Below are 72,089 nucleotides of genomic sequence, written 5' to 3'. Positions count from 1 at the left end.
TAATAATAATAATATAAGAGTTATGGCTGTAAAGTTTCCGCAATGGCCACAATGAGGCGGTTCTATCAGGACAAAATTACTAGTGCATGTTTTGCTGTTTCTTCAATAATTATTTAGAATGGCAGTGAGTTGACGTGCATTTTCCATGCGTCTTACAACGTTAAACTAAATTAAAGTTACTTTTATTTGGAAAATTGCTGAAATTTTCATGAAGCAGGCGCATTAAATTTCTGGAAAACGTTACGATTTTTCTTTTTTAAATTTTTGAAAATCTGGGTAACACGAGAAAAACTTTCATAAAGTTACGAATTGTTACAAGAAGTTTATGGGAAGGCTGGAATGTGAAAGAGACGAGTTTTTTAGTGGACAAACGGTATTTTGAAGGAAAAGTCTAGTTGGAGTCTAGAAAAATTGACTACCTCCCTATTCCTCCAAATTTTCTGTGTCTGACTTCTGTCTATCCCAAATTATTAAGAAGAAACACATTTTGGTTCTATGGAGTAAGTCCAGCACCGCTTGTCGAAGGCATTAAAATCAGTATCAGTAAACGAATTCCAGAGGTTCCAGTCATGGCAGAAGATAATATCTTCTTGCACAGCTACCGAGGGAACTATTTTGCAATGGGCAAAAGCAAATAATCTGTAAATTCACTATTAGCTTATAAAATTATTCTGCAATTCTTTGACCATATGGCATAATTAATAATCGATAACAATGAAACTACAGTACATACATTTATCATTCGTCTGTGAGCCAATGCCACTACATATACCATATTTTCACGTTCAGTCTGCACTAGTACTGAAACTAATTCAGTTTTACGGACCTTAACATCATACACAAGATCGATAAGTTTACCTTTATGGGCTTGCATTCAATAGTGAAGTTCAGCTTACTCTAATACAAATGCGGGTCTTATCCACAATACAAACAATTCGGAACGTTAATTATGCTTCTAAACTTAAAAGAAGACTGCAGATATAATAAGATATAATACATTTTTCAATCTCAGAAGGCAGCGAATTAATGAAAGCAGACAGTATAATCCGCATAGCTTCTTTCTTAGCTTTTGTTCAATGGTACACAATCCTCTTACTGGCGAATTTAACAGAAGAATAGAATAATACTTTGCCACGGTGTTGTTTGCTAATGAGCTCTTTAAAATCTTGATTTCCTGTCAGAAATTCGATAAAATAAATGTTTGATTAAGTATCTTGTCAAAAATGGCTGTAACTTAGGAGTTTTGAGTAATATCGAATGAATTCCCATATTATCCCAGTCTGGTAATCATTAAAACTGAGTCCTATAACATTTCCGACTGCACAGAAACTGCTCCAAGTTAAGTTTCATCGAAATAAGGATATCTCGCGTCTCAAACCTTTTCATTTTATCTGCAGCTATTTTCCCCCTGTGAATTGTTCGAAGTATTGTATTTTTAAACAATAAAAAGAAATTATTCCAAGGATTTATTTATAACGTATTTATTAAGAAGTTGGCAAACTTTTGAAACTGAAGTTAAAGGCAAATGGCATGCGCTGCATAAGCCACAGATATCCGCAGAAAAAAAGCACATAACAAGATAAAATAAAACTTTTGTAAGTTTGCGAAAAGTTTTCGGAAATGCAGGATTTCACAGGTGGCAGCTATAATATGATGTAAACAGTGTGGTCTGGATTTTTATTTCATCCCGTGGTGGAATTTCTGGTGCTTTTCCTTTATTGGCATGATAAAATGAGTTGGAGTCTAGCAAAGTATCTCGGATAAAAGTTTACAATTAAAAGCAAGAATTCCTCTGAAAGTTTCGGCTTTGAAAACGGAAAATCAATAAAGTTTTCGGACAGATGTTCAAGAATGAATAAATGAATTTGTTTCTGAGTTCTTTCTATAATTATTGGTAATTAGAGAAATATCTTCCCAAATAACCCATGCTTGAACATTAAAAGATTAGGCCTGACGTAGCTCGGTGGTTAGCGCAGGGGTGCAGTAGCAAACACATTTGAGTTTACTGGAGTTCGAGTCCAAAGGTCAGCTCAAACGTGTTGAAAAGTTAGAGTTGGAAAAATTAAATATTGTAAAATCCTAATGGGCAAGTATTTTAAATGTATTACAACATCACAAAAATGCATAATTTTCCGAAATATCCAAAGAACCATACTCCTTTCCTCCATCCGTAGACCTTTATGCATAAAGCACTATCCTGTTGAAAATATTTCACCGTGGGAATTAAAATCTTTTGCTGATTTTATAAGACATACAAAAAACCTAATTTGTGATTGATATGTTACCGTCCTTTTTTGAAATCAGTGAAAAACTAATTCTTGTACATCTAATTTCAGACTATATGAAACGGTAAAATTAATGAAATATTGCAGAAGTTGTTCTTTTAATAAAAGTAGTTTTATTAAAACTATTTCATCGTTCAAACTCAAACTTCAACACTCCTTCATTGAGAAGCGAGTTTACGAAAGGCTTGCGAGTTGACCTCAACTGTCCCAAACACATGTTCGAATATCATCCAACCGTCTCTTGCTTCTGTGTGTCTTTGAGTGAGCACAATGGGAGACAAGACATGAGGTTTAGAGAAGAAATCTTTGGTGCTTAGGTGCGTATGTTTTTCCACGTTATTTCTGGAATAAAATCCTCCGCACTCCATTGTTAGTGTGAGCGTAGAAAAATGGTTTAAGTTGCCGTGTAGTAGCGTGGCCATATATCTCTGTTAGCTGTATGGGTTTGACAGCATGCTAAGAAAGAAAACATATCTCAGGGCGGTAAGTGATATTAGACTGCAGTACAAGAAGCGACACCTATTCTTAAATATTTTATTCTCTCTCGACGTGACTTTAATAAGTCTAGGAATTGGAGAGTACCCGCTTACGAAATGATCCCCCATCTCTTTTTTTTCTTTACGTTCTTACATGGACATATAGCAGAAGTGCTTATTGAAAGCACTGAAAGCGATTAAATGTCTCTTTATAAGATATATTTCTGGACGCTTTCAGAATAAACAAAACTGAAAATGCTACTTTGCATAAGAAACCACGTTTCAATGCCAAAAGAGGCGACCGAAAAGCACACCCTGGGGTATCTGAAATCGGTTTCAGACTGCATTCACGGGGAATCCTTAATCCGTTTATTAGCTCAGTCTGGATTGAGGAAATCTTAGAAATCCATTCCACCAAATTAACGAGGAGATTCACACAGACCATTCCTAACTGGTAAAGTGTATTTAGTGTCGAACGGCACCAGGGGTTTCCCCCATCTCCACGTTGCTTTCATTGTGGGTGTACCAGTTCGCTGGAAAGACCAGAGATTTAAACGTGTATAGATAGAGTATATATGTGTAGTGTCGTGCGCCGTTATTGTTCAAACTAGTAACGAGTACTGTACCACTATACTACCATCCACATTTTGTCTAGTATTTATTATTTTTATAAATAATTGACGACTATTACCGGACCGCCTGAAATCGAGTTTCAAGTAGAGTGTAATACGTAGGTCTTAGTTTCCTCACAAGATCAAAAATCAACAACTTGATAGTTTGAATAACAGAAACGGTTGTCTCAATAACTCACTATATCGTAATAATTCCTGATTAACAGGTAAGAAGGAAAACTTGCAGTCCATTGAATAATCACACTGATACAATGCTGGTCGTTTCTCCCAGGCCATTGGTAAGAAACCTTTCCTCCAAATAGGAAAAAGAAAAGAACTTATATGGTAAATTTTACGAAATAAATAAATTTCAACGATTATTAATTTCAACGATGTGAATTCAATAATGCTGAGCTATCTAATTATACAATACATTGCATAATTAGATAGCTGCGACTGTTAACTACTAAAAAAACAATAAATCACCCGAATTTATTAAATTAAACAACAACGCACCTGCTTTCACCAGGGGAAGAATCCCTGAACCCTCGTGAGTTAGGAGCAATATTGCCCACCGTTAAAAAAAGAGACTAAACAAATTCATCCCCATCGACAAAAGTAGACTCCCATTAAAATATACATGAAGTAAGAAAGAACTAGAAGAATAGGAGTATCAAGGGCATGATTTCTTCAGGAGAACACCCACACCTGTCGTCAACCAAAATGTATTTCCATAGTGAATTGTTGCCAAGCGTTCACCAGTGCCCCTATATGACCTATTAGAGAACTAACTGATCTGCAAAAAAACTGTTATACCTCTGACTCTTTAAATCTTTCTTATTATTTTTTTACTTCAGTTTTCTTACTATGGAGTTTGATTTTGTCTTTTGAGACTGATTTCTTTAGCCTTTTTGTGTAACATGGGGCATAGCATCGCGCCCTCCTCTCAAGAGCTGATGGAGTCATCTCTGTGAAAGCTGGTTACCGTTATTTAATTTAATCAATTTGGGTAAGTTGTTAATTAAGTTTCTTTTCTTAATACGTTAACAGCATTAGTAACATAAATATGTAATGTGCTGTAATTTCAGTATTATTAATTTCACATGGTTTAAGGATGATTAATTTAATTGAATTTGTTTATTTAAATCTTTTTGTGCTTTTTTTTGAAACTGTCTTCATTATAAAATTTCAGGTTCTCTCCATCTCCACCAAATTTCTTTTATAAAAAAAAGTATTTTTTATGCTTTGAAGAGGATAGGGAAGTTAAAGAAGTCTTCGATCTTAGTAACGGTTTCTCAGCATAATATTGCAGTGGAACGGTGATCTTTCTCATTAAGTAGATATTCAATTCGGCACAAAGTATTTTCATTTACAATGGATATAATTTCCCTGCTAGAAGACCAACGCATTCTTATTTATGTTCCATTAGATGCGGATCAATTAAGAGCCGCAAGCCCTTAGCACTAAGGAGCAGGAAATAATTATAGTACACTGCTATTATCGAGTAAGCAAAATTTTCCGAATCAAATTGCAAACTATTCTAGCCTTAATTGCATATTTTGTTGTTGTTGTTGTTCCTTTCTCTGAGAATAAAGTGTTTTGGCAATATAAATTATCTATAGATTAATATTAATACTACAATTTATTAAAAATATTGCTGCATCCTTAGTCATGACTCTAGAGAAAAAATTCAACAGCTCATTTTAGAACAACCTTTGTAGACTGAATTATACATTTTTTTAAATCAGTTTGCAATTTATTAGAAATTGCTCCACTCGGTACAGCCATCAGCTAGTGGGTGTTTTTTTTTTTTTTAAATATATACCAAGTCCCCAACTTACGAAAGAAATTTGTTCGTAACTCAAATTTTCAAAATAAAGAACATATTTAAATAAATTTTCCATTTATACTCCGAAACAATCACATAAGGTCAGGTGAGGACACAAGATAGAGAAAATACAAGAACATTATACCGTATTTAGCAGTCACGCCAACTTGAACCGTTGTCACTCTTATACTATTTCAGTTAACCACTCGGCTACGAAGACCTTGCCTCATGTTCTATCACTTAGCCTTCTCGTTGAGGCTTTGAATTTAGTCTTTTCCCAGGCTGTCGAAGCTTTCTTTGAAGCGATCTCTCATTTAATGCATGGGCGCATGTGCACGTGGTAGGGTTTATATCTGACTGTATGGGATGATGAATAAATCCTGTTGGAAATATGAAAGCCATTACTATTGTTGGTAAAATTTAAAAGTATGGTTCAAAATTCATAAATGCACGTGTGGAAAGGTTTGTTGTGTCATATCAGCTCGGTGAACAATTTATTGAGTCATTCTTTTTACTCTATGAAACACAGAGTATAAATTGGTATACCTGAAGATCGTTAATCTATAATAACAATCTTCTGGTATACAAAGCCATACAGACTGTGTGATATCACGCCTCAATTTTTGGATAATAAATAAATAAATATTCGTTTATTGCACACTACAGTAAGCCATTCATAGCAAATGGCTAAGGGTAGACATCGTACATAGGAAATAAAATAATGAATAATCAATGTACATAGAAATATACATAAATACAAAAAAATTAGTATGAATTAGTATTCATGTATTAACAAGAGGCGACAAATCTTTGGCAATCAATGGTATGAATATTTATGAGATGAAAGAGTCTGGAACGGTTAGTGTTGAAGTGTTGCTGGCTTCTTGAATTGGGAGTTGCAGTTATTATGCTGGCTATATTTGATTAATTATTGCAGAAGTAATCAACTTTGCAAGAAAAATGACACCAGACTCATTGATAGTCTGTTGCAGAGGCTGCGTGGTTAGGTTCTTATACAGTTGTTGCCTGGATACTGTATGAGGAAAACCGAGTTTTAAATATTGAGCCACCTTAGAACCCAAATTCTCTAGAGCAAGGAATTTCTGACAGTTACTTGAGGAATTCCAGCTCAGATTTTTGGAAGCATATGACAGTATGAGAAAGATAGATCTTTGAACATGATTTATGATTTTTTTTATCCATGAGGTTGCTATTTCTTCTTTGCTTTTTGAATTTTTTGGGAAATATGCAAACAATGGGAATTAAAAGAAATATTTTTGTCAAATATTACTCCAATGTCTTTGTGGGCATAGACATTTGGAATTGAGACATCTGCAATTTTAATTTATTTGTGGTTTGGTTGTTCCTGTAAGGAATAAGTTATCTGAGCAGATTTGTTTGCTTTGATATTGAAATTGAGTTCTTTCAGATAATTGATAATTCTATTCTTCTCGAATTTAAGAATTCTTAAATTCGCATCATGACTAACTTTTCGGATATCATCACAGGCCTTTGAAATAATAAACCGCTTTAAATCATCAACATAATATGTCTGCAAATTTGGATTTGCTTGCAGAAGTCATTGTAGAAATGCTGAAAATATAATGCTGGAGAGTACCTCCTCTTTGAGGAATGCCTGTTGTAGTTGTAACAAGAATGTCATCAGTGCTAGTGGGTAAGAGGAGATATCTGTTGTGCAGGCAGTATTGCAGATAGAAGATTACCACTGAGTCAATGATTTTTTAGTATCTCGATAGCTTTCTTATGATCTATGTTGTCCAAAACACCTATGATGGCTAAATAAAAGACATCGCACAATGTGTCTTATCTTAAAACGCAGTTTGGATGCGCACAATGGTGTCACAGCTAGTTGCTGTTGTGGTGCACTCTCTAGGACCAAAATGGGTGTTAACAAGTGTTTTTTTTTTTTTTTTTTGGTAGTTGTTGGCGCATCGGCTTCAATGCACCTCCCAAGGTTTTTGCAGTACTTTGATCCAAGCCCGAGGCGGGATTCGAACCCGCGACCTTTGGGTTGCTAGGCAGGCACTTTACCCACCCGAACCCGCGACCTTTGGGTTGCTAGGTAGGCACTTTACCCACCCGGCTAGCTCGGTCGGCGTTGACAAGTGCATTAGCGAAGATTATATCTTGAAGGAATAGCAGCATGATTTTATCAATAAATTTAGATACTATTGACGATACAGTAATTGGTATAGCTTGTGGTTATTATTACTAACTTGTTTAAGAATTAGAGTAATCCTGAAAGTTTTCCTTTCCATTGTCTTGGAAGGAATAGCTGAGGTATGCACCTGGTATTGATTTTCACTAAATAGTCAATGATGTATGCACTAGACAACTTAATAATAAAACACTAGGGAAGTCATCGGGGCTACCATTGTTATAAACTCGTAATTTTTAATTAACTGCTATTCTATATTCTAGTTCACAAGTTGATTAATCAGCAGGGCCTGAGTAGGAGGCATTTCATGTTGCACGCGATCTTAATTTTCGTACGAATTGAATTTTTGAAATCTGTGTTGCATATCTTCAACGCAGATGACAGAATCGCTTGTTTCCATATTGCACTTTATCCATTCTAAAACTTCATCATGCTGTTACGTTTAGAGCGTGATCAAGGAAGTGCTCTTTTATTATGTTTTGCCTGTAGATTAAATAATTTCTGTGCCATTGAATTTTTTTGAGCTGTAGTGATGCTCTGTTTGTTTGTGTTTTTATGTATATTTAATAATAAGATTCTTTATTAACATAAATTTTATACCCTAGTGATTCCTTACACAGAAAGCCAGAGGAATCTTACAATTAGTTGTTTATACAAGTGATTTTGATTTATAAAAAAATAATAAATAAATAAATAAATAAAATAATAATAATAACTAAATAATAATTAATAGATCAAAGCAAAGATAATAGTCAAAATGTAAAAATGAATTAAGTAGTAATTACAGCGAAAAAGGACTACAAGTTGAGCAGAACATGAAATTACATCGGCTAACTAAGATCGGCACTTACATAAATGTCCTTTACAAACAGCAAGATGGGACAAGATGCCATCGCGATATGCCTTGTCTATCGTCCACAGGTCGATGTTGAGCGAGTTGAGAGTGTCCAGAGTCACGTTAGGGAAGTGTCTTTTGAAATTCTGTAACCGCTGGAGCCTTGAGCATAAGGAGGGAGTACTACGGAGATGTCTGCCTGGCAAACGCCAACCAACCGTGTTCCAGATGTTCATGTGATCCTGCTTAGCTGAGCACAGATGAAGGAATGACTTTATTTTTAGCACATGGGCTCTGTGGACTATGAGCGTATATTGCTTGCAGCAGAGAGTAGATTTAGATGTTGTGTAGATCTGGTGCGACCACAAGTTGGCCCACTTCAGCACCCAGAATTCGAGGCCCCATAGTTTCCTGAGGCTGGTGGGTGGTGCCGCCGACCAAACTTCCACGGCATAGGAGAGTACACTACAGAAGTAACTTGCGAGGTACTTCTTGATTATTTTCTTATTGTGCGTTTTGCACAGATCAATTTTCATTCCCCAGAACGCTCTCAGGGCTTTGGAATACTGAGCTTGGATTTGTTTTTTATATGTAAGGTTGGCATCAAGGATTACTCCTAGGAATTTGACACTGTCTGTGGGAGTCAGGACATTTCCTGCCAATTCCGGAAGTAGAGAAGATGCAGTATCAGTAGAAGTCATCCGACTTGGCGTAAAGATAAGATAGTTTGACTTCTCTGGATTGACTGACAGGCCAAAAAATTTAGCATACTTATAGAATGTATTTAGGTAGCTGTTTACAGATTCAGAGGCGGTTTGTCTTTCTTGTGAAGGACCAACATGGCGTTTGCATGGCAAATAGCAAATAATATCATCAGCATAAGATAGGAACGCTGGAATTTGATCCATTAGTGGAACGAATATTGCTGCAAATAACAAGGCTGAGAGACAACTACCTTGTGGGATCCCTACTTCGACGCTTTTAGTGACTTTAACGCCATCGCCTTCGAAGTGAAGCATTCTCCTAGATAGCAAACTATTGAGGATCTCGAGCATCTTTCCGGATATCCCGTAGAATCTCTCAAGTAAGGCAAGAAGGGGTGTTATTTGGACTGAGTCGAAAGCAGATTCGACTTTTTTTTTATGTGTGCTGATGAAGTACCATATTTCTTCCACTGTCCGTGGTATTTTTGTTTACTTTTAAAAGTATTTTTTTAGATGCGATTTGAACCGAGGTTTGGAATGAGCAGCTAGTTTCACAAGTTTGGATGCCGACTTTGTTTTTAGTTGAGTAAGTCATTTTATTAGAAGAATGATGCAGCGGGTCGATTACACTTCATGGTTCTTTTATACTTCATCGCAAGAATATGCTCAAGTTGGGTTTGCTAAGAACAATTTTTGTGCAAAGTGCTCAACGGTCGAAAGATTAAGATTTCCACAAGTTATTCAGCTGCTATTTTAAAAGGCTTGAAGGATTCTTTAGGAGTAAGAAAATAAACGCATGAGAAATCTTAAATTAGTTTCACTAAAAAGCAATATCGTTATTACAGTCGCGAAAATTTTTATTAAAAGGATATTGCTAATAGCATATAACTATGAGCAATTGTTCGAATGAGCAGTACCATTGCTGCTTAAGCGCCACGCGTGGAACAGACAGAAATTTGCTTTGAAAAAATTGCTGTGCATAAATTTAAATACAGAACGAAGATATTTTTCTTTTTGTAATAAGATTGTGTAGTTTATATTTTAACTCTCTTTCTTCACTTTTTGAATTAAGAGGAAAATTTTATCACCACTTAAAACAGAAGCCATTAATTCTCATATTTCAGGAATACGTATACAAAACGTCGTCAAGTATTTCACCCTGTTCCGTCAAAACGAGATGACTCCTTTAGCATTAGCAAATACACGGATTGCTTGTTATATATAAAATAGTACCACCAAGATACTAACATCTTATATTGTATATGAAAATAATATGAAGAGAACCATAAGGAATGCATGATCACAAGTCACTGAATTAGACTCGATTGTATTAAGATCCCACCTCCGACATAATACCAACTAACGCATCTCCCGTTTGAAAAACTCTTTAGAAATTCTTGCCTTCATTCACAGGAGTAAAACTCAACTTTTTCCAAAAGGAAAGCCAAGTGGTGTAACCTTTATACTGTCAGGGAAGGCATCAGGGAAGTTAAAATTATAACGATGGCTCGCTCGCTCGCTCTCTCTCCACCCAAACGAACATACTTCAAAAGGATTTAACTTAGACAAGTCATGAAATTTTGACCTGACCGCACGTTTCAGTCGAGATTGTAAGAATGAAAAGTGGTACGTCATTTTACTTCTCTTGTGGAGGAGGTGGAAGGTTCCAGGAATCTGCATAACGAGTGCAATTTATCGAGGAAGAAGTTGCCAAGCAAGACACCGTCCACAGTCGCATAGCTATTCAGCAAGCAAATGAAACATGCCTGGCGTACATACCAACCAATATGGCAATTCTAACAGAATTCCCGTTCGCCTAATCTGCGCGCGTCTAGCGCAGCATTCGCTTTATATTCGCTGAAAGCTCGCAGCAGCGGTGTATTGGTGATAACGGTGCTTCTCACCATCCCCCCCTTTGTTCACTTCATAGTTACAGTATATCAGCCGTAACCACACGTCCAAAAGTTCAGCGAATGTGTGCCGTGGAGCACGAGGCAAAATTTTGTCTTCAATGTTGAGCCCCGAAGGTAATTCCGCGATATCCTCCGCCACCTGCTTTACTTTATGGCTAGTTTCCGGATCCGCATCTTCTGTTAGTATACGGGAAATGATTTCAATAGATGGCGCTTGTTTTATTTCGAAATATCTGGCAAGAGATGGTGCATTTGCCCTGACAGCTACGTCATTGATTATTTAGCGAAACTTACTTCGAAAGAACACGTTCGTGTGTGGGTGTATGTGCTCGCGCTGCGTTCCTGATGTGGTCTACGTTAGGAAGGCAGAAATCGTCACTCTTCAGTCCCATTTCAGCGGAGTAAGCAATTTTTATATGAACCGACACCTCGCTGTACCACGGTTCACACACATACAGAAAGCAAACGGCAACGCCAGATATTTCCCAGAAGAAGCGAATTCTCGTGGGCAATGAGAATCCGACTTCAAGAACTATGCCATTGACACATATTCTTGTGTGAAGTACAGGAAAAGAATCGACAAGAGTAACCATGAAATATAGCACAGAAATAACAATGTTACTATCTGACACATTATTTCCACTTGGAGATTTTTTATTTATTTATTTTATTCTTTATTTCTATTATTTTCTTATTTACTTTTATTTATTTATTATTTTTCTCCATCTAATGGTTCTAGGAGGCCACGTGATTAACCATTTTTGTCAAAAAAAATTTCTGAATAAAAGACAAATTATGACGTTCCATAAATTATTTAAATTTACAATCCCATACTTAATTTGTTATTGGGTTTTAGGAACATCAACAACTAAGGCCATAATTCTCTATGTATATTGTCTGTAAATTGCATGTGTTCTGAGGAATCTGTTTTCTGGACGAAAATCCCGAGTTTCCGGGAGAAAACACCCTGCTATCCTCGCCTGAGAGCGACGAACTTAGCCACATTGTGAAAAAGGCCCATAAAGATTCCTCCCGTCATTGACGGGACTCGAACTCATGTCTTTTTCACCCGGTGTGGGAAGTACGGCGGTCGTACCAACTGCGCTACCCAAGAGGGCCTATACTTAATTGCAGCAGACCCCCCGATAAAAGGAATTTGTTCTGACTCATTATTCATGTGAACAAGGACCGAATAAAGAGTTTGTAACGTGATGTTAGTTTATTAAAATTACTTATCGTGGTGTATAAAATCTCTGATTAGATTATTTCTTTATTTTGTTTTATTTTGTTATCACTAAACGTTTTAATTATCTTTCTTTTGTTAGTTTAAAGGATTTTTAAATTAATTTTAATAAATAAAATAAATTTAAAACAAAATACGCTTTATTCTACCATTCCACATAATCCGAGTCTGCCCTGGTTTATCGAGACTCTTTTGCACATTCAAAATGGCTTGGAGCCACTAAAAGTAAAAAGAAGAGTAGGTAGTAATCGCTTCTCGGCCTTTTGGCTAAGGCCAAAGTGTAGTAACACCTATTCTCTAGAAACAAGATATTCTGAGTCCAAATAGCGTAATTGGCGAATCACTATATCATTGCGCCTACAAGTCGAAAGAGATATAAAATGACGCGACAAGTTTTACGGACTTAAGCTCAATTAGTCCCATGAGGGTTACATGGTTTTATTTTTCTCCCGGAAACTCGAGTTTTTTGTCCAACAAACCGATCAAAGGATACGTGCAATTACAGATACAATACAGCGCCACTTCTTAGCCTTAGTTGCTTTGGCGCATAACGCACATGTAGCATCATTATTACAACCGACAACTTTCATATTATTGTGCAAGCTCGAACTTTCAACGTTCAAAACTCCTTAACTGTGTACCGTCCGCCCTTGTACACAGTGATTATAATCACCGTCCTCCCCACACAGGACCGGAAAGTCCCAGGTTTGAATCCAATCAATGACGCGAGGAACTTTTATGGGCTTTTTTCGTTCTGTGGCTGAATTAATCGCGCTCAGGCGTGAACAGCAAAGTTTTCCACCCAAGAAACTCGGGGTTTTCGTCCATGAAAACAGGAAAATCGACCAGAGAACACAAGCAATTTACGGACATAATACACATCGGTAAATGAGATCGTTAGATGATATGAGTAGATGAGATACATGGGTAGATTAGATCGTTCTTGAGTGGACAGATTTTGACATCTAATATGACAGATTTTTGTCTGTGTGACCAACCATTAAAAAAATATCACTAATTGCGAAGTAGTGTACCTATCTGCTACACTTATTCGCAATTAGTCGTCATACTAACCAGGCATTAGTTTAAGCATAATTAGTTGTACACGAAAATATCCGGACATCAATTTTTCCTCACTTCATTGTGTTAAATTTTTACAATGCAGGTTAACAATCAAGTCAGTCAGTCTGATGGATGCACTGCTACACATAACATTATAAGTTTACATTAAGAATAAAACACTGATCGTCCTGATTAACAGACCGTGAAAGCCAAAAAGTAACATCTTCAAATTCTGTAGACTGGTTTGATCAAGTGGTGGAGTACACTGTTCATGTCATGTTGCTTCTCACTTAACACACGTCACTACAGTACCCAATGCAACTCTCGCTTGATACAGACTAACTCAGCTACGTTGTGCAAAAAATGCAAATTCCTCGCGTCATTGACGGGATTTGAACCGGGCTTTTTTCGGTGAGGGGACAGCGATTATAACCATATTATGCTACTGCAAGGGCCATGTTCTGGGCGCTGATGCTTGTGATGTCTCCTCATTAAGTGCATAGGTTATGTGTTCCGTCGTTTGCCAATGATTACACTTGATAATTCGTTCCAGACGTCTCTCCATCAACCATCTTCAACCCCAGCTGTCTGTTCACAGATGTTCCCTGGTGTGTTTCTATTTATTAAAGACTTGAGTGTTCAGAGACATTAGTCTTTGAACATTCAACAAGTACAGCCGTTTAATTTGCCGTAGCACCTGCTAAAAGTATACCGACAATTACATTTCTTTGGACATGAGTGAGATTCTGTCCGTACCTCTTTTCCAGTGAATTGATGTGGGCATGTCTGTCATACAGTTTTATAACGCCTTCCCACATACCGCACACCATGATCTCTTCGATTTACATATTTTTGCATAGATTGTTGTATATCGCCTAAACCTGCACGGTCCTAGTAGATTGGCCAGGCAATGTAGAATCCAATATACAGCAACCAAAGTTTATCTCTTTTTTTTTTTTTTTTTTTTTGTTTTAGATAGCTAATACTCACACTGCTGAAATATACAGTATCGACGGAGAGACTCCCGGTTTTAAACAGTTGATATTTTTGGCCCTTTAAGATATATCGATATAGCAGTTGCTGTTTGCAGAGTCAACAGGACTATTGATTTTCTAAAGAAACATTTGTATGTGTGGGCCAAAGCTTAGTCTACATTCAAACACAAATAACTCCTACACAAGAGTTGCTATGATTCATAATGATAGGAATCATTCCAGCTGCCAGCAATCGATTCGGTTTGGTATACTGCAACTACAGCAAGTAGGTTATTTCATTTAACCCTTTTCAAGCTAAAAGAGCTTGCCGTACTGGGCTTTCCCCAATGGACTCGCAAGTATCACTAACAGCGACACCATCACCTCTAACGTGAGTTCTAAAGTTGCAGTTTACAGTGTAGCCCGCTGCTGCGACACATTCGATGTTCTTGGTGCGGGGGGGGGGGCGACCCATGGTGACTTCAGTGTTTGTTCCGGCTTATCGAGTTTATTTCTCAAACTTCTACAATCCTGGTAAAAACGCTTTAGAGCAGTAAGAAGTTAATGGAAAGACGACCATAAACAGAAAGCAGAAAAGTAACTGTTAGCTGGAAACGAATATAGTTTTATATATATAAAAGAGCGATGATATTTATGATAACTGCAAAGATATAACTTTAAGAATATATCACGAAAATAAACTATAAACAGAGACGTATCGATTCTGATGGCAGGATCTCTCGTCAGCATTAAATTACACCGAAAGTCTCAGTATATACATAAGTGATTAACAGTACTTAGAGAACGAAGATACACGTACTTATTTGATGACAATAACAAAGAATATTCAATAAATGTTAAACATTCTTCACGTGCTTCGTCAACAAGAGAATTCCTACTGAAATGCGCAATGTTCCAGACATTAACTTCCCCTCTCAAAGGGCCAACATCCCTATAAAGGAATGATATTGCCCTAGTGAAGTTTCTTCTAAATCTATTAATATAAGTTATTTCTCAGCTTTACTCTGTTGTTTTTATACTGTCATTAGCAGAGATGCATCTAGCCCATTCTAAGCAGATGTCAGATTGCGAAAAATATGCAGATAAAAAAATAACAGCTCTCTCTTAATCAAATTCATTCCAACTTGTGGGCTCTTAATCATCCACTAGTCAGGCATCAGCGTCATTATGCACGTTAACAACGATCCCTCTCTTGATTTAGAATTTTTCTTTTGGGCTGAGTGCCAGAAAGAAAAATCTTTCTCTCTTATTTTTTGACTCATTCATCCGTTGCCAGCACGCTTTTCTCAGAGGATCGTTTAAGTGAAATTGAAAAGTTGTGTACGCGCTGCTTGTTTATCTTTCCGTTTAATATATTATTTATGTATGGAATAAAATATTTCATAATAAATAACATCGTCATAATAGATTCTCCGAGCAAAATTTTACTAATCGCTATGGGCTACCAACTCTCACGTGACTGTCGAAGTACTACTGGTTGTCTATTTCGGAACCTTCGTAGCTCTCAGCAACAGTTTAGCGAATGTTTTAAAGCCTCGGGATCAAATCTCACATATCATTGAAAGAACTTTTGTGTAGGAGATTAGTCCCACGTATAATTGGTCGTAGATGTAGGTAGGAAAGTTCTTAGAACACCCAACAAATTAATGACACAATACACATGGTAGCCATGGATCCCAATGCACCAAATAATGCCTAACGAGCAAATCTTCTATTAATTGACATGATTGACAATGGAATGATTGACAGCTTTGTGAAATGTATTAAACTCTGCTAAGAAGAGTGGTGGGATAAGCGTGAAGAAACAAATTTTTAGAGCATCTGCTGCAACATTATTAAACAGAATCTTCAAGAGGAGCAGCTTCTTTTGAAATTGAACCCTAATGTAACTTGAAATAAAATAAAACTAAGAGGAAGGAAGACATGAAATCTGTTCAAAAAAAGTATCCGGATTACGCTCGTTGTTCAAGGTTGAGACAATAGAAGGCACTTCAGGAAAGTTGTCAGCTGATAACGAATACGTGTTTCGCATCTTATTGTAATGTATTTCAAACTTTCGGAGTGCACTCCAAAACATTGACATCACGCGCGCACGTGCATTGTAACAACATGTGTGCGTGTTAAAGTTTGCTTTAAAGTCTGAAAATTTGCAAGTGATTTGATCTGGCTTATAATAGCATATGGGACTAGGCAACAGATTGTACATAAGTTTTATACTGACACCGTCGTTTCAAAGAGGACCAAGATTCCGTCAAAAGTGTGGAGCAATATGTACTAAGTCGCATACGCTCCTAAAAACCAAAAACAACAACCGTCAGAAGTAGTCCACGATCTTGACAGGGGGGGGGGGGGCCTTATTCACCAGATATGACTCCATGTGATTTTTTGTTTCCTAGACTAGAAAACAAAAACCTGAAGTGGGGGAGTGGGGAGTTGGTATGATGATGGACGAACAATAATAATACTTAAGTAATACGATGGCTTAGCTTTCGGACATTTCGAAATTGGCTATTCATAAGCACAAGAGTCTAAAAATCGTTGGGCTGAGTACATTATCACAGGATACCATTTTGAACGGGACTAAGTCACCACGTGATACTTGCTATATCTTATCACTCTAGATATACTTTTGAACTCGACTCAGAAGCAATGTGAAGTTCCTTGTGCTGTGACAGTCTCATTTTTCTCAGATTATAAGTGCAACGAATGATTTCGGTAGGATCACGCAGTTCCTTGCATTGCACGCGACTTGGATTACTCGTTTCTTCTTAGAGGGTCCATGTGTGCGGATAGACTTTGGACATCGTTGCCTACTTTTGAATGGGTGTACCTCATTCTCTGTACGATATTACGAATTGTATCTGTGATACTGTACGTATAGTGTTGTAAATATACTGTGGGGTTACCGAATTTGGCAGGGACCACCTCGTACAATAAATTTTAAAAAATATATACTTTTGAACAGACTTCTTTAAATTTGATAAATATTAAATTTGTGCCATCCATTCGATTCCAACTGAACCTTCCAAGATAAATTATGAAGGCTGAGACAATTGATAATTCTCTTCACTGTCTGAATATTTTTCGCTTAATTATAGCCCTGCATGTCAGGACAGTTCAGAGTGTAGGCAAATTCGATAATGCCTGTCTTATCAACAAAAGTGACGTGGAGCATTTATTAGTTAGTTTGCATCTTCCATTCCGTTGGATTAGTTTAGGAATAACCTCCTGAAACCGGAAATATCTTAAATCGTTGTTGTATAACAACGATTTAAGAATAACATCGTTGCCTACTTATATTCCTTTGTTAATCATTCCACGGTTATCATTTAATTGCCAAAATATTCGGAAATATTTATAATTCAATTTAGGATACTTATGCGATGGTATTTCTACTATAAATCCAGTTGATAAATTAAAATTATACCCGAAAATCACATTTAAAAGTGAGCTGCGTAGTACTGCGAGTTAAACTCATACATTTCCAACAGAATGCACCACATGACTAGACTTGAATAAAAGTTTATAAGTCAATGACAATATAATTATGGTCAGCTTGTAACACATCCAAGTATTGCAGTTGAAATTCTAAAATTGAACAAAATGAAAAAAAAAAAAAAAGAAATTGGTATATGTCCGTTTTTCACTCGTCTCTCATTGTATTAAAGAATCAGTGAAAGATTTTTCTTTTTTTGGAAATATTGAGTTCACAATACAACAGTTTACGCTCAGAATAACGTTTATTTTTAAGATTTAAAAAGTTGTCGATTCACAGAATATCGACAACTCACTACAGGAAAGATAACACCAAAAAGCACAAAAATCGAGCCACACTTCAATCAATATCAAGATAATTTCTGCAACTGCCTTATTGGGAGAAGATGGATAAATCAAAAGTCATCCATATGCAAAGTGCTAATGAGATAAACCTTTGTTTTTCTTTAATTCTTACGAGTATATTAATATATTGCAAATACTTTGTCTCCTATGTACTGATCAAATATGCAGAATTACTCGTATTGTATGAAAAATAAAAATGTTTCATAAATTGCTTGCGCTTTACTATTCAGCAACAGAAACAATATTTTGAAACATGCAAAAGTAGTTAACGATGATGTGTTCCTTGTATTTTATTTTATTTAAACTTTGTCTATTGTTTGTAATTAAACTTATCTCTCTTGACGCAAACACACGCACTTACACGATGGTAAGCAACGTCTCTACCAGAACACAGAAGAAAATTTGGAAACCCGTGATATTGCGATGTAAGAATGGCCACTGTGAGCTGTTCGATAAGTTCCTGGGAGCGTCTCTTGGAAGTTACTAGCACATTACAGTGATAAACAACACAAAAACGAACCTGTGATAAATACAAGAAATATGCAGACCCGCCACATCAGCGCATTTTTATATAAGTCAATTCGCACCCAAAACAGACGAACTCACCTACAATGGGGAAAGGGCTAATAAACGTCCTTCCCTTCTCAATGGGATTTCAACCCAAGCATTTTTTACACTGTATGGAAGAATGGCGATCGTTACCGCTGTGCTAACTGCGAGGACCTCGTCCATAATAGGATTATTCACATAATCTTATTATGGCCCGCATAAACAAGGGGGACCAGAACATCAGCGAAAGTGGTAGTAGTAGTAGTGGCACATGATGCGAGAAAGCAAGTGTAGGAGCTTATGCAGCATCAGCCAAAAAAAAAAAAAAAAAAAAAACACACCATTCCCTCCAAATGCCTATCCAGTTCCTCCTTAAATTTATTTAACCTATCAACTTCCACAACGACAGATGGAAGTTTGTTCCAGCAATTAACCACCCGCTGGCTAAAGGCAAATTTCCGCACATCTATTCTACATCTGTCCTTTCTTAATTTGAACTTATGTCCCCGTAGGTTGGTAATCTGAACAAGTGGAAGGATCCCATCAGAATTCAGCGTGCTCAACCCATTCAAGGCCTTATAGACCTCAATCAGATCACCGCGCAGGTGCCTAGTCTCCAGCCACTGCAATTTGCAGAACTTAAGCCTCTCTTGGTTTGAGAATCCCTTCATTCCCCTCACCAATCGTGTTGCTCTTCTCTGTACACGCTCAAGCAAATCTACATCCTTCCTAAAATGAGGCCTCCAGACCTGTACGCAGTACTCAAGGCGTGGCCTGACCATTGCCTTATACAGAGCGACAATCACCTCCTTTTCCCTGCTAGAAAAATTCCTGTATATCATTGACAAAACCCCATGACCCGCCCTAGCAGCCTGTCTGCACTGCTCAGAAAACTTCATATCTGACTGCACAATTACTCCCAGGTCTTTTTCATTTTCTACCACCTTAAGTGTAGTACCACACAGTTGGTACGTTTCTCTGGGGTTACTTCTACCCATATGCAGTACTTTGCATTTGTCAAGGTTGAACTTCAGTTGCCACTTCTTAGCCCATCTGTCCAAATTATCTAGATCCTGTTGCAGTAGCACACTGCCATTACTGTCATTAACAACCCTGCCAACCTTTGTGTCATCTGCAAACTTCGACATTAAGCCTGATATACCTTCATCAATATCATTGATAAATACACAAAACAACAGTGGACCCAACACCGAACCCTGTGGGACTCCACTAATAACATTAGTCCACGAAGAGCAGCACCCATTGATTACCACCCTCTGTCTTCTCCCACTTAACCATCCTTTTATCCATTGTAGCAACTTACCCTTAATACCATTCTGCTCCAATTTGTACAGTAGTCTTCCATGCGCAACAGTGTCAAAAGCTTTCCTGAAATCCAAGTATATGATATCAAAATTATTTTTTGCATCCAGTTCCTTTGTGACCACATCATAATAACCAATCAAATTTGTCAGACAAGACTTTCCCTTAACAAACCCATGCTGTGTTTGAATTATTGCTGCAGTCTTGTCTAGATGATCCTGCAATGCATCTTTAACCAGCGACTCCATTATTTTACCCGGAACAGAAGTTAAACTAACTGGTCTGTAATTACTCGTGTCACCCTTCGATCCACCTTTGTGAATTGGGGACACATTTGCACATCTCCAGTCCGTGGGAACCTCCCCTAAGTCCAAGGATGCTCTCATAATTATGGCTAAGGGTTTGCTTAGTTGCTTTGCCGCCTCCTTTAAAATAACTGGATAGATCCCATCCACCCCAGGTGCCTTTCTTATGTTTAACTTCAACAATTTCTCCTCCACTTTGCTCTCAGTTATTACAAAATCATTAAGCACACTGCTACAATTTGATAACCTTCTTCCATTTTCAAATTGTAATAATTCCTCACGTGTGAATGTAGATGCAAAATACTCATTCAGTTTGTTTGCTATCTGAGCAGGATCATCTGAGTGGTGATGGGCACTTGAGTGACCAACGGATATCCTAGTCTTTAAGTACAGTGTATATCAACTGGAGGCCCTCAGATGTGTGCTATGAGGCTCCGAACTGGTGTCAACTTTCACTGGTTAAATGTGTTAAACCTAAATGAAAATTATAATAAGTAAATGGTGATACTTAATTTCAAATAAAATGTATAAACCATACTTATGAATTTTATTTAAAATTAAGTTTAAATTTTATTATCTCCTTTAAGAAGACACACTAACCAGGCACAATATAGCCGAAGCTGCTCTTGCGATTATTAAACCCCAAGCAACAACAGTAAGACACACTAGCCCTCATAAATGCCCATGGTGAAGTCACCATGGTGCAAGGGAAAACACGTGAAAATATCTAATTGTTTTTGTTTTTCAGTAATGCTGCTGCTGTACTCTTTGCATGCCAGAGCTGCTTGTGCTGTTCCCCAGCTCCCCTAGAACTGTTTGTGCGGCCCACGAGAATTTCCGAGTTGGACATCCTTGGCGATGGGATTCGAACAATGACCTTTCCAATTGGCTGGAAAGTGACATTGAAGACATAATTGTTCACCGATCTGAAGAATATCTCTGTTACTTTATCCTTTAGGTGCCACTAATTATTGGGAATCAAAAACTTAAAAATAACCGTGCATTAAACATAATCACCAAAAGATTTTAGATAAAACTGCTTATTAAAATGGACTTAAAAATACCTTCGTCGGTTTTTATTAAAGTATTTAATTATTTCTATCAGGATGGAATTTTAAAGTAAATTTTATAATAAAAAAAACTAAGTTATATTTATTTGATCAATGTAATATTTGAGACAGTTACAAGTGATAGGCAGGAATGACAATGATGCCAAAAAGTAAATTACGAAAATTGGAATTTCTCTTACATAAATGTTTCAGAAATAAATTTGATGCCAAAAAGTAAATTACGAAAATTGGAATTTCTCTTACATAAATGTTTCAGAAATAAATTTGATGCCAATACATTTTACGACGCTTACTTCTCACCTACAAATTTGAATTTATCCTGAGGTTACTGCCCACATATATTTTATATGCCCCTTCAAATACTGAAAACTCAGCGAACCTATTTCGACGCTAGATGAGAGCATAAACGCCTAAATAGTTTTATCTGGATGATGATCGTCAACTCTGATTGAGAAGAGCGCACTTCATCTACTCTAAGAGGGAAGAAAAAACCGAGACGAACACACTGGTGTAGTTCGAGGTTGATGGAAGGCAATCTCAAAAATTTCATCAGATTACATGAAGACGTTGCGATGAGAAAATGATGTCGTAACCTGGGCTGCCGAAAGCGGCAGGAACGCCGTTGGCATCCCACGATCGAAATTCTCGTCTACGTGTAATCGATATTCTACTCAATATCTTGGGGAGTGTTCTGGCTATTTGCATGTTACGAAAATTGTGTTTGGTGGAAGTTTCTCGTCCAGTAAAAGCCACCAAAATTACAAAGCTGTTCGTAATGCTGTTCTGCAGGACCCAGAAAAGTTTGAAATAATGGCTCAGAAGTTTTAAAATGTTAAATATTATTAATTAATAAGTGAGCGTACCTTCAGACTACCATAATTCTTAGCAAGCCATCAAGAAAACACTTAAATTGCATTAATTAGCAGAGCAGTAAAGTCTTGAAATTAGTGACAAGAACTTCCTTCAGTTAGTTTTCTTCTTTTCTTCGTGATAGATCAGACAAATTGAACTTCCCTGCGCACCAGCTGAAAAAAATAAAGCTAACTGCCTGGGAGACAGATGCGCAAAGCTTTTCTCGTGCATTTCGTCGCACCGTTCGAGATAGAAATTAAACAACTGAGCAATAATTTAGCAGTGATCATTACAGGAGAAATTTCCAGCGGGAATTCTTGGTAATTATGTGGTAGTTATATCTTAAGTAGACTGCGGAAGAAACAATGTTTATGGCAGCATTATTTTAGGTAATTATCTTTAGCTAAATAATATTTCGACAAAGAATTTGCCTCCAGTAAGTACTGTCCAATGTCAAAGTATCATTGAAGATTTCCCTTTGTCTGGAAAATTTTGTGGTTTTGTTAACGAAAGATGTGAAAATGTTTAAGGAGGAGAAAGGGAAACAAATTCGTTTTAATTATTATGCTTAGAGTGAGCATTTTACAATTCTATTAAAATTAAAATACCAACCAGTCACAACCTCTTGACGCAATATATATAAATTGCATTTATTGACTACAAAAAAAAACGCAAAAATACAAATGATAAAACTGGCATACCCCATTTGTATGACATACGGGGTTACAAACATATAATGTAAAAATTTATCACAAAATATCAAAGTCACATACTGCTGCTGTGACACACCATCTCTCTCTCTCTTTCTCTCTTCTATAAGTCACAGAACCCACCATTAAGAAATCATTCTTTGTGAAATCTGGGTCACGTAGAACGAGTCAAATTTCTTATTCAAATTTCTTATTCAAAATGTCACTTTGACATTTTGATTTCAAAAAAGCGACTTTTTATACAATTGTCTGACTTAATTTTTTTGTAGCAGTAGGGTTTCTAAAATACCACAGCGGCTTGGTGGCACCCAACTGATCAAATTAATTCTCCAGTAACTTTGTCCAGAATTGATAATTTAGAGTTATCAGCATTTAAATAGCATACCTCGTTCTATTCATCACCGTCGCTACCTTCAATATTTTTCCTTTGTTCCTTTTTGAGGAATTTTTCGGATAAAATTAATAAATTATGCGGCAAATTCCCCTTTGTTGCCTTTCTAGAAAGCATCCTGCAATTCTGTTCTTTGCATGTTTTAAAGTTCTTACTGGTCGCTTCTTGTGCTTCCTTGGAAAGTTGGCCGATTGGGATAATCGCATTTTTCACAATGTCTTTTCCACGTGTACCAATGCAATAAATTCTTCCCCAGTTGTTTATTTATACATTGTGAATTTTTAATATTATATTTTTGAAGATCAATACCTACACGCCGCTTGCCTGTAGGTATTGATCTTCACTGCACAAGCTGTCTTGAAAAATTATTGCGAATATTCTGATGAGGCTCTCGTCCAGGCTAGTTATTTGTAGTGATATAAGTGGGTTATCAACGGATCTTCTTGCCGTTCTTACCTCGATTTTTGTAGGCCCCGTTCCATGTTATATAATACGAAACCATTATTTTTTCTGTGACTTCTGCTTGAATTTTAGCCTTTCTGTTTTTCAGTCTTTATTTATCTTCAGCAGGTCTTGCCATCCACTTCTTAAATGGCATATTATAAGATATTTGCGGTAAATATTCAAAGCATCGGATCCAGGCATGGAGAGAAGATAATCCAAAAGCATAAAATGTTGTTTGTTGTCTTGCTGTGTATTGCGTTGAATTTAAATTATTAATTTCTGATGGTTTTGCGTTACAAATATAGCAACGCATTATTGACTGAATTGTCTGATAACGTATTACATATTTTTCCATTAACCATCATTATTACCATAACATGGACCTGCTTTGGAGTTCATGGACCATGAACCCAGCTTTGTTTTCTGTGTGCTTTCACTTCGTTGTATCAAGCAATAACTTCAGACGTTCTTTGTGACACCACATACAAATTTATACAGCAAAAAAGAAAAGTTGGATTGCTATACATGAGATACGTGTAGGTTTTCAGACTACAAGCCGCGTCTTAACACACTGCCACTTAATTTTGAGTTTAAAAACGAAAAATAGGCGCAATTTCGCAATCAGATTTAGATGAGGTGCATTCCCTTTCAAAATATTGCTAATAGATTTATTTCACGTATTTGTATTGGAATAGTACGAATAGCATGCAGATTGCTATATGTTTTTAAAAAATAAAATATCTTAATTGAAAGAAATGTAATTACTTTTATTAAAAAAAATTCTAATGCTGTGGAAAAAACGTTTTTTTACATAATAGTCCAGATACTTAACAATCATCAACTCTCATTTGTTTTCTCAAATTATAAATTTTGCATTCTTCAACTTTTCCCCCCGATTTTAGAGTCAAATGTCTTACTGTACGTGGTGTGGATTTGGACATTTGGAGGTATAGAATTCCATGGATCCCAATTACTGCGTTTATTTATTTCTTCGTTGTTTATTAATTAATTCTTCTTTCCTTCTTCCTTGTTTATTCCTTGTTTATTAATTAATTCTTCTTTTCTTCCTGCTTTATTTATTAATTCTGCTGTGCCTCTCGAATTGAACTGCGCAGACTAAAGGTTACAAATTATTTTTGCTGATATTTTTCATTTAACAAGGTTACTGTTTTTCATTTCCAAAGCCAGTTACATGAACGGAATTTGTTTTCAGTATTCTATCTAAGAACTGAAAAGAACTTTTTCGGAACTCTTTAAGAACTTTTGAGCTGTAGCTCTGAATTTTTTACTAATTCTATCTAAGAACTTACATCTAAATATTTTAAAAACAATGAATTTTAAATTTAATTTAGATCAGAGTGTATCCAATTTCTATATAAAGGTTTTATTAATAATACACAATGACTAGCCAAAAAAATTAGTAACCTTTATTCAATAACTAGTAAGGCCACCTTTTGTCCGAATTATAGCCCATACCCGTCATGCATGAATTGCACCTAGGTTTCTGAGAGAGTCTACATCCAGATTTCATCATTCTTCCCTCAGGATAGTTCTTAGTTGCTGTATTGTGGTTAGTAGAGAACCGCCAAGCCGAACTGCCGATTCCAACACATCCCAGATATTCTTATTTGAATTGAATTCAGATCTGGAGATTTAAGTAGCCAGGGTAGATGTTGAAAATCTTAGGAGTGTTCCTATAATCGTTCAGATACAATTTTTGCAGGGTGGATATTTCTTGTCTTCTTGAAAGAATCTATCGCAATCTCCGGGTAAAATTGAAACATTTAAGGGTGAAGTCGGTCCGATACGACAGAAGGATATTCATTGGAAGTAACACAACCTTTCACGGTATGAGTGAACCCATTGGGTACCAACAGAACGTTGCCCATACCACATGATATCACCTCCAGATGATTGAGTGGTGGACAAGAGTCAGTCTGGATGCCTAGCTTCATGAGGTTCATGCCATCATTTCGCCCATTGGTGAAAAACAAGGAAAATCAAGACTCGTCATCACATGATCTTTTCCGACTGTTCTGCAGTCCATCCTTGGCGTTGGTGGTACAATTCCAAATCGAATTTAGATTTTTTGCAGAAATAATTAGCTTTCTTATATTCACACGACCACACATTCTTCAACTGTTACCGCATAGTTTTAAAGAAGATTTCTTTTCCTAAATTGAATTTTTCAGTGATCTACTTCACACCGGATTTTCTATTCTGATTTCTTCAATGCTTCTATTCAGGATCTTCTGTTCTTCACATTTCTTCCTTTTAGAGCTGCCTTCTACTTTCCTCTTCCACTTTTTGAGATGGTTGCTTTCGACGCATCAGTGATTTCCTTTGGTTTTTTTTGACGCGTATTGCAAAACGTTTCTAATTATTTGACCAGTGAGTGTATAACATAGTGATGAAATATCGCTAATTTTAACGTTTATATAACACAGAGGTTTGTAATAGGGAGACGCACACATGACACGCTTTTAAAAGAAGGTTAGATATCTCATATAAATAATGCCAGCTATCTGAAAATCTGAACGTTCAATCTATTAAGCAACTCTATCAGAGACACGTACGAAAAATCCCCATCATATAATAGAGATTCCTGTATGACGCCACCTGTAACCAGACAATTCCTTTGTTGGAATACTTAATTCGTGTTACTCCAAAAGTTCCATTGATCATTCAAACACTTGTAAGCAACCATTGCACAATGCATAAAATTTTTATTTACGTTCTAGAATAACTAATAAAAATAGATGGATTCTAATTAGTTGTTCCTATTATTAGATGAAAATTAATTATCTTATAGAAATGCTAATTGCGCTTAATTACGCTATGTCAACAGGAAGTAGAAGCACCGGGCCGTGAAAGTCGAAGATGTGCAATCGTGCACCGGCTGCTTGCCTGTAGGTAAACATCACTGCACGACATTCTGTTTGTCTTCGAGGTTAAACAAAGCATCTTATGTCTTAAACTAGTAAATGCTTCGTTTACAAATCTGGTTGCCCAGCCTAACAAACATACGTACAGAGCGGCACTCTTAATTCCTTTATCATTGTTACCGCCAGCAAATGGGACTCGGTAACACACATTCGAGTGAACCAGTAAGACTCTCCAAAAACATCTCTGTTACAAATTTCTGGAGAATGAATAAGTGGCACGCAGTCTAGTAGCTCCAGAACAATAAAAGACAAACTAGAGCGAATAGTAATTAATTTTCGTAACTCCGTTTGTATAGATTTTAATTAATCTATACAAACGGATATTCAAGATCTACTTCATCTATTATTTAAAGAGCAGAGAGTGCCTAATATGAACCCCAAACTTTAGCAAATTAGCATCGTGTAACAAATAACTTACTCACTACTTTCATCTCTCCTATTTTGGAGGTCTTCGCTTTTTTTTGTTCAAATCTGTGTTTTGAATAAAGATAGACTCAAATGCGAAAAACATCATTTGTAGTTTAGTGATCAGATTTGGCCAAACACCGTTCCAGTTGAAAACTTTACTTTTTAAGATTTGGTTCGAACGTTCTAGTTTTTAAACTTCCCAGAAGTTTTTTTTTTCTCCAAAATTAGCATGACCTCCAAATTATCAAGTGAATGCGACGTCTTCGCTTCTTAGGTCGGTTAGCTTCCACCATAAAGGTTGGGAAAGAAACCCTGCCGATAGCAAAATTGCTTAAATCATCAAAAATATCTTGTAGCCCATATTCACTAACCTCCAACATGTACTAAGACAAATCACCCGTAAAAAATAATGGATAATTCAGGTAGATGACACAACTAGTTGCCCTCGTGGGAGGCACAGTTGGTAGAATCGCCGTCCTCCCCACGCCGGGTGGAAAAGACTTGAACTCGAGTCCCATCAATAACGCGAGGAACTTTTATAGGGGTTTTCTCACAACGGTGAAAGAAAGAGAGTTGACTCAAAATAATCACAATCCCTTAATCTTAAAATTATTGGAACTGGAAAAGGTGCATTTCTGACGGTTATTGTAGGACCTCTATGTAAACCAAGAATAATTTTTAATTCTTCATATAATAGTTTTCGGTGACGATGGATTGCAAATATTTATTGCTTCTTTTAACAGACGATAGTGCACTGAGCTCCCTTTGCTGCAGAAGTCATTTCCATGTTCCTTATGGTGTCATTACCTCCAGACAGCTCATTACGGTCGATAATAGGTTGTGTCATCAGAGCCGGTCATCTAGCTAACCCGCTTTTCACTTAATCCAAAGACGAAGCCATCACATCACTTAACACCGTATTCGCAGCATGCGTGGTATGCTGGATATTCTTGTTATCGGAGTTCCTTCTCGTGTCTTTGTATTAATCACGTTCTCAAAGCTATAAACCTCTGATTATTTCTATCATTTATTTTCTTAATGATGACGTAGCAATCGATAGTTTGTAGTAAACACAAAACATCTCACATATCTACAAAATGCATAGCTAATAAAATACGAAGGCTAACATGCATTTGAATTTGTGTTTAATATACTGCATTGAAGCTCCTTAATGATAGTTAAGAGATCTAATTTTGGTCCCATACATCAGCAATTTCTGCAACACTGAAATTTCCAGTAGAGCTTATGACCAAGTTTAGCAGTAGCCTTGATGAAGCATTACTTTAACTTATTCCTTGTGAATTACTTCGATATTTTCTTCAAATACTTGGTTCCTATCTTTGGTTTACTTGAATGCATGAACGGATTTGTAATATGGAACCATATTACAAATCCGTGTTTCATAAATACTCAATGGTGCTTAAGCACAGGAGGATAAATCAATGGTATTTAATTTTTTTTAGCGCAATGTTGGCTCGCTTGTTCCCTTCTGCGTTCTAGGATATTGAAAATCAAAAACCACTACAACTTTAAGAACATGAACACGCATGTGAGATTACTTCATGATTTGGAGATGGGAAAATTTCTAAAATTTTCTTCTCAAAGGAGTAATCCCTTTCTACGGTTACAAATTTATATAATGAGGAACGTTCCACAGCTTACGAAGTTCTTCGCTGTCACCTTTTTAAGAAGCAGTAGTTTTCCTCTTCGTTTTTTTCATGTGTGAAGAATAATAGGCCTAGACAGGATTCAATATCTGTCACTTTATTGGTTCAAATATATTATCCAGGAAGACAATGTTTAACGTTGTCGAACAACACCTTGAAATATTTTTAAAAATACAATATGTAAAATTTAATTATTCTGCAGTCTCTAGACTCGTATGCATCTCTCTTAAACATTAAGGATGCTTTTCAGTCGATAAAACAGAATTATTACTTTCTATTACCGAAGATATTCCCAAGAAATTATGCTGTATACTAAGAGTTGTGGTTAGCAGTTGAAGATTATCATGAGGTATTAGAACAGGATTCCAATTCTAATACCTCATGATAATCTTCAACTGCTAACCACAATATAGAAACACTGATTTCAGCCATGAAACTATTCGAATGCGTCAGAACACACTGAGGAGCTTTGTTTTTTAGGTCAGAGGTAGAACGTAAATCTTCTTTCGATTCTCATCACGGTAAAAACAAGGCACAGCAAGAGTATTTCAAGAGCTTGGAAAGAGTAAATGTAAGCTGGTAACCACAAATCCTTATACCTAAAATACATTTGTTCCACTTCTGGGTAATGCTCATTCGTATAATTCAAAAGAAGTACCTCTATTTTGTTCTAACACTGCAAACTCGTTGGACAATGTGTGAATAGTTCCAAAATTCTGTGATTTCACATGTTATATTTCAGAATGCAGAATGCATTTGAACGTCTGCTAATTTTCTAATATTTATGCATCCATACCTTGTTGGTACATTTAGCCTAGTTCTGCTCTCGCTCTCGCTCTCTCTCTCTCTCTGTGTTTCAGCTCATTAAAAATACTTTTCCAATTTCCTCTCAGTATCCGTTTCTCTTGCCAACATGCTCTGTAAGTTATCGATGGGGTGACTGTTCGCATTACTTCTGCCATCTATAGTGAAACACCAAAATAAATTAACTGTTTCCAACAGTTCATATTGGGCGTTCCACTCTTTCTGCTATGTGTCAAATAAGAATGCAAATTATATTACAACCTACCATCACACTTAGCCCTGTTCTTTTTCTATTCTGTTACATCGCCTTATCACTGAGTGCGCACGCATTTTAGCAAGGTGTGAGATGACCCATATGTGAAGGATTGCGTGTTATCAATATTGCCCAAATCGAACCTCGGACAAAAAATCAAATAAATAAAACACCAATAGCGATATCTAGAATTTAAAAAACTTTTGAGCAGATTAATTCTGTAAGCTTATTAAGACATTGGATGGAATTATCGGACCGGACATCTTATAAATATGTAGACAGAAACATGGAATATTTTAAATATTCCAAGAACTAACGAAATCTTGAAAGGCTTAAGGCTGTCACAGACATTATCTCAGGTATGCCAAGCTGGGCTTGCTACCTGAGAGTCTAAAACGCTGATATTCGGATTGCACTTAAGTCAAGTGGACCTAATTTCAGCAAAGTCCGGTCTCTCTCTGACAGCCAAATCCTCTGCTGTTTCCACCTTCACGATGTTGAGACTGTTAGCGACCCTGGGTATACCCAGGGTTACTAATATTAACCCCATATGCAAGTCCTGAAATACGGCACCTAGCATACTAGAGATGACCACTCAGGTTCGAATCAACGTAAACAACGCCACACGGAGGAATGCCGCTTTTATGTATTACCAGGCAATTCTGGGTGGTAGATGACTATCATCAACAGGTGCAATAACCACCACTTTGCTTATTGGAATCTTGACTTGGTGGAACCCATATTTAGTCTCCAAAGAAATGCTCCGGCAACCCCCTCCCCCACCCATCTCTTCCATCATGCAGTATGACTGATGTCTTTTGAAGTCATGATTGACATCATGATGAGATCCAATCTTTCTTACATTTCGAGGGTACAGCACTAAAACGGTGTTCACAGGCCGGTCGCTAGTTAGTACACCGAACGAACCTATTGGTAACTTTCTAGGAGGCTTCAGCATCAGCTAATGCATAATCTCGCTGCTTGTATTCTGCCAGATGTGACTGAAGGGGGTCTGAGTAGGGTGTATGCGGGAGGAGGCATTGTCCAGGCCACGTTATGTAAAGAAGTTAGATATATTTTTGCCATGTGTCTGCCATATCTAAAAATTTCATTACTTCATAAAGCATGTCCTCACCACCCCCTTTCTTACTACTGAATACTTTCTCAGGCTTCTCGATTCCATTCAGAAGAGGGCAGTTAGATTAATTAATGACTGTCTCTAACAGTTACGTTCTATTTCTGTTGCATGCCTTGTCTATAGATACTTCCATGGGCACTACTTTTCTTCCGAATTGGCTTCTATAATTCCCGCTGCCTCTTCCAAAGCAATTCAAGCACGTGCCGCAACCAGTGAACATCCCTTTTCTGTCCAATTTCAAGCTCACAGAACGAACTTTTTTTCTTCCTCACTTATTCATTCTACGTCTGTTTTCTGGAACAACCTTTCTTCATACGTATTTCCTGAAAACTACAATCTACAGAAGTTGAAGTCCAATATCAACAGTATCTTCTCTCTTCTCAACCTTCAGCCCATGCACGGTACTAAGTACTATAGGTTCTAATACCTCTCGGGTTTGGGGTTTTCATTAAAAAAAAAGAACTGGGGAAATTTTTCACGTTTTACTGAAGTTTCTTATCGTCGCAATATTATATAGTAAAGTTCTGTCTATAAATCATAGAAAATATGAACGAAAACTTGTACATAGTCTCCAATAAACAAAGGTGAATTATAGGCAGACGCTACATCCAAGTAGTCAACCATATTCCACGCAAAGCTGTCAAATATACTTCTCGATCAATAATTCTGTTAACATAAATTAGTGTGTCAGCTATTACAACTTTAGGAGTTAATTCATGGTAAGTCAGAAAATAACTTCGATATTTCAATCTTAAAAAAAAAAGTCTTCTTTCACGTTAAAACAGACGTTGTGCTTATTAGTACAAAGTTCGAGATTCACTGTGTATTTTCTGTGCTATCGACAGTTATAGGTAAGTTTCGGAAATTTCGGTGTTGTTACCACGTAAAATGTGAGGATAACGGCTATTTTGAACAGCTATTTATAAAAGTTGATACTTGGTGATAATTGAAAATAGCGATGCTAGCCTAAATTACCTAAACATTGCAACTTTGGCGTGGCTGTTAACAACAGTCCCGGTAGCTGTTGAATTCAAAATGAAGCAGTTTCCATAATGGAACTTAGACTATCCCATCTTGGGTAACCTCGTTATTTTGCAAGACGTTCTGCTGAATTAATAAATATCAATAGAAAACACTAGCTATCTTTCCATCAGTGGGAACGAGAACAGCCGGAAAAAAGAAACACCAGTGCAATCGACGATTTTCGCGGATTCGTCATAGAAGAATTCTTTATTAGATGCCGAGGCAAAGAAAAGAAACGCATGCCTACAAAACAACTCACTTTGTCTAGCAATAGCAGTAAAGCAACAGGTGAAATAAAGAATTCATTAGGATCATCGAAAACAGGAAAATGAATTCGAGAGGGAAAAATATTTGCATTGTCTTTGATAGAATATATGGATAATCAGAAAGTGATTGGCTACAGTACAAAACATGTGAAGGCTGAGCACATTAGAGAATGTGCTGTTTTTGATGATTTATATTTTCATTGTTTTAGTTGCAAGGAATTAGCCTAACTGATTCTTCCTAATCTGTTTTATAGTGTTTTGTAGGGTGTACACAAACTTCCTTTGCACAACTAAAATGTTATTGTGTGAACAGAGTACATCGTATAAACTCCAAACAACTTCCAGGTAATAAAGAATGTTTAAAACTTTTAATTACAGTTGTTCTCGGCACATTAAGTTACTCTGCAGATGTTCCTCCCATATTCGGCTCAACATATTCCTCTCAAAGAGGCCGAGTGCTTCACAAATGCATTAAGTTCCGTAATGGCTCAGGGCATAAGTGGTACACATAAGCCTAGCCTTTCAGGAATTTCCAAAAAGTAAAATATCTTTCTCAGATCAGGGAAACGTGGAAGCCACAAAATCGGTCCTCCTCTTCCAAATCAATTTCCGAGGAAACTCGGCGTTCAGATACGTACGAATTTATTCTTATTTATATTTCGGCGCACCACTAGGTCGGAAGAGTACATTAATTATTTTGACAATGATTGCAGTCATTAACAATATTTAGCAGTCATGTGGGCTTGAGCCATGCTGCTCTCAAAGCGCGTGTGCTTCTGCACCCTCACGCCTGACCACTCGACTAAATCAAGTGGTAAAATGATTCATTTTTTATACTCCAGCACGACTATTAAGTCAAAAGATTTTACATTAATCATTTTGACAATGAATACAATCATTAACTGCATTTAACAGTCGCGCGAGCTTGAACCATAGTCTACTCAAAACCGCGTGAGCTCCGTCTTGTTGGAAAATCATGTGACATCATTTTTTATCCAACAGTTGGGACTAAGGAAATCTTGCAACATATCCAGATACACGAAACAGAATCTGTCGAACGGTATCCACTGCAGCAGCCCAAGTGACTGTGGGTATCCTCCTGCTAGACTTATATATTGTTTACAGAGGCCTCATCTTCAGAATAAGGAAAAAAATTGAAACTACAATACACAATCTCGCACTCAGCTTGGACGCGGATTTGAAGGCTGAGAAAGCTCGCTGTTACAACGAGTTAGTAAAGACATGGCAAACTCGCTGGGATAATTCTTTGATTGGTGCTCCCGGACGTCACTTTCCTGGCTTCTAAGGCTGTCAGGAACTGGCTCTCATTCAGCTTTGAGACCTCATTCCTTGTTACTGGACATGGCTCGCTGAATAAAAACCTCCACTAATGTGGCCTTATTACAACGGATCTCTGCTCCTGTGGATCTAAGGAAAATTGGAAAAATGTTTTTCTTGAGTGCATTCAGTATGAAGACCTAAATAAATACTGCAGTTAGCTACAACCAACATTACAGAAAATCAGGTGGACGTTCTGCTCCAGACTCCAGCGAACTTCAGAGCACTTCAAAACTTTGCAGCTGCAGTCTTCAAGCGTAGGAGACAAATTCTCAGAGTGGAACTCACCAACTAATTGTCCAAGGTAGTAATTTTTTTATTTATCTTTTTTTTCCCCTAGTGTATCTATTACTTCTTTTCTTTTCTTCTTTTTTCTTTCACATTCTGTTTGGAGTCAGCTACTCTAGTGCAGCAAATGTATATATATATATATTTTTTTTTTTTATTCATTATTATTTAATTTTATTCTTTTACTTCTTTTTTTATTTTATTTATTTATTATTATTTTGTTTTGCCTCGCATTCTATCTGGAATAGCCACTCCAGTACAGCAAAAAAAAATGGGCCCCCAGAGGATCCTGGCTCACCTTCTGGCAACATCTGGTGGGTCATAGTCTCTTTGAGACATTGCATGATTTACTGGAACTGGCCCACTTTCCGGTGGTGTGGACGAGCACCCAGAATCATCTCTCCAGGTGACTGATACTTCTGGGTAGCCAAGCGGCCAGACACAACAAAAGAACATGCACACTTCTCACACAAACCTACACCACTCACATTTTTGGCCCTCTTACAGTTGATTCTGTTCTTCGTAATGACACGAGGCGAAGTTGAACAGACGTTCTAGATGTCGCCCTTTACATATACACATGTCCACACGATTCCTGTGACAGTAGTTCCTCCACAGAAAGGTCGTACACTTTGCTACACTCATCGCATAACTGGCGAACTTCTGCCATGAATAGATTTATGCAATTATGCTGCAATCTACAGCAGATCCCAAATTTTTAGTTTGGCGAATAAAAACTTGAAGTTATCCTCTATCACCTTGAAGTGGTTTCAAGTTTGTATCATGTATCCTATTCACAAAATTGCATTTTAGTTTCGTAAACGTTTGCGAACACCCTGTATACAATATCTGTACTTCATTCACAACTGTACTTTATTTTGCAGTCAACCTTAAAAAATAAAAAGATTATTGAGCTCGAACCAACTTACTTACTCTCCCATTTTAGGCCCTCTGTTACCTAAGACAGGCAAGTTATAATAATTACATTTAAAACATGTAGAAAATTAATTCTTAATAACCGGTCTTTCTAAACTCATTCTACATTACAATTAAACATTAAGGTTGTAATTATTGAATATTCTTCGGCAATATCATCATTAGACTTCTGGCTTCCAGCAAAAGTACTGTGCAAAGAAAAAATGCCAGTATTTTCACTTCAACCTAATGCTTGTGATAATAATCTAAATGTTCAGTAGATGATTTCAAAAATCAAATTGTAGCTCATACCATTAACTTTCTTAATATCATCTATCTGTTTTGAAAATTGTGCGTCAATAAACTAAACTTCGGTGTTTTATGTATTAAAGGCAAAATGGTTGTAAGGATTGATCTTCAAAGATATACAATACTACAATGGAATATTCTTCAAATTTGTTAAACTTACAGTATGTTTCCATCCTTAGTTTTCATAGAACTGAATGCTCCCATTCACTCTAAATTCGGAACCCACATAATGAATATTTCATGCTTCAGTTATTATAAAGGACATTAATATCCCAGAGGAAAAGTTACAGAAATTTTAATTAGTACGAACAAATTACGCAGAATTTATTATTACTTACCCCTAATACCGAAACGCCTCTGCCTTGGGTATTAGCTGCACACAGATAAAGTTTTCTAAGCATAATGAAGATAAAGGTAAGAATAGATCACATTTATGCACTCGTACGAGTAACAAAATCCTTGTACCGCAATTTAACTACGTTTTGGACAGCAGTTCCACAGAATTTAATCTATAATTACGATACATTAAACTCAACTGAGAAATTCAATTACTGCCAATGCTAATAAAGTACCTTAATTTGTTAACTGCTTTGTATTTCATTACGAATGCAAATATTATATTGTTTAGAAAACCAGCTTTCCTCAACTCAATGATATTCTATTACCTCATTAATATATCGTAACGGTTTCGAACTGTTGATATTCCACTTTACAGATGGTACGCAGTAAACAAGGTTAAACACGCAAAAGAAGTAATTTTATTACTCTTTCCATGTATCTGATTCGCTGTTATGAAATACCTTGGGCTATTAGGAGTGTCGCTGTCACAAATTGCGAAAAAAAATGGACAGAGAAATCATCTCAAAATGAGACTCTTTCAGGTGTTTTTGCGTGTCTGTTTTTGACTTTTATAACTCCATTTAAGCGACTGTATACTCAAAAAGATGTGGCAAACTGTCAAAAAACGTGCAACAGAGAATGACTTCGATCCTCCATTAAAAAGCGTACATGTTTTACACCCACTGTCCAACAAATAAAAAAATTAGAACAGTGCACTGAAAATAAAATGTATAATACTCGTAAAATCAATAAAGTGGGGATGAATATAACAGTTTATGTGAAAAATGTTGCTCTTGTAATGAATTTTAAAAGTGAACACTTATCTCTCGATAATCCCTGACGTCCATTACAATAAGTTGAAAAGCACTCTTGCTGGCTTTATTGCTTCCTGTTATCGACCAGCTTACAATGATTAGTTTTTTGTTTGTTTTTTCTTTGTCTGCCGTCTACTTCTACGGCAGAAATAAGCCACGGTGTACTAAGTTTAAAAAAATAATTCTGAAAAACAGGATAATAAAAGTCTGTTGAAAGTTACCCACTAGGGTGCATTGTAGTCAACAGAAGTTGACCGGGGCCTGCTAGGAAAAGACGTAAGCTCTTTTGACTTTGCGATAGCTTTGAAGTAGGGCTGAAATTTCTATCTTCATAATACTTTGGAATCCAAGGGGCTTTCCGGAACTCATTTATCAATTTCGCGTTGTTTAGGAAGGTGCAGTGGGATTTTAAAGCCTGACATCATTATGGTCATGGGACGAGAACGAAAAGATAAATGTATTTTAATCAATATGCCGTTCGAATTTCGGTTAGGGAATTTCTCGATGATAACACCGGGAAAATCTGTTCAATTTTCTGTACTCTTTGTTAATGAAGGCATTTTCGAAAATTGAATTCCACTCGTATGCTTGGCTCTTCTGTTGCAAATAGATAGTTCTTGACAATCGACAGCTAATTCGTTAGGCTGTGCTCTTGGGAAATTTCGTGCTCTCTTTTGTTTATTGCAATTTTCTTATGTAATTAGAAAGAATGAGGAACTCACTGTAAGCATTACTTTTTATGAGGCTTTTCTTAGTTTTCTGTGCTACGTATTTGATAAGAGCTTAAGCAGGATATAGCTGAATGCTCTGGAGAATAGACCTTGTACGCAGCCCTTAAAAATTTTACCCACTCTTGCAAACTAATGAGCTCAATTTGAAATAAAGTAATAAAAATCATTTGAGTTGAAATATTAAAGTTCTAAATAATTTACTTCAGAAGCTTCACTGAATTCAAAACAGCGTTGACTGTATTAGGGTGTTAATCTAAATGAGGTTTTTAATTGCTCGAATAATGAAGTTATGGGAGTCATTTTTCGACTGGAATCCTCTTCATGCTGAAAGAGTAATAAATTTTAGCCGTAAAGAAGCTCATCTCTAAGTACCGATAATCAGTCGTTCGGAGACATTTCAAAAGATTGTCTAAATAAACATTCACGTCAAGTTGATTATTCAACATTGTACTGCACATACATTAAATATCTTTCTTTGCATAAACATACCTGAAAAATCCAGATTCACCGAGATTTAATGGTAAATGATGATCCTTGCATCAAGGAATCGGTCTCAAGCTGCGATAACCATGAATAACAGTTTTTTTTTTTTTTTAACTGGTCGAAAAGATGAAAATCACCAGGTACTAAAGGGGATTTCTATGAAGAGGTATGGTCTTACCTGTAAGCGCGCATAGCAGTTCCTGCCTCAACACTAGACTGCTTACATATAGACATGTATAGTATATTATGTACGGCGGCTCTGGAACATTACTCCCAACTCCACCCAGATACTTTGTGATGACACAGAAACTCTGTAAAACGGCCAGAAATGTGTGTAATGTTTTTTGCTGTGCTGTTTGTGCTGTTTCTGGCCACTTAGTTACCAGGAAGACAATCACCTAGAAAGCCTGCCCAGTGTCCATCTACACCACAGTTGTCGCCCACTACTGGGAGGTGGCCGATAACTAAGTGTGTCAATAACCACCATGGGGTGAGCCACAACAATCTTTGCCCTGAAAAGAACGAAACCCGCTGATGACAACAAATCCAATATCCAAGAACGAAACCCACTGATGACAACAAATCAAAGCAAAAAAAATGTTTGTCTGTCGTAAAAGGACGAAAATCCGCACCTACTGGAGGCAGTGCTATTCCAGTGGGTGCCAGGAAATCCAGTACTAACAGGCTGTCAAACTGAGGTACCAGAAAAAAAAATTATAATAATAATAATAATAAATAAATAATATAAAGAAAACAGAAAATAAATAAACTTCTTAATCTTCAATCTAAAATTACGCAAAGACTACTTAATTGAGATACCAAAGGGACTTGCTTACGATCTATATTTATATTAGGAGGTCTTCTGTAATCTAACTTGCCCTTAAAAACTATCAGTTTCGTTTTTATGATAGATATCAGTAATTTATTTTTACTAGACCACTTGATTAACTCAGAAAGAGTTTATTAGTAGATTATTCAAGCTGAAGGCACAGTCAATCTCGAATTAGGAGAACCAAATCATCTGCATAAGCTAGGCCAAGATATTAGCAGATTTCTGCAAAAGCCAGCTATCCAAAACTACCTTCCAGAAGATGGATTCAAGAACTGCTCCCTAGGACATCCTCTTTTAGCATTGCCATTAGTAGAGGCAAATGATGCAAGAAAGCAAGCTTATACAACATCTGCCAAAAAAATTCCCATCTCACGCATCCATTCCCTCCAACAGTTTTTCTAGTTCGTTCTTGATTTTATTTAGGTTCCCAACTTCCACAACAACTACTGGAACTTTGTTCCAGCAATCAACCACCGCTGGCTAAAAGACAAACTTCCACATATCTATTCTGAAACCGGCTTTCCTCAATTTAAATTTATGCTCATCATGTGCGTAGTCTCAGCAAGAGGAAAAATCCCATCAATAATGAACTTGCTTAATCCCTTCAAAGCCTTAAACACCTCGCAGGTTCCTAGTCTCCAGGCGCTGAAATTTGCAGAACTGAAGCCTTTCTTGGTAAGAGCACCCCCACATTGTTCACCTCACATCTCGTTGCCCTTTTCTGCACTCGTTACAGCAGTTCTACATTCTTCCTAAAATGAGGCCTCCAGACCTGTATGCAGTACTCAAGATGTAGCCTGACCATTGCATATACAATGAGATAATCACCTCCTTATCTCTGCTAGCAAAATTCCTGCATATCATTGATAAAACCCCATGAGCTCTCCTGGCAGCCTGTTTGCACTGTTCAGAAAAAAAACTTCATATCTAACTGCACAATTACCCCAGGCCTTTTTCATTTTTCGATACCTGGAGTGCAGAGTAACGTACCACACAGCTGGTACGTTACTCTGCGGTTCCTGCTACCCATACGCAGTACTTGCATTTGTCAATTTTAAACCTCAATTGCCATTTCTCAGCCCATCTGCCTGACTTTTCTAGATTCTGTTGCATTAGTATACCGTCATTACTGTTATTAACTTGTGAGAGACTGCTGTTTCGAGAATTACTTGGATGAAAATATGTGAAAATAGCTTCTCATAACATGAAAGTTTCTAAGAACGCTTGACTTTGGTAAGACAATTAGGGGTTTTTCCACCAAAACGCCAATCGGGAATCGAAAACGCCATCCAAGTTAATGACTATAGACATTTCTTATAGAGAATTGGAAGCTGGTATAGGGTTAACTAACTAAAGAGACCACAGCATCCTCACAGGATTTTCCCTTATGAAAACCAAACTGGGATGGAGAAATTAAGTTTTACCCATCACAGGATTTTTTCCTTCTTAAAATCTAAATCCATTAAATCTGTTATGTTATTCTGCGTGATAAGTCTTTCAAATGATTCTTTGGAATTCTGGATCTTGCATTCTTCGCTGATGATGCATAGTTCCTTTGTCAAGGTATGTGAACGTTCAAAATACCCGATTATGGACATCCAAAAATCCACACAGTAAACATCAAACGCCTCTCCATCCGCAGAAGGTTAGTGTTTGGATTGCTACCTCCAGAAGAAGAATCATTGTGCATATTTTCTTCAATGAAAAAATAACCTCTGAATGCTATTTTTTCGTTGAATGTTACGGTTCCAACATCCTCTACCAATTGATCGGCGAAATAAAAGAGGATTAAATCAAAACTAAGTGCTTTCAGCAAGATTCAGCTAATGCCCATACTGCTACACAATCGATCCTACGCGAAATTTTTACTAATCAAATCATTTCAAAACATTTATGGCCCTCGTTCACCACACTCGAATCTATCTGATTTTTGTCTGCACAGAGTAACAAAAAATAAAGTTTACGAAGGAAAACCCACGATCACTTCAGGAACTCCAAACTGCTGTAACTGTTTACAGTTTCGTACCCATTTCATTGATTCAACAAACAAAGTAACATATATGATAAATATAGGAACAAATTCCATGATTATGTAAAGAAATAGTACTGTTCCCAATACATGTCGATAACCTATTTTTACTGTAATAGCAATATATTTCTTTCTTTTTTCATAATGGTAATTTTACATGATTTACTGATAAGTTCTTTTGGTTAGATGAAACTTTGTTTTATGTTGGGTCAACTTAATCCTCTTAAGGAATTCGCAGTGGCATTTATAAACCGACGCATTTGAATATAGGGCGAGAGGACAAGTAGCAGAGATTTATCAAATATTTTTAATAGATTGCTGTATATGTGACGACCTTTTGTGATGATTAAGACGTTTTTCCTCTTGGGCACACTCTGATTGAACACTGACATACTCAGTATAGACCAATCGCTTTCTTCAGCAGTTTTAGATATTTTCCCCTTGTGTGCAATACCCTTAATACCATAAAAACAAACACAAGAAATGCGGGCTCTATGATTTTTTTTCGTGAGCTCTATTAAGTCCAATACATGAAAAACGTGAAATTATATTCGCCCTCATCCAATTCTTTATTCACCAAACTTTAACTTTATTCAAAAGACGATCATGTAGGTTATAGATACATTCAATCTTTCTTTGTATTGAAAGAAGGAGGACCTATGAGGCAATTCATTAATTTTTGAATTGTCTGCCCGACCCTTTCTAATTTCGTAGCCCGTATAAGTTAGCTTATTTACTATTGATGAACCTCGGTGTTAGTTCCTGCCGTGTTCTCGAAATCTATTTTCCTAGTTCACAAGCAGAAAGCGGAAATTCCCTTTCTTCCTTATTTCTCTGAGTAAACAAGTTAGAAAAAGTGCCTTCGGTACATGCTGCTCCCTGCCAGCAGAGCTCCATGCATAATACATGAGGGAGTTCATAACATTTGTCCGCATTCTCATTCAGTACATTCTACGATTGACAAAAACTGAGTTTACTAGAGAAATCGTTCTTGGGACGAAATTTAAGACTGAATACAATCACTCTTAAAGAGCGCTTCTCAAAAGGAATATTCAGCACGAGAATCCCGTGATTGATTTGATGAATTTTAATAATTCAATTACACCTGAGGAAAGTGAAATATTTTGAACAAACACTTCAGTTATGAATTAGATGGCAAATAATTTTAAATAATTCGATCCAAACATTTCCAATTTATTAATTTTCTCCCCTCATATATAAATTAGTCGGTGGAGACATATGCATCAAAAACGAATTAATGCATTAATTACTGGAGATTAAGATACTAATATACAATTAAAATACAATAAAAAATTCTAGGCCAAGCCAAGAGAATTTCATTCCAGTCACTTCCACATGCAACGAAATAAATTTTAATAAGATGATTTAACTGATCTGAATTCAAATTTTCAAAACTTTTTCATTGTTATCCGAAATTTGCAGAAGAAAATCTGACAAGAAACAAGAAGTATAAAATATTTTGAAGATTAGTAAACAGTTGCCGCTTTTCAGACTGAGTATGTTGGTTTAGATTAGTGCTTAGTCAGCTATAAAGTATCAGCTTTTATTTATTTACGGTTTCTTTATGCCGACCTCAAATACGAAATGTTATCGAAACCTACAGTGCTCTTAAAGTGAACGAGTTGAGAAGACAAACGTTTCGTCTGATACTGCTTCATCTACCTGCAAAAAAAAAACTTAAGTTTTCTCTTTCGCTTGCTCTTCAGAGCAGCTCTTGTTCTTCTAACCAATTCACTCTAGAAATCCACCTTATCTTGGAATACTGTTCCAACCCCTGGAGCTCTCCCAAAACAGCTCCTTGGGTGTACTCAAAAGAAAGCAATTGTTAATTAACTCTTTTCTCACAATCTCATTCCACTCTCTATGATACAAATGTTCACCTTTATGCAGATCTTTTCAAAGGAAAACTGTTCTCGTAAATGGCAATCTGTAATTCTAATATTAGAAAAGAATCTCCAAAAGAAGGGGACAAATTTGTAATCGATGGATAGTTCTTATCTCCTCCGGCCAATTTATCTTATTTTAGCTAAACCGCGATCGTGAGTGGGAAAACAATTTTTGCTTTCTTCCATAACCAACCCTCCCTCATTGTGTGGCTAATCTTGACACAGTTAATGTGTTTTTCTTTTCTTTTTTTTAACTATAAATACCCCTCCACTCCAGTCGGCTGACTACAGAGCCCTATTGAAGAGGTCTTTAAAAATTCCTTCTGCCTTCGACGGGATTCGAACCCCAAACTTCTGTAAACGAATTACAAGTGACAAACCACTATACTTTTAGAGATGACTCCGGCCAACACGGACAAACAAAATACATAAATACTACTGTAAGTATGAAATGCAGAGAAACATGGTCACAGTGTAGTGATTCCAGATCGATATAGATGCACACAGGCAATACAGGCTTGATGAGATGCGATTTCTGGAATGAGGAATAAGCCATCAGACAGTATGAAGTCGCACCAAGAGGTGGGTTTGATTCTTCTAATAGAATATCCTTCTCCCTATTATCCGGGTACTAGTAAGCATATTTCATGTGAGACTGCTGAATCCGCAACCTGGACCGAGGTCAGCTCCCACAATAACTGCTTTCCGCAACAGACTTTCCCTTTACGATCGCTTTATCCCCAGATAGATGCTCCCCACCGTCAAAGCAATTGACGGCGACCTCTACAAGTTTGTGAGGGACACGACAGATGCTGAATAGCCTAACTCCCGCCAACCACCCTGTATAAAATTACATTTTGCCTCATTGTGAAATTTTTAAATGTATTTTGAAAATTACATTCGTTTTAACGCCAATTTATCTCTTTGAATGTGAAAAATGTATAAATATATAATAAATACATAAAATATATGAATGCAAAAAAAAACTGGGAGCGAAGTTCTAAACTGGAGTCGTATATCCGGTCAGATACCCGTGGGTACCCTTGGTTACCCGCAGTACGGGTTGTTGGGTTGCCTTTCACGTGCATGGTTCCAAAGCTGCTGTGAATGGCGATTGTAGTTCCTTCCTATTAATTGATTTGCATAAATTTATCTTATACACCTTCGTTGGGGTCAAGATGGATGGTGGCATTTTAGAGTATACAGTTTTGTCAAGCCTTTGTCAATTGCATGCCTGACCTGCGTAGAGAGAAACGGGAGGGACTTAATTATTGCTATTCATGACAGCGAAAGAATTTTCTGTAGTTGGATTTTCTAATCCAAGAAAGAATATAGCTTAACTGTTACTGAGCAGCGGCGTACCAAAAATTTGTAAAATTAATTATATTACAAATATATTTTCACTTTTTTCAATTTAATTACTTTTTTTAATTCTGTTATTATATATAATCAAAATATTAATAGATTTATTTTAATTTTGAAAACTTATGACGTGTAGAAATTTTCTTAATACGTTAAGAAAATTTTCTTAATACGTTATTTATTTATTTTTTTTTCTTTGGGGGTTGCGGGTCGGGTTTCATGTGCGGTTCCAGTTACTGTGGGTGCAGATCAAATTCAAGACCCACGAAGGCCTCTGCTAGACCCTTTCATCAGAAAACTAGATATAGCTCTATACACTTTTATTTGCACTTTTATTCCCTAATTTTGAAAATTTATACGCAGAGTTATGTTGTTATAATTACGTTTCGCTTTATTATTAGATATATAGTTATAGCTGCGCCATGTTTTACAGTACACCACACTAACAGAAACACAGGAAAGTCAGTAGGTTAACACAAACTAAGGTCTATTTACGAGATACACGCACACACATATGAATATGCACTGAAGAAAGTCCGCTATAGGTTGAGAATTTTTAGCCATCTTACTCTCCTTGACTTTCATTATTCCAATAGAGGCAATGTATTTACATCAGTGTTGCAGAGACTGCAATATATGAGGAAATACATTTGTTATTTTGAAAGGCAACTTCAGTGATCATCTAAAGTAGTGGTTCCTAAAGTAAGCAATACTGCCTCCTGGGGGATTACCTAGGGGCCCTACGAGGCAATGGGGCGAAAGGGATGCACTGGAGCAGGTTTGACCCTCCGAGAGCCTTGATAGCTTATTTACGATTGACCAGGCTAGAATGTAGGGCGAAACACCTTCCTTGCTTCCTATTTGAAGTTTTACTGCTCATCGCTTACAAAAGTATTTTCTTTGGTCACTTTGTTTGTATTTTCAATGGAAATGCAAGCTCTTGGTTGCATTTTGAACATCATATTCGGTGAAAGTTTCAGTGTAGTCATCCAACTATCCTCCAAGCAAAGAAACCAACTCCAGATTATTAATCGCGGTGATTTGAGACTCCTAAAACAAAAAGTAATAGAATTGAATGTCGATTATCCTAGCTAATTGGGGATTTACTAGTGGGGTCGGATTGGAAAGGGCCCCTACTGCCCCTAGAGTAAAAAAAAATTCTCTTTATTGGATCAGTAAGTGTATATCGAACGGAGACTAATAGCCATAAGATTATTCTTTTTCCCTAAGCGTTCTATATAATTTTGTAATAGTTCCATAAAAAAATTAGAAATATTTACGTTGAATCTAATTACAACGCACAGTTAATCTCAACACATAATTAATTCTCCATTCCGATCCTGCTGACTATTTTGGTTAATCAGTTAGTTCGATAAAGGGTGGGGTCATTTTTAAAATGATTCTTCATTCAGAACGAAATTGTTGATTTCTGTGGTCCATATATAGTGTGGTTGAATCGATTCGATAAATTTCCCAAATATCTCCATTCAAATTTGATAATATAGATTTTTGCGCTACATAGCACTACATTTTAGGTTTCGCAGGTATTTTTGCGGAGTAAGGAAAGAAGTGAAGCGATGCAATTCACATGCCACAAGTATAACGCAGACTGAAATGCAGGAAAACCTGATTTAATGTCTCTTCTCTTAAATTTTAAAGGCGTTAAAACAAATTAACAAGAATATAAAAAAATGAAATAAAAGTTCTGCTATACTCCAAAAGAGTCTAAAGATGAACACATAGTTTAGATCTTCATTTTTATGTAACAGATATACTCGCAACACGGTTAAATACATGGATTGCATTTCTGTAGCAACGTATGGGCTTGACTCGCGGTCGGTTTACACTTGTCAATGTATGTTACTCCAGGACTTCTGTGAGTCCAACGTACCTATTCTTTATTTTTTCTTACGATAACAAAAAGCTCTCACGCGTGCCACAGTGTTTATGATCTGTCCTCCCACACGGTCCTGAGTTCGAATCCCACCAGTGGATTTCTTGTCACGCGGTTTTCGAGTTAGTCGGTCTCAAGCGAGCACATCATGTTTTCGTGTTTCGGAAACTCGTGTTTTTTTTATGTCCAACAAACTTGACCAAAGAACACATATACAATTTTCATACATAACAAACATAAGTACATCAGTTACTTGCTGGGATAAACCTAAATTGGAAACGCTTTTTGTGTTACAACGATGAACGCTTTTCCACTGCTTAAAATATGAGCAGAAACCGTAAAAGCGACGTACTCTGCACTGAAAAGGTGGTCACGCCACTGGTCTGAAAAAGAGGATTAATATACTTTGGGTTTTATTACAAGAAAGTGCCAAATCTAAGCGGGTACAGTACGTATTTTAACCTGGAGCCAATGCTGCAAGTCAAAATAATTTAATAGTAAAAAAAAAGTGTACCCAATGTAAAATAAATTAATAAATACACCGCACCTGTAGGACATTATTTGCCAGTTTTCAAATGGTTCGCATAATCGACGTCACACTGAAATATGAAATACTTGGTAGAACTTGAGAATGCAGTTCAGGTACATATGTGATGATACGTTTCGCTTTCAGGCATACAGAAAATGCATTTTTCATTATGGCTTTTGTTGTAAAAGCTCCAGGAGGTTGGTGATCAACTGAGTTGGATCCTTCCCGTCTCTGTACGCAGAGTTACTCCGATAAAATAATACTGCAAAACATAAAAGTTTAAATATAAGTTAAAGGAAGAGTACTAGGTGAATTAAATCGGTTTGAGTGTTCTGTATAATTGCATCCATAAACATTTTGAACCATTTACGATGAATCAAAATAATAGCTCACAGTTAAGCATCTCAAGATATTCTAACTAACTGCTTAATTTTAATTTAAACAACTGCACGTTTGTAAACAATATAGGACATTTTTTAAAAATCCCTGCGGTTTCTGAATTAAAGGATATGTAGTCGATACAGGAAGCAAAAATTTTGGAAATTAAACACAACCATAAACAATTCGACGTGTGTGCCCACTTCCTTTATATGTAAATAACACGTCAACAACACAACGTTCCACTATTCATAAAAATGCAAATTCTTAACATTCTTTCCAAAAATTCTAATCACCTGGCAACACGGTCAAGTTAAAACAACTGCAGCCATGGTACCCTTTTGTCATGCTCTTAGCTTCACGTGAAGTGAAGCGAAAATTTTTTTTTTTTATTCTGCCACGTAAACCAACAAAATTCTATTACTTTTATGAAGACTGAAGTGTAAACTTCAGCCTTCATAACAACAAAGTGTTTCTTAAGCCTTAAATATCTTCAGGGTTATTAAAAACGTCAAAGAAGCGGAAATGTAAGATGAAAACATTGGCTGTCGAAATGAATGGGAACTCGTTTCTTTGTTCGTTATTGCAGAGAAGCAACCGCCCAATGTTTATCATGCCGTTATTGTTAAAGTGTAGAAAGAATAATTCTCGAAGACAACCGGCATCGTTCCATTCAACCTCTCAGGAAAACTTCCCAATAAATTCAAATGAAAAAAGACAAATAGCTTCTTTGAGAGCATCTCTATTGAAGTACCAAATGACTTTTTACAGAAACCAGCAGATGAAATTGCTTACGTTCTCGCAAGATGTATGGACATATTTACAGATGCTGAATTCTGGAAACATTGCTTCAAGGCTACTTGTGACATCATTTTTGTCGTTCCCATACTAGAGGGAAATTGAATTTTCGAGACGGAATTTGAAAGATATTGAGAATATCGTTTTTATTTTTTTTTCTTCTTTGTACTGCATTTTTCAGTAAAAATAATATCCTCAAACTTCCAATATTTCTGATCTAAGGAAGTTATTGACTGCTTTTTTTTTCTTCGATACAGATATAAGAATTTCTCTTCAATATTTCCAAAGATGGGCAAAGAAAACACTCCTAGATTGTCTGAGAGGTTATTTACACTACTACGATTCACAGATTTTAAATGAATTTTTCTTGAGTACTATTCAAGAAAAATATAGGGGAAATTTCTCCCTCTGGCTATCCCTGCAATACCTTCATTATAAAACGGATCTTCCGCAGCAAGTATGCGATATTAAACTTTTTAAACATTAAACTTATTAATAAAATATTCCTGAATTAAAATGAGTGCACCGTTTTAATATTACCATTTTCGTATTAATTATAATATCATTAAAACAAATTTATTTCGATAATGTTTTTAGGCATTTACAAATATTTCCTTTTTTAAAGTTTTGAGGAGATATCTCACATCTTAACTGATCTTTAAAAATTCCGTTGTTCTCTATTAGTCAAAAAAATTTTTAAACTCAAAATTCAGACAAAAGTAAATTTCAAACTTTAGCTTTACTAATGATAAGAACACCTGCATTAACAGTGTTGATGAGGTCCTGGAAATGCAAAGTTAATCAGAAAAACAACGTTTCACCTCTTTCTTTTTTTGGACCCAACAATTTCAGAGGCAGTAATCGTTCATTTTTTTATTAACCACAGGAAATAGCTTTTATTAACCACAGGAAATAAGAAAAAGTGAAAAAGCATAAAAAAAGTACACAAATGGGCACCAGGATAGTGTTTATGGTACCACTGACTCATTTCGGTGGAAGTAATAAACTTATCAAATCTCCAACGAGTAACTTCGAAACAACTGGCTTTGATCAAGGCCAGAATGTACATTTCTAATTTCCTTTATGAGACCTCTTATGATGATCATAATGACAAAAGGATCCAGAGAAAATTACCTGAGAAACGTCATACACGTACCCTCTAATTCCTTTACACAATCATCCGAAACGGGGCCGCTAAACCTCGTTACATAAATTTCATTTTAAGTGCGTCACCCCAAGTGATGCACTGTAACATCAATCTGCCGTCAAATACAAGGTCGTTTAGTCCTAATTTGATGAGAAGAAAGTGCATTCTTAATCACCTTGATGTTTTTACAGTTCGCTGAATCGCACGCGATGATATAAGTGTCAACCAACCGAAGCAACCTCTCATTAATGAGTTTAATACAATGTTGTTAATGTCCGATCGTAACGAGTTATTACCAAGCGTCCATTTCTGATAATGTAAGGAAACCTTCGTATTGAAAGATGAAACACAGCCTACGAAAATTAATCGTAAAAGAACTTTCTTCACAAATTAATACATTTAAGAAAGTTGCACCTGAAATCTTAATTAGCATTAAAGTCTTCTTTAATGAAATTATACGGGTAATTAGTTTATACACTGATCAATTATAAATCACTATCTCTTGTACAAAAGAAGAAATTCATTCTCCTTTGTCTCAAGCATCCCAGAAAGTCCTTATGGGATTAAAAATGTTCGGCATCGGGATTGGAATATTAAAGAACTTACTGTTTGCTGTACTGCTTTTATTCAGTTTCATAAAGAGCACAAAATAAAAATAAATATTTAGTAGTCGTCGAATTCCATGCGCAAGTGAGTAATGGTTCTAATGCTTTTACTAAGTAAATGGTTTTTAGTTTTCTTGGCACTTTCTCTTCAGGCACCTTTATCAGCTCAAGGCCAATGTTTCTACAAAGTCTGAGGCTAATCTGTTGAGAATTGCAGGCTGCCTGTACACGTGACGAAAGCGTCACATTAAGTTAGCGAAGGAGCTTTTTCGCTTACTGATAAGAAGTAGCTAAAAATTTTTGTGGTTTCGTATAGGGGACCAATTCATACAGTATTTAGTTCCTATGGATTTTTATTGTGCATTATGGGTGCATAAATGTGTGTGTGTGTGTTCATCGGCCGAAAAATATAACTGTCAAACTAAAATCGACTAACTACAGGCTCCAATTGAAGAGGCCTCTAAGAGCTCCTCCAGTCTCTAATGGGATTGGAAATGAAAACTCCCCAAGCGAGTGACAAGTGACGAATCTAATAGGAGGAAGAAATAGGATGATATGAATACTGTAAGAGAAAGCCGTATTGTGAAATAATGGCAAATTTAACAACTAAATAAGATGGTTCTACCTAAGATGGTTCCGATACAAAAACATCGTATCGGAAAACTTTATAATTGAGCAGATAATCAGTAATTTGCCATTTAAGTGATGTTTTAATGTGATATTTTAAAATTAAGTGATATTTAAAAACTTTTAACTATTTTAAAACTAAAATTATGAAGGATAATTTTAATAAATTAATGCACAATTGCTATTATTATAATCACAAATATTATTATTATTATGTAGGACAACGATCGAACAATTAGTAGGCAATTTCCAGTGAGAGCTTGCTTCCTTCATGCAAGAAAAACTACATGAAAATAACCGAAAGGTTCGTATGTATTCAGATCTTGTTTAAAATAACTTGCCTCAACCGTGCAGAAGTGGAAATCGGAGCGAGTGAACTCACTCAAGTAGATAATATCTATTCAATCCTATAATTTGTATTTTGATTCAGTCTACTTTCGTTTAAACTTTAGTTTCTTTAAGAGGAAACAGAGCGGATTTGTTCCCATTCCTGACGGATATCCGTGATCAATATTCATAGTGAATAACGGAAGAAGTTTTTTTTTTTTTCTTATCCACGCTAGCTAGTGTTCAAAGAAGCAGCAGAGTTTTTAGTTTTACAAACTGTTACAGTCGAACTGCTCCAAACATGGAAAAGACTATACCTGTGACCTTACTCGGAAAAACTTCCATAGTTTTTCTAAATCCATTAGGCTGATTGATCTTTCGTATAGTCCGTTCTTTAGCGTGGAGAGAGTGTATGTGTACACAAGTATGTGTAAATTGGTTACCAGATCAGACAGACTATAGAAACTAAAACTCCCTAAAATAAAATGAAAATAATAAAACGAATCGATCATTGCATTTCATTCTGCCTTGATTTTTTATTTCAATTCCCTATATCAGGAAGCCAGTGTGCAAATTATTCATGCGTTGGCCAAAATTCAATTTCGTTTCCTCTTATACTGAATATCCAAGAATCAAATTAAATCTTCTTGAGTTTGCATATATGAAACCTCGCATCTAATCCAGAGGAGACTTTATTTATGCCATCCTTACATTTTTCATACGTGAAAGCGAATAAATTGAGTAAAAACCTCGCATTATAGGAGACTAAATATAAATATTCTTTTCACTGGTAAGCGATAATTAGCTAAATTGGAACGAGATACACGTATTATGAAATTTAATGGCGCTGATATCTTTTAATACATCCAATGCGTGACGCAAGTTTCTTTTAAAATAAAATAACATAAAAATATCGCTCGCTAATATAATTTATTTGGCTATGGTGCGCGAACAAATAAATTGTGTGCACAGCAAGTACAAAGCTGAAACATAAAGTACATTAAAAATGGTATATTCATTAGTATGAATTCATTTTTTACAAATATTTCTATCGATGAATAAGACGAAATATATATCTCACTTTGCGTTATTCATCACTAAAAATAATGCGACTGGTTCGTTGCAGTGGCTCTTGTGAAAGTCTCTTTCTCAAGAGCCAGTGCAATGATGTTAATATGTTAATATTTGATGCTTAACTGTAAGTCCATCAGCAACTTGATGTACATCAAGTTGCTGATGGACTTAAAATTCATCAACAAAAAACGACTGAAAATCCAAAGCAGTCTATGGAGAAAACAATTTTTAAACTGAAATCTGAAAAAGTAACATGAAACAAGCTTGAAAGCATAGCATCAAAGTTAAATTTTATGGCTACCGAATTTATTATCTCTGCCGATTTTCTGCATTTTTTCATATTCCTTGTCATTTTTATTATTAAAAATTAGTTTTCAATTATTTCTCTTCATATAATGACGAGATAATTTCATGTACAAATACGTCCTAGAACTATTCTTATTGATGTTTTCTTTATTTATTGTCCAAATTTCCCTTAACTTATATGGCTTTCTTGGAGTATAAACAGAAAATTTACTCTTATAGGTTTGTTTTGTTGGGGGGGGGGGGGGGAGGTTCCTAATTCTTTCATTATTTTCTATAATTGACTCTCCCTAAGAATACCATTCATTATATCTACTGCAACAGCTAAGAATATAGCGTAGTCTTATTTCTTATTTTATTTTTAAATGTTTTAATTTTTGAATCTTCAGTTTATACGAGTATGTCTAATATTGTCAGCAGTTAGTTTCCGTACTTTGATGCTGAAGCCAACGCTGTCTTTGGCTAGTTACTTTTTCCATAATTGCTCATATCCGTATTTGTGTGCTTTTGTCAATAGAAGTGTGAGTTCACAGGCTGATTTGCATGTTGTGCGAACTGAAAATGCGAAATAACTCGCGGAGAAAAACCCTACTTCCTCCTCCTAAGATAAGTTACAGCCTCGATTGAAGAGGATTTGAAATTTCTCTCACTATTCTCATGTCAAAGAAAACACAGCAGCCCAACCCTGAAGGTTGCAAACCCCGATGTAAGACCTTCACCGAGCCTGATTAGTTCCGAATAGAGTAGAAAATTTCTTCCATTTAACAAGGGAATTCGAACCCACGTCCCTTTCCAATCGGAAAAAATAACCTGAGTCAAAACGGACTCATCGCATATATCGATGAATAGAGATATCTATCCATGTCTACAGACAGAAAATCTTTCATCTTTACATCTAAGTTATAAATAGCTCAATAATGACGTCGAATTTTCGCATTGAAGATGGTATGGAACAACTAGGTGCCATAAATATAAATTGTTGGAGAAAATTAACTGACTGGCCCTCAGGAAGCTTATGTTTTCAATCGCTGCATCAATTCCAGTTATTGACAATCAATGCATTGTCAAAAAATGAAATAAACTTCCTTCCTGAATGGCTAAGGATGATGAGGTGTAAAGATCCTTGTCTTGAAGTTTTCTGTATTTAGGTGTCATAAAATAAATAAAGACTGGCCAGCCATTATAGAATCTGTTTCAGTTAGAGGTTACCCCAATACTATACCGATGACTTAAAGAACTCTGGAATGAAAGTTTTCAATTCAACCAATTTCTTGATTTCCCTACTCTAAGAGTACCAATGCAGAGAAGCCGATTTATTTTGCACACCAATGCAAATAGATATTTTGGTGTATGTACATTTTCTCACTTAACGTTTAAAGGAAACCATTTACAACTTAGGTTTCTCTCCCCCGCAGGTTGCTGCATCTGCAACAGACACGCTCGTATGTTCCAAAGGAAATATTCCAAAGCAAAATACATTCTAAAAAGAAATAGTTTTTCTTTGGAAATACGTTACATTGTCCGCTAGTTTAACTACTTCTCAGAACTATATTCTTGCTTTCACAACTACCAAGTTTTCATTATTTCTTCCGTATCCCAAGGCTGCGTCTTCTAAAACTTTCATATGGTTAGTGTTTGAACCGAAGTAAGTTTTATCTGCGCTTGCTGTAATGGTTATGAACCAGTCTCCGCCACTTGATAACATCTAAGACTTGAATAAATACAATCACTAAAAGGCGAAACGAACTTCGCTTGTTTCTGGTAAGGCGAAGGAAAGTCGTTCTTACGAGGAACAGAAACTAACGAAAATGGCGATAACGCCCAAGGAACCAATAAAGAGAAATGAAACGCTACCAAGGGTTTAAAACATTCACCGCTAAGGACGAAGATGAAGAAATAGCAGCGTACCTTGCAAGAAGCCAGAGACGAGTTAATTAAAGAACTTTTACAGAGAAAGTGTGGTTCAGATAGGAAATTAACACCGAAGAAACTTTTAAAGTTTCTTCAAGTGGCTCAATAAACAATTAGGCATAAATAATGACAGGAAATGTTAGACTTGTATGATTCGACCATGGCCGCTATAAAAAAGCAATAAACATCGGTTTAATGGTAAAAGCTGGTATAATAATACGATGTGGATAAGCTGGTAGAAAGAGGACTGAGCAGGAATTAACTAAAATACCTTTTTTATACTACGATCTCATTGTGTGTGATGTTCATTGATTTCTACTGATCATGACTGACAAATGTTTGCAATCAAACTGCCATCAACAGCCACTGCAAAGGAAACGTTAGTTGATCTAAAGTTATTTAAGAACATTACATTTCCTACATGCTTAATTAAAAAATAACCACTAATTATCCTATTTTAGGTAACCTAAAATAGGATAATCTGTAACATAATATGTAACACGAGTACAAAGAAATCTGAATTCTGATATTGTCATCAATTGTAATCAAATGCGTGGTAATATTAATATCTATTTCCTTGAAACATAGTACAATTGAAACGAAACATTTAACCAAACCAATGAGAACTTGAAAGAATCCTGTTTTTATTTAAACTTTTAAAAATTTTTCTGAATTCGAGTGAAATCTGTTTTGAAGAATTCTTTAAAGTTCGGCGCAACAGAAAATAAGATAGCGTTGCCTCCATCTCTGACTAAAAGTTGTTAACGTATTTTCACGCACAAATTTAAAATGCCTTCTCCTAGAGGTAAGCGGTTGAAAGTGATAAAAGAAATTTAACTACTTTTTAAAAAGGAATGGATGTTCTTCCTTCAGACCCAACCAAAAAACTATATACCAAGGCTTGAACAAAGTTTCCACTCCATAATCAACCGAAATATTTGTCAAGCTTTGCGTGTTTAAATAATTTAATATTTAAAATTTTAGTTTTAGTTTCAATTCCTAAATTGTTTTATTTTAGAAAGTTTAAAATTTTAAAAACAAAAAACTCTTAAATAATATCTTGGTTTCCTTCCAATAAGAAGGAAACCAAGATATTATTACAACTTGAAAAATGGAAAAGATGCAATTACTAAAATTTTCTCGCAAACCTCTTATCATTTTACGAATTTTGGATAACGAAGTGGATAAAGCAGAAAACTTGTGAAAGATACATCACGGTCTCAGTTGTACTTAACTAGAACTTCAAACAGAATCTCCAGGGTGCCTCTTCACTCTTTCTCTCCTACTTTCAGGATAAGAACTTTTACGATGTGGTGCGTTACTGCATGGCGAATTTCCACGCTTCAATTGTATCACCACCTTTCCTTCCAATCTCAATGAGACAAAACTGAAAAGATTAAATTTCAGTCTCTCATTAACACGTTGCAGATTAGCAATGACGTTAATGTGGATGATCACTTTTGGAGGCTACAGAAACTCATCGTTATCACGTCACCGACTTGTTGAAGATGCTAGGAAAACATAACTACACAAAACGTTAGCACTTTCGGGGATTAGGTTCGAGACCATCTATACCTATTCTCTTCGCCGGTCTAGAAATTATTTCTGTACAATGGCTATTTCATTCCAACTTTACTATAATACTCCTGATATCAAAATATGCGTACATGGAATTTTGATAACATTTTATCAAACGCACGGTGCTGGCACACTCTATACTCATACTTGACCACCTGACTATAGGGCAGGAATCAGGGTTGTTATTGTTGTTGTTGTTATTTGGTTTTTAGGAGCATTAGCAACTAAGGCCATATTGCTCCGGGGATATGCAGTGGTCATTCCATGACCTTTCCGGATCCTCCGTATTTGGTGGTCACAGGCTCGAACCCCGGTCTAATCAAGAAGCGTGTGCTAAGCACTGCTGCTCCTGCCCATCTGGGTATGGAAGCGCCCCTGACTATAGTCGCTACCTCCCAGAAATGGGCTTGTACTCAAATTATAGCATGCGATACACTAACGTCTCAGAGCCTTAGTTGCCTCGGCTGTTATCAGATATAACCCAACTCAACCGAATAGGTTGCAGTGTTGCCATTTCTTAACTTGAACCAATGAGTTAAGAAATAGCGAAATAAAGTTGGACTAGGGTTCTGCCGAGTTGTCTAACTTCACCCCTTGAATTCCGGCTGGATGGGTCCGTTTAGACAGGGACATAAATGGTCGGGTCGAGCATTTTTTGACCTGCGATTACCTCTAATGTAATCCCTTTTAGCTGCTTACATGCGATGGAGAGCACACCTAACTTTTGAAGCGCACATCTACGTCGTTTCACTCAGATGGGCAGCAGATATTAAGGATGACAAGTCAGTGCTACAGGTTTTATCTTTGCCCTCCTCCTCCTCTGACCCTCTACTTGATTGACATTATCTCGCTCGGCAGCTTAATGAGAAAATAATGTTTATTACGTTAGATTAAAGTAGATCCTCTTCAGATTAGCACTTAAAGCAACACGTATATCAGGGTATGACTGCAGTAATTACTCTACTAAAACCACGTAATTACTCCTTGTAAATGAAAGCTTCAACGTGCCCGCTCGACACGATGCTAACGGCGGAATTCTGTCGACAGGCTGACTATGGCTTAATGCCAACAACACAACAGCGTTGCCACCTACAAATATTTACACTTTTCTGCGAGTACATTAATTTATCAAGTCCGACACGAAAACATAATTAACCCTTATTGGAGTCGCATTCATTGTCGTATAATAGATTCGTGACAAAAACTGCAGTCGTTGTTATTTTGCGTGCTTCGGAAACTTCAAAGTCTGAAAACAAACTTATCCATTTATTTCGTCGTGTAGCCAGCCTGACACCGCACTTAATAAAGGTTGCTGCTATAATGCACGCACTGCACATTTTATAGGCCTATCTACAGATTCAAAGTCTTTTATTATGATATCGAATACATTATAAACTGCAATTATTATAAAGGCATCTGCATTGTGTAGTTTATAGTAATGTTCTGAGACATAATACCTGTAATTATATTAACTGCATACAACCTTCAAGAGCTCGATTGATGGTAATGAAATGTTCCTATCGCGCATAAATTAGCTCTTCTCCCTAAAATACCATTATTAAATAAAATCTGTTGTAGTCTGTAACGATCGATCGTTGATAATGGTATAGATCATGATGGCACGTGAAGCTAATAGCTGTAACCTGCTGGGAGAATCATGGTGTGATATCTACTGTCTCTACAATATTATTGTGGTTGGAGAATCAAAACAAAATTGCCAAAATGGTTTATGAGCAAAGGAAACATTATCAGTCAGAGAAACAAAAGGACTGAGGAAAAATTAGCTGATGTTTATTTACATGAAATGCTTATACCAGTGTTTCTAAACCGCAGTCCACAAAAATGGTACACGAACTTTGTATTTGAAAGCGAGAAAGAATATATCTTCTAAGGTTTTAATCTTGAAATGATCTTTATAAAGTGATTCCTCCTTTTCTGAAGAAATATTGAGGTCAAACTGAATATTTCGCCAGTTAATGCAGTCTGACTACATACTACCGGGATAGTTTTTCTTAAAGACATACTTTTATTCAAGTACTCGCCTTTTACTTCCTAGAATTTAAGTCTTCCGCCAGCTCTTAGAAAAATGACAACTTCTCGCTTTTCTGAAAGACTAAAACAAGTCAGTTAAGTAAGAACCTTTGAAGAAAACACAAGGATACAGTGTGTGTCAGTCCAATTTTACTAAAGTGATGGAATGCCAGTGTACTTTATACGTTGTTAATTAAATTATTATTGGTCGGGTGTTAAAATGGATTACTTTAATTTAAGAGTTGATACATTAGATTCAAAAGAAGGTAGTTCGTCCAAAAATGGGAAACAATTGGACCAGGAGAAACCTTCAGAAAATAATAGCAATACAAATTGAGAAATTCGGGCACCTTTGAAAATACACTATCCTACAAAAGTTTTTGTAGACACCCCTCCGATTATACGGTGCGAAGGAAATATATGCAAATCAGGCAATGTCTCCGGGATCCAGCAACCTGCTGTCCAGGTTAAATTGGTACATGGATCCAGGTACCAATTTAACCGGTCTGATTTGTACAGACGTCAAGGGTATAGGTATACATCTAAAAGAAATTGACGTACTCAATATTCGTCTTCTATATGCCTAGATACAATTTTCTGTAGATCCGGCAGCCTCTGAAGCAATCTGATGCACACTGAAGTCTTTATGGCTTTATACTGAAGTATCAAAGGACTCCATTAGGGTCAAATGAGAATCATCTTCCATGAAAATTACAAAAAAGACAGTCTCGAACTTGAACAGTTTTGGAAATGGTTTCACAGTTTGCTTAAAAGTTTGAGTCAGACTAAGCCAACTCGTTTCGTCGGTTCAGTTTTGTCCTCCTCCGTTTTCTCTATTGTCCTCAACCTTTGAAACTATCCATTCGGGATCTTTGTGACATTTCTACAATGACAGCTATCTTTTATTTGATTGTTCAAGTGATAAATGAGAAATACAGAAGTTTTGAAAATTAGGCATCTTTTATCTGGGGGTTCTTTTATCTGTTCATGTGATCGAACAGAGATTGTTTTGTTTTATGAATGACGAATATTTAAGTCTATTCTTATTTGCATTTAAAAATGATTCCCTTTCTTATGTTTGTTCCTTCACACTAGTGAACTCCAACGAAAACACGCCAACACGGGCGAGCTCCTGAATCGGACAAAGTTGTAACACCTCAAATATTGGATACCTACTTGAAAATTATTACACCAGCTGCAGGTCCTCTCCCTTTACATCATCTGTTGTTGTTTTCGTTTTCTATGCTATTTTAGAATTCTGTTCTAATCAAGTTCACTTACAGACTACTGACAGGGACTGATGCTGTGGAAACTCAAAAATCATGGCTATGTTGATAGGATTCTTTATTACACTGTAATTGAAGCTTTGCTGATTATAGAATTTTTCCCCTTCTTCTTCTATGTTTATTTATTTTAATAGGCATGTTTATCAAGTGTATAATAACGTCATCTTTCGAAGAAATTCAAATCAAATGGGACGCGATATTTGTCTCAGGACGATCGTACTCTAACTACCGTATTTTAATAGTTGGCTATAAACATTCAGCAGAATTGCAATCTACGCTTCGGTATCAAGGGAAGCAGGATGTATTTAGTAATCGACGGAAGCGAACTGTCAGAAAACACACCAAGGGAGCAACCCGAATAACAAATACCTTAAAAATAACAAAAACAAGCAAATAAGCATCTGCGACGCAAAGGTAATGATAATTTGTGTTTCGGAATAAAATGCCGCCATCTGAGAGATAACTTACGTTATCCGTTGAATTACAAAATATCTAGCACCCCAAATACACCGTGCATGCGCAAATTACATTAAACAAATAAACATGAAGCAACGATGTTTTAACGTTCTGGAAAAATATAGCTATCTTTGTCTCCAACTGGTTCGATTAATAGTGAAAAACATAAAACTTAGCCAATATTGGCATTTAAAGTGATCGTGAACTGCATGTTTTCACTGAAAACTAACCTAGGGTGAAAAAAAATTTCATATTAGGGCCACTCGAGAACCAACTCATCTGCCCATGCGTAATATGTCCATAAAATGGGTGCCTTTATATCCATGCCTGAGATCAACTGACAGCAGCGGAGTGAGAAAAGCCCATAAAAGTTCCTCGCGTCATTGACGGGATTCGAACCTGGGTCTTTTCCATCCGGTGTGGGGGACTGATCTAGAAGAGAGAAATTCTAAACAATAATTATAAGTAGAAGTAATGAAGCTTTCTTTATTTGACATAGTAATTTCAATTTTGTTTAAGACAGTGTCTGAAATTAAAATACTTTCATCGTGATACTCTGTATTCTCTCCCACGTGATATAAATTTGATGTGAATCAGACAGAGTCCTTCATGATGCAGCCCTATCCTAGGATGCCCAGTACTTTCCCCCCAATGTATACTGTAAATCGCTTCCGATCAGATTCATGAAAAAGAAAAGAATTTGGCTTTAGTTTTAAAATTCGTAGCAAATTCCCAAATGCAGTATAATAAGCTAGAAGCCAGTCTAAACCTCATTGCCTTTCTGGTGGTCTACCATTTTTTTTCTTTTTCCAAGTCACGTTAATACTTTCCTAGTCATTAGAGCATATCCGACTTCAGTCGGTGTTCTTTCTTCTTTCCTTCGCTGACACGAAAGGCCTTTCCAGCGCACTTGCTGACACCTTGCATTCCAAGCAGATCTTAAACCTGTCAAATCTAGCTTCACTAGGGGAATTTAAGTGATGTCTGATGACTCATAATGGCATACCTTGGAGAAAGCCGAGACTATCGATTTTCTCGTTAGAACTCGCGCATTCGCGCCTTCTTCCAAGGAAATCTTGAAAGGAGAAGAATATGAGCTTAATTTATGTTTCTCATTAGCAGCGATATTTTACAGCACTTGTCTCCCTTTACGTAATTTAAATTCTCTCTCGTACACACCCACACAGCGCACACACGTACACTATAATGAAGATGTCGTTGTGCATAGTAAGTTACCTTATTCATACACGCAAACACCGAGTCGACGAAATGGAGATGCCATAATTGAGAAATGGAAATCTTTTCGCCTCTCTCTCCAAATGGATGCTTCATGCACAAGGCATGTGCACTTGCTTCATTAGAGAATGGAAGTCGATTCTCCAGTAGAGTGTTTTGATCAGGATAAGACATATCTTAATGATGGAAGGCGGGGAAAATAAGTGAATACTTTGCATATAGTTTGGAGGGTGAGATGAAACTGATGAAAAAAACTTTCGTGGGCCACTTTAGGGAACGCAAAGTCTGAAAAATAAATGAAAAGGAAAATAGGCGCACCAGTTTGAAAGCCTACTCTATCTTTCAGTTAATTCTGACAGTGCAAACCATTCGGTTTGTATGTTTCCCTGGATGAAAAAAAAATCAATAAAAAAAATGGCAAGTTTCTTTGGGTGGGTAGTGAGAAATTTTTCAACTCTCACTTGAGAACAACTGACTCATATAGGGGGTAAAGAAATCCATCCGATGAAAATTATTAAAATCTTGACGGGATTCGGACCAATACCTACCAGTGGAGCATTTCACTGTTACCCTCGAAAGTAAAAACCAAGGCTCATGCTACAGTTAGCGGTTAAGTGGGGAAAATTAAAGGAGAAAACTATTTAGTCTACTCTAAAACGTGACATGGCAAAATAGTTGATTCCTTTAGTGTATTTTGTTCTTCGGTAAAATAGGTTTTTGTTTTATATTTTCTGAATCTCTGCAATACCTCTTTTTTAGGTAAGGAAATTTGCCCAGTTTATTCACAATTTGCAAATTACTTTCGGTAAAATAAAACAAATAGTTTTCTATTAATTTTTACTCTTGAACTCAGCGTAAAACTATTGTTTGAGGGTGTAATTGGGCAGTTAGGCCTAACAAAAGCGTCGTTGTGTTGTTTAGTTGAATCCCCATGTTCATGATGGCATTCGTTGATGCGTTACAGCAAGATATTAATTCGGATAGTATGTTACATGACAATGTTAATTCCAAACAAACCACGGTGGAACTCAGATGAAAACTGATATGTGAATATCATAAGAAATATCGTGCACTAAAAGAAGAAGTAGCAATTAGCGTCCACCTGTTCAAGTGTGTGGGTTCAAGTTCTCACACCAAGAAGAAATGTAGGCGTAAGCGAAAGACGAATGTAACAGGCAATATTTTGCACGAAAAAAGCTATTGACATCTAATGAGACTGTTGATTCTTGTCATATCACGCAGGAACGTAAATGGCAACGCCAAGATGAATACAGTTGGGTGTTGAATCTTATCTGACATAAGAGTCATGAAAACGCTGGAGAAAGCAATGCTGTGTAAGGACCCATCCTTACAATAATTTAATAAAGTTTTGTTAAATATTGGGAGAATTAATTGTAGTGTAAATAGTTAGTTTTCAGCTCAAATAATATGTGTTAGGAACCACTGGAATTTGGAAGTTTATTCCAGCCACGCCTAGCTCTAGTTATATCTCGGTTGTAAAGGATTCCTTAAGCGAGTAAGTAAAAGTATAATAGACCGAAACAAATCCCACTTAAGACAGGAGCATATACTCTATAGAAAGGGCACTGAGTGCGGGAGTGGCCCTCTTAAAGATTTCACGGTGCGACTCTAGCAGGTGTGGGCGAGGTAGTAATGGATGTGAATGTGAGGTCACAAAGAAGGCCTGAAACTTGCTTAGTTGACCGGAACTTACATTTATTTTTCTCGAAATTGCCAGAAATTTCCAGACCAACGGAAGTTCGGACACAAAAAGGATGAAAAAACACGCCCACGGAAATGAAAGGAGACGAATAAGAATCACGAAGGAAAGGATGTGGAAGTCAACGATTGGCCAGGAAGAAAGCGGAGGGATTTTTGAGAGAACGTAGAGAAGGGTCTGGAAAAAAATTGATACTGGCGAGATTCGAGGAGTTTTTCTTAGGAAGGAAAGTCGTGGTCTAAGTCCTGGGGTAGATGGAAGTTGTGATAAGAACTCTGCGTACGACTACAATAGGAAGGAATGTTCACCTGTAGACATTGAAGCAGTATGGAAGGAGAAAAGAGAAACACACTCTGAGAATTCTTTAGGCAAAGAATAATCAAATGAGCAGTCGAACGACTGGCCTACTAGGAAAGCACCTCAGTCCACGGAAGAAAAAAATGCCGACTAGGAAGAATATAGGATCCAGATTTAAATCCAGCCGCGCAGTACCCTGTAGGAAAACATCAGAAAGATTACCGTGATCCCGGATGGGCGCCTTCTGCATTCCAGTACACGAAGGGCAGATAGGAAAGGAATCCGAGCAGGGAGAAAAGTCCAGACAATCACGTAAGTGTTAGGAAGTTTACTGAGAATAAATGTACCTATATTAATAAGGGAAGGACTATAGGAGAATGCTATATAGTTAAGGAGGGATGTCTAAGTGATGAATATATGTATATAAGTGTAATATAATTAAGGCGTAAGTAATCTGTAATTGGAAGTGAAGTCCTGTATATTAAAGTTTGATAGAAAGAAAAGAGGTAATAATTAACTAAGAATTGTTACGATTGAGTAAAGGTTTTCTAACTAGTGTGAAGTTAAAGGTTGAACTTTAATTTATTATGAAAGTTGAGTTATTGTGAGTATATCTGATTGGAGTAGGAGTTGATTAACAGGTGAACTATTAAGGAGTTGTGGACTAATTGATCAGAAGGGTACTATTTAATTGAGTTGATTAATGTTTACTGTTAACCTGGCTACAAAAAAATGTTTGATTGAATAAATGTACTTTCCTTACAAGTTTGAGAAACGAACTCTTAAAGATTTTGTTAGCCAGTTCATTGACTGGTAGTTTGTTGTTCCATTATACAGACTGTTTAGGAGTAGAGTGAGACGGATTGTATGAGGTGAATACTACGCCCTATCGAAGCCCATGTAAAAACATGAAGAGACACCATGATATAATGTATAAGAATATGTATTAGAATTGGATAATTGTTGGTGAAATAATTGGTTTGAGATCAAGATATATACACATTTAAAAGTTAGAAAGATAACAAGTTTCCAACCAAATATTATAATCAGTTAGGTATTATTGCAAGTTTTTATGTATGATATGTTAATAAACATTGTATCATTCTACATTCATGTGTGTGTGTGTCTGTCATTCCGAAACTCAGCCAGTCCAGTGGAAGAATACCTAATATATTTGGGGTCCCCGTGAGTCTGGGATTTTCTAAGATCAATCAAGTCAGGTGTCAAAGTGGGAGAGGTTTATAAGGGGATATATAAATATAATAAATAAATATAAATTAATACAAAAAAAGAAGATACAAGTAAAATAACACGCTTTTACCACCCCCACAGCTGCTTCCCCCGAAGCAAACTGCCTGCTTAGCACGTTAGATTTTATACCATAATATAAAATAATTATTAATACTATAACAGTTACCAATAACTCTCCTTCCAGTGTCTCCTTATGTGCATAGGAATACAGTGGAAGAAAGCAGGCTTTTGATCTCTTTCTTTTCTTCGGCTTTGGTAACAATGTCAAATTAAACTCAGATACTCTGCAGTTAATTCAAAACTAACTAAAGAAATGTGACATATAGACTGGAAGTGGTAGCGATCATTCGGAAGTTTAAGTTTCAATCAAAGACTGGAGAGATTAGGAACCGAGCAGTAATAATTCTACTCAGGCAACTTGTTGTGTGTTTTTTTTTCTTTTCCAAATATGTCCTTGAGACAATATAAAACCCAAATAACCAACCGATAACGCTGGCAAACTACACCTCCGATTGAAGAGGCCTTTAAAAATTCCTCCATTCTGGACGAGATTGAAATCTCGACTCTCGAAACGGGGGGATAAAATTGCTATAATGGTAATATTGATGTCGACAGTAATGTTTAGCTCAGAGGTAAGTACGAACAATACTGTTTCAAAAACAAAAGATAAAACGCAAATAGCGTAGCTTCAATATACAAGTTAAACAGCAAGAAATTCCGTTTAAAATTTTACTCAAAACTGCCTGGTTTCATCAGGCCATGACGCTTGAAGTAGCAAATAGTGTTATCGACGTCTACCAATCGTTAATCATGTTGTACTCAGAAAACTGTGGTTAAACAAGAGAGGCAAAACGTGCGCCATTCTTGTATATATACTAGTCGAAATTTAATAGAGCACAATTAATAAGAAAGTCTTAGGAAATGTTGAATAAGTGCATTTAAAAGATCTTCTAAAGCCGTTACAAGCCACATTGCTAGATACAAAGTTTAAATTAATTTCCATTCTTCAGTGGATAAGCAGCATCATTATCTTTACAAGAATTTAAAAAACAAAGCCTCAATTAGCTGTGAGACAATCTGAGGTAACGAAGTGGTGAATCTTGAAACATATTCCTCTTGGTGAATCTAGAAACACTCATTTTGCTTATTTTGGAGTTTTTGTTTCAATGCTGGAAGCCAAGGGTTCAAACTGTTAAGATAATCTTATTAATACTGAAACAAATTTCTCTGAGACAAATATCTGTGATATGGATATCGTCTATACAAGGAAAGCAATTGAATTTTTTTTTGAAGTAGGTAAATAGTTTTTATGATTCAGTCTATAATTACATGCAGAAATAGGCGGTGTCTTTTCAAACGTTCTCCATCTTCGAGTTGATGTGTCTAAACAATATTCCGAATTGGAAAAATCTGTCGAAAAGTCCCTTCTTTATCTCCAAGAAAAAAACATAGGTATGGGAAATCCAAACATGTATTTCGATCAGTTTATCTCAGAGGTTACAAAGAGGAGAAGGCTCCTTTCCTACACGTTTAAAACACGCCAACCTCGGGCTTTTACCCAAGGTAAAAGCCCGAGGTTGGCGTGTTTTCAACTTTTCCTAATATTAGCAAAATTAGTAATTTTGCCAATATTAGGAAAAGTATTTGAGAGGTTACTTCTCATCCGTCTTCAGTCTGTCTATGAAACCAAAGGACTCGCCTCTACACTCCAGTTTGGCTTCAACCAGGGATGCTCAACTATTGATGCACTACTGAAAACCACTCAGCTAGCAGATAATTCTGATGCCCGTTACGTACTGGCGATTTTTATAGACTTTAATGAAGCTTTTGACACCGTCTGGTGGCCAGAGATCTTGCGGCGTGCCAGAATATCTGGCTGCTCTCTCAACATCTTCAAATGTCTTAAAGATTATTTCTATAACAGAAAAGTTACCATGAATACAAAATTTCATAGTATCACCCGCCAACTCACCGGAGGCTGCCCGCAGGACTCTGTTCTGGAGCCGGCTGTTTGGAATATGATTCTGGATGAATGGCTCCTGCAGGACTTTCCCAACACCACACAGTTCTCATATACAGATGACCTGGTTATCGTTGTTGAGGGCCCTACTCATGCAACTATTGAGATCAGAGCCAACACAGTCTTGAATGCCCTGTTGGTTTGGGCTGAAGAGAAAAAGCTGGAAATCTCTACAGATAAAAGCAGAATCCTGCTTCTCAAAGGCCGTCTTGACATTAACAGACCACCAACCATTCTTTATAAAGGACATGCACTCAAGAATCAACGTTCATTCAAATATTTAGGTGTTACCCTAGATGATCGCAGAACTTTCATGCCACGTCTAAAGAGAAGGCCAAAAATTATATCAATATGCTTGCTCGCTTCACCCGCAAAGACTGGGGTTTTAAGGGACCTACACTCCACCTTCTTTATTCAGCTGTTTTTGCACCGCCCGTAGCATACGGCGCTGCCGTATGGTTCCATCATTTGTCCATCATCAGCACTAAGAACGTTATTCTGCAGATACAACGGTTGATGTTATTAAAAATGACTCTGGCTTGTAGAACGATCTCAACAGCAGCACTACAAGCATTAACAGGTTGTATCCCTCTCCCCCTTCACCTACAAGCGGCCTTCACAGGGCTTTTACATGCCATCAGAAAGAACAAAGAAACTGAATTCCTGGGGGTAAAAACTATTGTCGATGCAGATCCGAAACAAGAACTCCGGCATACTTGGCAGTAACTTGTTTCCCTCTGGCAAATCCGTTGGGATGATTCCACCAAAGGCAGTACTACCAAACTATTTCTACTTAGTGTCTCCTATCTCAATAAATAAAGACTTGGCTGGTTCTTCCCTAATTTACACACTACATTTCTTCTGACAGGACATGGGTCATTCAGAAAGCGACTTCAGGACTTTGGGCTTGTAAACGATGCCCATTGTGTTTGTGGAGAACTGGAGGACGGGCACCACGTAATGTACTCGTGTAATATCTACCTGAACCTACGTAATCAACTGTTACTAGATATAAATTTACTCACACTCAGCCCGGAAAGCAACCTGTTAAAATCAAAAGAAGTGTTTTTAGCTTTTATCGGGTATGCCTCAGCAGTCTTCAAAAGGTGTTGGTACCTCTCCACGTCTGATCCCACAACATAGACATCCAGACCAAATGTTCCTGAAACCGCTATGACCTATCCTCGTACCTGCTCTTCCCTCATCATCGGCCACTATCAGAACTGAATGAACACCTAACTGGAAATCTTCCTCGTTGGAATTACGGCATTGAACTGATAAATTTCAAACTCAGACACTTCCTATTGCACCTACCCAACTCTGCATGCCTCCCATGTTCTGCAAGCTGTCTTCCTTTCCCTGGCCATCGGTGGGCTCCTAGACCAGGGGTGATTCTTACTTTTCCCTTCCCACCTCTTCTTCTTTCCGCTGTAGGATGACTTTTTCCCCATCTTTCTCCTTTTACCTACTTTGACTCCACCACTTCTACTATCTTCCCCACTCCCTTCCCTTTTTTTCTGTTTGGTCTCCGTCCAGAAAGCTCAGGCGACCCTGGTGGAGATCAACCAAAGTATGAAGGCAGTCTGGCTCACCTCCCTCTAGTGGAACCCTACGGGCAACGTAGGGTTCCACTAGAGGCCCTGCGGCCACCGAGACAAATATCTGAGAGAGTATTTTAAGTTTAAAGAAGGAGAGGAAAAATTCAAGAATTTTCCTAGTCAGTCTAATCCTGGGATTTCAATCGCACAGAGAGTCTGCGTGATAAATTGTAAAGATGTGTTCATCAACACAGTCCTCCCACAGTTCTCCAGGAACTGGGAATAGTTTTGTACATGAAAGATCCAATATTCCTCGTGTCAACTTTCAACACTTTGTTGGCTCAGTTCCAAGCCGTGGCGGAGCAGTTTTGCTGACCAGGGGCAAACCAACTCTATATTACTCATAGTCCTAAGAAACTGATCAAGCAGTGTGTATTATGTTGGAATAGTTAACGTAAATTGGAACGAAGCTGGTATAACACAGCGGAAAATTGTGTAAGAAAGAAGGAATTAACATAAAGGAATTTCATGACCATCCTATAAATGCTTCCCTATATTAATATAGGTGGTTACGTTCGTGTTAAGAGCAAAAGAAACTAAGGATATGGGTCTTTAGCACGCTGTATCTGCTACTACGTTTATTCTTTGGCCGACTTGCACTGAAAGCATAATTTTCCAGGAATGAAAACCATACGACCTTCGCCTGAAACCAACTAACTCAGCCACGTTGTGAAAAAGGCCCGTAAAAATACCACCTGACATTGACTGAATTCCAGCTCAGGACTTTTCTACCCGGTGTGGGGAGTGTGGTAATTAAATCTAATATCCCACCCTCAAGAACATGTTAATACAGACAAACTGAAGTAAATTCTGGATAAAGTGGACGAAATTTTAAGATATCTCAATATGATCAGAAGTTCAGTTTAAATACATGAGAACAGAGAAAATTAATTGTTAAAGATAAAGAAAGAATTATGAATGTATTTATATGAGGTAAAACTCTTATATACAGAAGTCCTTATTATAAATTGTTGAAGCCACTGAGGTTTTTAGAAATATCATTATTGTAGCACATTATACTGCGGACGGACAGACAGAAGGACGGACATGGTGAAGACAACAGGCGCATGTGCATATATATGCGAAGGCGCTTAAAAACATGATTATGATTTATTTGATATCTTGGTGTGATAGATAGAGTGGGACATTTTGGAATTTATTTCTGATTTTACGATCTCTTCGATAGAATATTAATTATTTTGAGGATAAAATTGAAAATATTAGTTTGGTAAAGCTCATAGATTTAATCATAAAAACTCATTAAAATGATATATTATGGAAAAGTTATTTTACATCACATGTGGTTTACAAATGTCCATAACTCTGAAATGGAATTTTATCTCGAGAGTAAGGACATTCAGTAACTTTCCTGTAAATAAATTATTTTTGTTTACAATAGTGATTCTGACTCTGCTTCTTCGCAGTTGTCAAGAGAAAATATTGAGAAGAGCGCCTTTACAGTCCATTAATCTTCTGGTTCATAAATCAGAAGTAGTCAGAATGCCTATGTAACACAGAGGAATACTACAATTACTAACTAATTTATGTTCTTTTTGGTCTAGCCATCCCAGAATTCCATGGAAAATAGCAATAAATAAATAGTAAAATTAACATCCTCCGTTTTTCATAAGTGCACTCAACTGTTTGAATGAGAGGAATAAAAAGGTAAGGTTGATTGCGATTCTTTAACTTTAAAAACCAGAATTAATCTTTATATTAAATTTTAATTAAAATGATAATATCGACTAACACTTAAAACTTCTCTAAAAACAAACTCAGGCTTAAACTCGAGTGCCCATAAAAATTTGGGTGAGAAAAAGAGTTAGAATGGATGGATTTCATTATTTTTATTTCAAAATTATTCCTGCTAACTGTTGTAATTAAAGCGGTTGTAATATTTCAATTACAACCGTTTTACATTTATTATACGCCTTAATCAAGCAATTAAGTCGAACTCGCTGCAGTAAAAGAATATTAAAGTTTTTATGAAGAGTACAACTCCACGACTTATCCAACCATTTTCTCTAATTGCTGATACCAGTAATTAAGTTTGGTACAATCGCACTTGCCTTTCCAGCGTGAGCTGTCTTTTGAACGAAGCCAAATAATTTTGTGACAAAGTCGTTCTCGAGAACTTAAAACAAATATAACAGAAAACGTTACAATTATAATATCTTTTAATGCTGAAAGGTCGGCTTAAAGGAAGCCAAATATTAGGGGGAATAAAACCAATATTAACCAGAATTATTTGTAGGGGAGGAGAGCAATAAAGGCATTAGGCTAATTTCACAGATTAAAGCAAGAGTAGTTTAATGCAAAAGTTGAAAAGCTGTGCTCTATGAACATTTTACAATCGCATGCTGATGAATTTCCGAAACTGCAGGATTTTTTTTTTCTTATCGTAAAATAGGAATGATGGCTTTACTACCATACTTCCCTGTCGTGCAGTGCAGCATCCTCTCAGTTATAATAAAGTTATTCTAAAGGTACAGTACAATATTATATTATTGCAGCGATATTATGTTTTTTTGTGTTTTAAGACGTTTGAGTTATGCTCCGAGTAATTCACTCTACTTAATTTTCATAATAAATCAACATTAATTTACAGTTGTTAGCAAGAATTAATAGTTATAATGAACACAAATTAGTATATCCTGTTAATCCTGTTAATTTCGTATCAGGTACAAAAACTACGTAAGAATCATTTATTGTGTAAATATTTTTTCACTTTTCTTTAAATACTCCATTTTCTCGATAGACTGGAAGTAATTGGGGGAACTCCTACAAAATTCTGTCAGAAATCTCCGCTTTGACTTTGTTATTTTTACCCATATCATCGGATGAACGTGCAACTATATTACACCTGCCCCAATTAGTAGTTTCCGTTAACCCTTAAAGCCGCCTCGCTAATATTGGCAAAGACCATTCCACCAGTATTCTTTTCAAGTGTATTCGTCTGTACAAAAAAGATTCCTACTAGCCACAAGGGCAAGCTACGTTGATAAAAAATTTCCCCCGTGAGCCTTGTAGATTCCCTCAAGTCTTGGCTTAACCCGTAAGTCTTTCTATATATAATCCCTTCTTTTGTGTCTAAACAAAATTAAACATTTTGTGGTATTTATTCAGCGTGATCCTATATTTATCCAAAAAATCGTCAGTTTGTGTGCAGGTAACCAACATTATTCCCAACATGAATAATAATAATGCTCTCTTTAGTCCCATTAAAAGTTAACAATCTGCATCACCAGTTGCTCTCACCAGATGTACCCAGGTCCTGATCCACCTATCCTTATTACAAAAATGTTTTCCGTTTCCCTAACAGTGGAATCATCCAATAAAGCTAAATCCTCTTGAACAGGAGTAGTATTCACTTGGACATTCTGTTCTGAGCCCCGAATCAGGATTAGGGGATAAGTGCATTGCCTGAGAAGTTCCTAGATATTTTAGTCCCTGACGATCCCTCAGATTTATTTATCGCTAGGATATCCATCTGTTTCTACAGTGATCGCATTTCATCTATTCTACTAATGCATCAAATTTTCATTTAAGATCGGTATACTATTTACATCATGAAATAAAGAAAATAATGATCAGTTGACCTAAGATTACCTAGTAGACCGACTTTGAAATGTATGCCATAATGTAAGAAATGTAAAAATTAAGTTTGTAGGATATTAAATAAATTAATCTACCGTATTATTTATCCACACCTCTAATTCCCCAGGACTAAAATCCACCAGGCGTTAGAGATAGATAATGCAAGACAGGTGACTCTATGTGACTGCCACTTGCCTGTAATTTATTAATATAACCCTCAATTAGGTTAGGTTAGGTTAATAACATATCAGTGGAAACCATCATTTTTCCAAAGATATGGCGTTGGGATATAACTTCTCTTGAAGGATGCAAGGAATTTCTCAAGTTTACTGCAGGTTTCTTTCAAGTTTCTTGCAGTAAATTTTCTCAAGTTTACTGCAAGTTTGCCTATTTTCCTTGCTGTTTTAATTATTATTTTTTGTTTGTTTTTATAAAAGCACTCTATAACCTAAAACCTATTTAGACTGTCAATAACCAATGAGAACAGATATAATGCATGTTGTTCTTCGATTCTATTGTCAGTTTCTTTGAGTACGATACGGGAATATCGGATCCCTAAGTCATAAGGGTAAGTTTAATCTATAGAACTCATCTTTGCCCAGCGGATATTAACAGTGTGGAAAGGAAAATTTTATTAGTAAAAAGTATGCAATATTTGTAATTCCACATAATGAAAGATATTTAAAATTTTTATAATAATGTGGGTACATAATAAATTCAACATAATTTGAATTTCATTATAAAACCAAACTGATATATTTTCATCCAAATGTTGGTAATACCTCAATGAAATATTTCTAGCAGATATAATTAGTGTTTCTATTTAACTGCAGTTCAGACTAGAGCATGCCTGCAAACCATTACATTCATATCCTCTATTTACTTCATGTAAAATAGTATTCTTTCCGAATAACAATTCTGGTATTTGAACAGGGCTAGGAATGGAGTAGAGTACGCCTTAAAAATAATCAAACGTGTCATGTATACACTTTATTATTGAAAATAAGATGTCTATTAACAAATGTTAGGTTTCATAATTTTCCATTCCTAGCTCTGAATTTGATCCTTTCCCAGTAGATAATTTATGGATCTAGTGGACAAAACTCATATTCGCACAATCACTTCTTTTCAATTTCTGCGTCATTCTATTACTATGGATTGTTAAACTATCCGAAGCTGTAAGTAGCGAAAATCATTATAAGTGGACTAACTAATAATGATTTTCTTGCATATACATTTGTTATATATCATTCGAAGTAACTTTCGTGATGGTTCATGCCCCGTGTGGGATAATAAAGAAGAATAAACAGTATTTTAGTAGGTAGCTAGATGACCACCTAATGAAAATGTATACAACCCTTTCTACAATGTTCTTCTTGGCAACCGATGAGCGTTTGGGTTGGTACATTTTCATCAAATCAAATTAATTTGAAAGTATTTGTTCCACAGCTAAACCTGAACAAGGAAAAGGAGTTTGTTTTTACCCTCTGCTCTCTGTTTAAGATAATTAAACCATTAATGGCAATGAGTTCAAACAATGTATAGTGTTATCATGTTTTCTTTCGTCACTCAGGTCAAAATTGTCTTAGTTTCTTCTGTGTCTTTCTTAGCGGAAAAAGTGCTGACCGAACAAAACGCTGGCAGACTTCTAGCTTCGATCCCCGATCCAAGAGTACTGTGAGCGACCTTATCTCTTGTCCATTCTTGGCGCCAACAGTCAATCACTGCCATGACTTCGATTACAAGCCAAGAACTAAACATGTTGTCACTAAACTAGGTCGCGGCAATGCAGCAGTTAAGGGTAAGCTAGGAGTTCCTTGCTGTGATCAGAAAGCCGGAAGTGAATATTCCTGTTCGCTGTCATGAACATTATTTGCCATTTAACTTAAATGGCTAACATCAGAGAGAAACGTGCTGAACACTTCTGAGTAAATACAAACATTCTACAAAACTAAATAC

This window comes from Mastigoproctus giganteus, chromosome 1, assembly GCF_048544385.1.
Source record: "Mastigoproctus giganteus isolate SK-2022 chromosome 1, ASM4854438v1, whole genome shotgun sequence".
Taxonomy (NCBI): domain Eukaryota; kingdom Metazoa; phylum Arthropoda; class Arachnida; order Uropygi; family Thelyphonidae; genus Mastigoproctus; species Mastigoproctus giganteus.
The sequence above is the reverse complement of the archived record's forward strand: the minus strand, read 5'-3'. Positions refer to the sequence as shown.